At 38.6% G+C, this 72,089-nt stretch overlaps 2 protein-coding genes and 1 long non-coding RNA gene across 3 annotated transcripts; all 3 read right to left on the bottom strand.

The window, feature by feature from the left end:
* Positions 1 to 4,899: 4,899 nt before the first annotated feature.
* Positions 4,900 to 5,847, bottom strand: LOC128497975 (uncharacterized). The gene is made up of 4 exons (XR_008354371.1): positions 5,755 to 5,847; positions 5,562 to 5,651; positions 5,263 to 5,330; positions 4,900 to 5,025 (listed from the first exon to the last, which is right to left on the bottom strand). It is a non-coding gene; the product is annotated as an uncharacterized LOC128497975 (long non-coding RNA).
* A 31,096-nt stretch (positions 5,848 to 36,943) lies between these two features.
* Positions 36,944 to 39,035, bottom strand: LOC128496553 (protein kinase C theta type-like). The gene is made up of 5 exons (XM_053466234.1): positions 38,963 to 39,035; positions 38,203 to 38,341; positions 37,907 to 38,098; positions 37,589 to 37,717; positions 36,944 to 37,271 (listed from the first exon to the last, which is right to left on the bottom strand). Exons 2-5 carry the CDS (start codon positions 38,314 to 38,316, stop codon positions 37,137 to 37,139), a joined length of 570 nt encoding a protein of 189 aa, XP_053322209.1. The 5' UTR covers positions 38,317 to 38,341; positions 38,963 to 39,035; the 3' UTR covers positions 36,944 to 37,136.
* A 22,072-nt stretch (positions 39,036 to 61,107) lies between these two features.
* On the bottom strand, positions 61,108 to 62,368 carry LOC128496554 (protein kinase C delta type-like). Its single transcript, XM_053466235.1, has 4 exons — positions 62,308 to 62,368; positions 62,012 to 62,203; positions 61,694 to 61,822; positions 61,108 to 61,375 (listed from the first exon to the last, which is right to left on the bottom strand). The coding sequence occupies exons 1-4, from the start codon at positions 62,317 to 62,319 to the stop codon at positions 61,241 to 61,243; spliced, it is 468 nt and encodes a 155-aa protein (XP_053322210.1). The 5' UTR covers positions 62,320 to 62,368; the 3' UTR covers positions 61,108 to 61,240.
* Between the last annotated feature and the right edge of the window lie 9,721 nt (positions 62,369 to 72,089).

Raw genomic sequence — 72,089 nt, 5'->3', positions numbered from 1 at the left:
CAGCCTTCCATCTCATTCCTTTTGTTTTTTCTGTTTTTCCTTCTCTTCTGTCCTCCTCTTCTCTCTTTGTATTCACTAAACCCACTCCAGGCACAGGCCTACACACATTATCTTATTTATTAGTATAGAGCAAGAAAGCAAAATGCTGGGGTTGGTCAGCAATACAAAGTATCTTCCCTGTCCAGATCACCCTGAACTGTTTTGTAGAAATGCTAATATTGTAGGATTAATAGTACATAAAGCACTTTTCTAGAAAGCACAAGGAAGAGAATATACTGAAGAGCAGAAAATATTTACCTTTGTTAATAAATGTGCTGCATGTTAAGGTCTATGTAGAACATCTCCAGGATCAGATACACACCCGGTCCAAATACACTGAAGGCCTGTGCGCATAGAGGAGGTACCGTGCATGTGTATTCTTCATGTGTAGAATGCCAACTTTTTGTGGTTCATCTATATGTTTTAAAGGGCACAGTTCACTATTTTAATTGGGATGTCTTTTAGTACATTTTGTAGGCCTGTTCCATTTCATCATCTGTCATATCTGGACTTTTTTTTTAGATCCCTAGTTTGATGACGTCCAATATCCTTTTTAGTCCCCATCTAAATTGTCTTCAAACACATTTTCTATGTACTATAATGAGAGTGAAACACTAAATAATTGTAATATTTCAATCACTAGGGGAGGAATCATGGCCATGTACAGTGGACCTCACAATGCCATCTGCGAGGAGGTAGCAACAGTACAGTAAATCAGCAACACTGTTTAGATCACAGTGGGACAAACGTGTTACTCTCCCTTTACAATTCATTATGTATCAAACAGAATACAGCCCAAGAAAAACAGGAATTCACAAAAAATCTTTATTCAGCAAGTCATTTTCAATCCAGATTTAAAAAACATACATTCTGAAATATTGACTTGTGCGAATGTGCTACATTGCCATACTTTCAATAGCCAGATCATATGCCAGTCACTTAAATCTATTTTGTGCATGGTGGGCAAGGCAGTCTGTATGTTCCCTTTTGCCATCATGGTAAAGGCTCGACTGGTTACATGATTGATTCTGCCGAACCTAGAATTGAGTTAATTACATGCAAGTCCAAAGCATTGCAGTGCATAATAAACGCATAAACCAACATCAAGCCATTGCAAATATTGATGTACGTAATGTATTTATCGCCCCTGTCCATTTAAAAGGTAAATCCCCCAACTCTTTGATAGAATGTGAAAAATGAAGGCTGATGTCCTGACCATCCACAAATAGCATAGTGAACACCTATACAATTTACGTGTGCTTTCCATACATTTTACTTCACAGCACAGAAACTCATATTTTCCCCTCACAATTACATTTTGCCAACATAAAGAAACCCCACCTCAATTCACATGGACACTTATTTTAAGGTGATTACTGTTTGTATACAGTATTCCAGGTCCAGTTTGCCATATGATATATTGGCTTTGTTGTAAGATTAGACTACCCTTCCATTTCTGTTTCTTACATGGTCAATTCCTTTTGTAATCTGAAGATTCTACAATTGTAAATTGTAAAATTACTTAATTTGATTATGTCATAGAGTAAACTGGATTCATTCAGTATCACTTTCCTTCCACTACCAGAAAGATTTGGAATTTGCATACACATTTCAAGCAAATTTTGTGATGATTATACCTTCAAATGCCTTGAAACTGTATTAGATTGCATGCTTGTGAGAACATGTACGTTTCTTCTTCAGGTATTATGAAAAGCGCTAAGTAGTCTCACAAGATTACAATCTAATGTAATTAGTTAGCTAATAAAGGTATCATCTTCACCAGATTTTCTTATTTCCATTCTACAGCTACAATCGCACTTCGCACTTCGCACAATCGTATTGCTACTCTCTTTCTTCTTTTTGAGGACAGGGACTCTACTGGCCGAGTGCTCCTTGTTCTGATCCGTACTCCTTTTTGCGGTGTTAGTGCAAGCTGTTTTCAGTCTTTTGAAAAACTTGCGCAGTTTTCTGGGGCAGGATCTCTTTACAATCCACCTAAGTCCATGGAGGAAACAACACTCCTCCATAGCTCTCCTTTTAAAAGGTTCTCCTTTTAAATCTCAACAATCTCTGATGTTCTTGGTAACAACACTTCAAGCCTGCTATGAGTAGCTGCTTACAAGTGCCGAGCGCCCAAATACACTGAGGAAGCAGGTCAACGCGTTCCAGCTTTACAGTGATATTGATGTCACAATTCACTGCTCACATTGTGAGATCACAAGGATGACTCTTCTGCTTTATGGATTTAAATACTCTAGTGGATTCCGTTTAATTTATTGATGGGGCATCTTTGTATCTATCATATAAAATGACCAGGGTGTTACTGTTTGGTGAATTTAGATACTGCATACAAATGTCCCCATCCTGCATGAAAAAGCCATAAATTATTGTAATGAGTTGTCTCATTTCTTGCCCTCTCATTGGTTTGAGATGGAAAGGAAAAGGTTGCAGTTTTCTAGACTTCCCTAAAAAAAACCAAAAAAAAAAAATTCAATAAATGTTCAAACTGCTTACATTTAGCCGCTGGCCACTTGGACGTCCTCACCTCCTGTGTGTAAATGAAAATTGGGGTAAGAAGTATCTGTCTGAAACGATAATCTTTCCATTTGAAAGTACCGAGTACTGTTTGATGACATAACTACTTATGCAGGCCTACACCGTACACCCCAACCATCCTGGATTTTGCAGGGCAGTCCCAATTTTCAGACCTAAAATCTTCAATCTCCTGTTTGTTGTGGCATTAAAAATGTGTTACTAGTATTACAGTAAAAGTTTGTTTTTGTTTTTTTTGCCATGTCTGTGCAGCTGCATATTAGCCATTTGTATGAGTTCAGTCTCTGTTGTTTTAGCCAATGTACTTGAGAAGCACCCTGGCTCCTTTTCATACCGCCCGTGGGGAACCAATGTCTTAGAGGGACATTTAGGTAAATGAGGAATTGGATTTTTAGTTATTAAGACTTTAGTGCCACTGCCATAAATAACCCACTTTTCTTCAAGGCTAAACATCCTTATTGTATATACAGCCTGTGGCGTATTCTGGCCGAGGCTCACAGTCCAGAGACACGTTTTAATGTTTTAATGCACTCCTGACCAAAAACAAAACAAAGACTCGTCTCCCATTTGCCAAAAAAAATCTATACTATTGATGGAACCATGATGGAAAAAAACCGAAACAAATACCGTATTTGCTCGGTTATAAGACGACCCTGATTATAAAACGACCCCCCAAAATCTAAATATTAATTTAGGAAAAAAACAAAAAGCCTGAATATAAGACTACCCTATAGGAAAAAAAGTTTTACTAGTAAATATTAATTCATGTAAACAATTTTTTCATATTTAATAAAAGCTATGATTGAGGAAAATATATATTTTTTTATTTCCTTTTATTTGCCAACCTCCCCCCCCCCAGTTATGCACATCTGCCCCCAAGGTTGCCACTCTGCCCCCAGAAATGCCTTTATCCCCCTTTATTTGCCACTCTGCCCCATTATGTGCCTTTTAACCCTCTATATGCCACTCTGCCTCCAGAAATGTCTTATACCCTCCTATATGCCACTCTGCCCCATGATATGCCAGAGTGGCATATAGGGGGTTAAAAGGCATTTCTGGAGCTATATATATATAACTGCTAACAGCAATCAAACTCCTATCAAGCCAAGGCAGCCAGTACATGCTGGAACCTGGGGATGATAGGAGTTTGAGTACAGCCTCCCTATGCCATGCTACCCCCCCCTTTCACATCCATGCTATCACACACACACTAATTCACAAACATTTAAATACTCATTCATTCCATTAATCACACATACACACACACTCAAAGACTTCTGCAGGGGCCCGGCTGTGCAAGCAACTTCTCTGGCCCCGCCCCCAGAGGAAGGAGGGGGAGGCAGAATTATGTGACACTCTGCTAGCTTCCTGCTGCTAATAGAAGAGACGCTGCTCGGGACCAAAGCACCGGTAAGCAGCCTGGCCCCAGCAGACATTTTTTGAGGTCTAATTAGAAGACGACCTCGATTATAAGACGAGGGGTATTTTTCAGAGCATTTGCTCTGAAAAAAACCTCCTCTTATAATCGAGCAAATACGGTATATAGTGCAATAAGTTTTAATCAGATAAAGTGCTATATGTTGATAAGATTTAAACATATTGCACTATATATTATATGTTTTTTCCTATATGGATATAGATCCTACGTTATGAGAATGAAGGTGCCAAATTTTAATCTTTTATGCCCATCGGTGTAAATTTGATTTTGAATTTTTTTCTGGTTGAGACAGAGGGAAATGCAGCTAATCAGGTGCTGTGTACATTCACTTTTGTACTATTTATCGTTTATATAAGTCGTATTAAGTTGTGTTGTACATGGTTTGATTTCTTTGAGTAGAAACACATGCCCCACACTCAATATCTTATTATTGCAGGAAAACAAATAAGTCAAAGTTAAAAAATAACTAGTTTGAAAGCAGATGTTGTACAAGCAAATAACACACAATAGTAACGTTACATTGTGTGTGTTATTTTGGAACACTTTGTGAGTTGACGGAGAACATTGCTGTAACTGTTTACAGAGGCTTGAATGTATTGTGTACAGTATGTGGAGAAATAAAAGTCAATTAATGAAATGTTTAAATGAATCTATTAGTAATCACTGAAATATAAATAAACTTAAAGGATTTTATTAAACTGGGTGAAACCAAGATAATATATAAAGTATGCAAATGACACATTGGATGCTGTACAGGTAACTTAAGGGGTTTTAATTGAGTTGACTTATTTAGGGCTGTATAGTTTAAAGAACTGCAAGATGGTAACATTTGTGTCATGCTGTAGGTTTAATCGCCAATGACAAGAAGAAGAGGATCAGCGTCTGATGAGTGGAGATACATTTGCTTTGGCAGTGAAGTTGAAGTTCTAGAGATCTTCAGGAGAGGAAGCTTGAAGGATGAAAGATCTTCCAGACATCTCAAGCCATTCTGGTAGCTGGAGAAAACAAGAATAAGAAACCTGTGATTATGAAAGCCAGGAAAATCATGGTAAGAAAATGACACGTTCTTATGGGAAGAATGAATAGAGGAGACGTTTAAGGAACAATGCGAACAAACTGACATATACAAGATCAAACAATGTAGGGCAAGTGATGACAGAATGCATAAAGATGAAATGGGGAACAAGACACAATTTGTTACATGTAAAATGTTAGGGACAGGAGATACCGACCTGTTACAGATCTACTTGGAACAGGCTTTGAAGGATAGTTGACACAAATTCACATCTGAGCATCACACCTGGCATAGGTAACAAAAAAGATCATTAAAATGAAATCTCATCCTATGCACAAATCAAAATAAGTTGAATTTACAGCATATATACGGCCTGAAGATACAGTCATCGCTAGACAAGAACCAATGGGAGAATAGGAGGGAGGAATTAGTAAAGGAAAATTAGCTTGTTGGTTTTAAATAAAACTAGTTATTGGGTAATGTCGTGTTTATGACAAATAAAAAGAAGAGACTCACAGACAAAAGACTTCCAGTGTGAAGGGTTCATTCCTCAGGCACCAGGAGAATATGACACATACGCAAGATCTTCCAAGCAGGTTTGAAGATCTGTGTAAAAGGAAGAGGAATGGTTTCAGCAGCCAGACTGAGCAACCGCAGAATTTGTAATAACCTTCTTAAAGGTTTCATAACTTACAATGAAAGTGAAAACCTTCTGAAATGATTCAACTGGCTCGTTTTGTTCCATGGTACATCGGATCATCCTGCATGTAGCACTAAGTCCAGGGGTATATATGGTTAACTTGGTCAGTGCTTGATCTAAGAGAAAGAAGAAATAGATGCCAAGAACCAGATAGACAAGTAACCGTAGCCCAAACATTAATTAAAATAAGTTATACATTTAAATATTTCCTATCTCTAATCTCAATAGTAAGCATTTACAGCAAATACAGTCTGAGGATTTACTTACTTGTACCAACTGTACTAGTAGGTCCCAGAAGAAGTTTCTAGAGAACCAATAATGGGATAGGAGAATGATTAAATGAAAAATAGCTTGTAGGTTTTAGTTTGCTAAAATCTAAATCCATGCAGAATTCTAAATATGAAAAGAAGAGAAACAAGAAATGAGTAATAAGTTAGTACATGTAGACTATTTTAAACTACCCATAACCTTTAGTAAGGGACAAGAGACTTACAGATAAAAAGACAGAATTAATTCAAAATTTTTCCGGTTTGAAGGGTTCATTCCTCAAGCACCAGGCGACTGACAAAATCTCACATAGACCTACATAGAAGGAAGAGGGACAGTTTCAGCTGCCAGACAAAGCGAACCTCTTGAAGATTTAATAACTTACAGAGTAACTCAAAAGACCTTCTTAAATGAATCAGTGCCCTTGTTTAGTTCTGTCTGTGGTACATCTCATCATCATGTTCCACTCGTTTCAGTCCAATTGGTCCACGCTGGATCTAGAACAAAGAAGAAACACATTTTAAGAAGCGGCTAGACCTTTTCCCTCTACTTCATTGTGTAGGGTAGGAATACTATTTGTAATTTGGTAGAATGGGAGATCATCTGCTGTGTTGTAGGTGCTTTTGTGTGATGTTGAACAAAATGACTTTGATGTTACGTAGCATGGAAGGCTGTCTGTGACACAGTATGACAGGTGGCAGCAGACTGCATGGCTCCCAGCTGTCCTGCTTTGCGTGTGGCCACTCAATCTCGCTGCCCATCTCTAGCTCTCTCCCAAAAAAAGAAGACATAGGAAGATCTCTATGGGACAGCAGGATTCAGAACCACATTTCTTCAATTCTGATTATATTCTCTGGTGTTTGGAACACTGGAGAATGCATGTGCAGTAACATTCTATCCTCCGTGAATCGGGACCCCGGGGGACAGAGCTTAAAGGTAAGCTCTACTATGCATGCGCCCACCCACCACCCCCCCTGCATCCCGATTCACTGGGGGTAAAAGTTGGGAGGTATGTGTTAGAGGCCAGATGGAGTCTCACTGCTAAGTTGTTAGGCAGTGCGCATGTGCAGTAACATTGTATCCTCTGTGAATTGGAACACCGGGGGACAGAGCTTAAAGGTAAGCTCTACTATACATGTGCCCACCCACCACCCCCCCCTGCATCCCGATTCACTGGGGGTAAAAGTTGGGAGGTATGTGTTAGAGGCCAGATGGAGTCTCGCTGCTAAGTAGTTGAACAGCAGGACAAGGTGCAGCACAATGATGTTGGACAGCAATGAAGTTCGCTGTGGTGTTGTGTTGCATTAAATGCTTTTCTGTGATGTTGGACAGCGTGTGAAATGGCTGCGCTGTGGTGTTGGACAGCTGAAGTAGAGGCTTTGCAGTGATGTTGGACAGCAGGTGGAATTGCCGCGCAGTGATGTTGGACAGAGCAGGTGGAATTGCTGCGCTGTGATGTTGGACAGCAGGTGGAATTGCCGCGCAGTGATGTTGGACAGAGCAGGTGGAATTGCTGCGCTGTGATGTTGGACAGCTGTAGAAGGTGGTTTTCTGTGATGTGGACAGCAGGTGGAGTTGCTGTAATGTTGAGGTAGGCGCTCTGCTGTGGTGGTGGACAGCTCTGCTGCGGTGGTAGATGAAGCAGGGAGGTGACATCCTGGACTGCTGGTCGTCATCCAACAGGAGACTTTTCAGGCAAGATCTTCAAGCTGAATCCTGAATAAAAGAGAATTTATTCCCACCTCAGATGTTTATTCCCTCCATTTGGGGCTAACAAAAGACAGGTCAGGCAAATCCCAACTTTTTTTGTTTTCGTTACAATTAGCCCCCTCTACAAATGAAAAGGATATATCCTGGGAACTGAGGTGAAGATCTCCAGTTGGATTCTGCAAGAAAAAAGCGAAAAGTTCCTTGATTTCAAAAATACATTATAATGTATACTATGGCGGCAGGTACGTAATAACAAATCACTCGTCAGTTGTCATTAGATGGGCTCATTAGCAATGATTAATTGGTGAAAGGAAATGTATCAAAGGCTCGGAAGAAGAAATCATATACAATAACTTTACATGTGTGTGGGGGTTCTGTTTGTGGACGGGATGTGTTCTTACACCATTATTAAGTACTTTTTAATGTTGAAGAGCAATAAATTGTGATATTAGAACTTAGTGGATCTAAAGCATTTTGTAATGGCTACACGTACCACCAGAGGCAGGTATGGGGGCCAGATTTTGCGTTGTTCCAAATGGTCCCAGTTCAAGATGCCGAAGAAGGGATGCACTCTTATATCACCATTCGTCCCAAGCCGGCATTCTGGATCTTTAAGCAGAAGCTGAGCAAGCAAAATAAAAATAAAAAATGGTTTTTGTATTCCAATTTCCTTACGTATTTAGCCAAGTTTTTGTTGAGTTTAGTAACCATATTTTGCCCATTCCAGAATCTGCTGCACTACAGTCCCTTATTGTCTATAAAAGTTCCTGTATAGCCACACACCTTATCAGGACATTTGTGATCCACTCACCTTCATGAGGATGTCTTTCTGATCTGCTAGCAGCCAGCTTGGGTACGGGATGTCATTGTGAACGGTGCAGTCCCGGTACTCCCTCTTGGGCTGTGATGATGGAACTGGGACCCTTCCCACCAGCATCTGGTACAGAGTGACTCCAAACGACCACCAGTCTGCGGAGGCGCCATATTTCTTCGTCTGAAAAACCTACAAAACAAGTTCAATATGTGTAAAATGTAGATAGGTAATGCATTGTAAAATAATTAAGGTTTCGATTAAATATAGCATTAATCTAATTAATAAATTCTCACCTCGGGGGCCATATATTTTCTGGTCCCAACTACGCCTTTGGTTTTGGCTGCTCCGATGATCTTCTCCACAACGAGGCCAAAATCGCAGATCTTCAGGTGTCCCTCGCTGGTCATCAACACGTTCGCTGGCTTCAGGTCCCTAAATGATTCAGATAAAGAAGATGTTCATTTTCCTCTTAAGAATTCTGAAAGATTTTGAAATGGCATAAATGGTGAGATGAAGGGAACTTGGGGTGATGGAAGACATAAGACTCAACAAAAGAGCAAGAGAATGGAGCAGAAATATTTTTTTTAACCGATGAACTATTCCATGGCTGTGTAGAAACTGAAGACCGCAGGTGATCTCTGCAGCGTAGAACCTGCCAGAAGGACACAAACAGTTTAGTGAGTAGTTTCTAAATATTAGCAAAGGGTTATTTACAGTGATAGAGAGCCTCTGATTTCACTGCATTGGGATTAAAGCTAGAGGAGCCATTTAGACAGCATGGAAATGATCATTGGCTTTATGTCTACTCTGTTGCTCACACTGCAGCACTGGTTCCCATCCGGCCGTTCCTCCTCAGGTGGTTTGACAGGCTGCCTCCGCTCACGTTCTCCATGACGAGAAAGACGCGGTGCTTATTTTGAACATAGAGCAAAAACAGTTACAGTCATGCAGAGACTAATAGTACAGTGACACATGCAGATCTTCTGTAGAAATGGCGCATGTTAGAAGGTGAAAGGACGGGAATAGGCTGCAGAGCAACAGATAATTCCGTACCTGGGTGTGAAAAGCACCAAAGCCGTGGCAGAGGAATGGGCTTTCTGCTGCTAGCTCCAAGACTCGTCTTTCCCGCATGATGCCTTCTTTCCACGATGAGCTGCGTTTGATGATCTTAACAGCCACCAGATGTTTACTGCTCCTCCATGACGCGAGCATGACCTGAGATAACCAGGAAGGGGTGACACAGTTATAATTGATATTTGAAATGTGAAGCTCATTATCAACATAGAAAGGTGCAGTTTGATGGCAGATCAGATCCATTCAGCCCATCCAACGTCCTAATGTAAAGACTCAAACCGTAATCAGTCCTTGGTCTTACTTTATATTCAGGAGCCATATGCCTATTCCATGTATGTTTAAATTATGTCACTGTTTTGTCCTCTACCACTTGTTCTGGGAGGCTATTCCACCTATCTACCACTCACTCCGTCCACTATAATATAGATGCGTAAATCTAATTTTAAAAATAGTCGTAGAATACTTAACCCAGCCCTAAAGGTTCAATGTCTTAATCTGCAAAGACAACCTGAGACCAGCTTTTAATGAACAGAATAATATAGGCTCCAGATGCCTTTTTAACATCGACATCTCATTTTATCTCAGACGTAGTTTACCTAATTATTCCATTTGCAGTTTTGTGTAGAAAGCTGACCCCAGAGCATTGGAAGCCTATTGATTTTAGTCCTTTAAGCATTTTCATTTAAATCTGTTACTATGATAAAATTACCTGATTCATAGAAACATAGAATCTACCAGCAGACCCATCCGGCCCATCTAGTGTACGGACTCACAGCTTAATCAGTCCTTGGTCTTGCCTTCTTGATTCAGGAACCATCTGCCTATACCATGTATTACCACTTCTGCTGAGAGGCCATTTATCTACCACCCTCTTGGTAAAGTAAAATTTCCTGACTTTACATGGAATCCCCTCACCCTTCACATTATAACTTCAGGATAGCCCTTTAGCCTTTAAAAAAAACAACTAGAAATAATAATAGTGATCAGGCGCTTAAATATAGTTGAATAATTAAACAATTGTATATATATATATATATATATATATATATATATAAATCAATATAGGTGAAAATATACAAAAATGCAGCAAACACTATTAGGATAACCCCAAAAATACCTATCAAAATAAACAAAAAGAGAATAAAGTGTTGCGCCTAAAATTGTGAGAAATAGTGATTTGTTAATTATTCCAATACAAGTGCAATATAATAAAAAAAACCAAATACTTATATTGGTTTCAAGTTTTCGTTCGTTGTGTCAATATCGCGTGTCAACATATAGAAACATAAAAAAACAAAAAATCATAGTGCTTTCCGCAAATATGTGAAAATCAAATATATCTTTGTATAGTGTTCCACTCACATGAGAATGAGCAATGAGTTTGCTCTGACTTGTTGGGATGTATAACGAAAAAATGCCGGCTTCGTTCCCGCCGAACAAATTGCTTTGGAGATGCCCTCCTCGAAAGTTTGCGTCGTCCACACAGCAGCAACCCGGGTTTAGCCGATATAAGAACAGAAAGGCAGGGAGGTGAAGTATAAATATATATTTAATATTTAAAAAAATATAGCGTGCTCTTAAAAAAGCAATCTATAGCGCATCTAAGTCTCAGCGTTCCTTTTCAAGGTAAACGATTTACAGATTTAGCGCGATGACGATAATCCAACACGCAAACGCGTTTCACCCAATAGGGCTTCTTCAGTGACGTGTAGGTTGGTTCTCTCCTCCCTCCTTAAATACTTGATCTCATGTGTGGCATGTTAATTGTCTCCTGTTACTTTGTATTCAGTTTCAATTAGTTCTCTATGACGTGTTAATTGGCTCTTGTTACATTGTATCAGATGTCAATTAACTCTCTATAGTATATTTTTTAACCCTTGTTATATTAAAACAAATAGCAATGGTACATAATGAATTCATATGCCATAATATATATTTGAACAATCAATTAAGAATACATCCATACATTAGCACAAAAAATATATAATATACAAAATTAATTCTAATCTGTCAGTATAATAAATATTCGAATAATCATTAGAATGTATAAATATTTATCAATTATAAAAATTTTATCAATTATAAAATACATCTTCAATTAAGAATTCGAATATTTATTTTACTGACAGATTAGAATTAATTTTGTATATTATATACTTTTTGTGCTAATGTATGGATGTATTCTTAATTGATTGTTCAAATATATATTATGGCATATGAATTCATTATGTACCATTGCTATTTGTTTTAATATAACAAGGGTTAAAAAATATATTATAGAGAGTTAATTGACATCTGATACAATGTAACAAGAGCCAATTGACATGTCATAGAGAACTAATTGAAACTGGATACAAAGTAACAGGAGACAATTAATATGCCACACATGAGATCAAGTATTTAAGGAGGGAGGAGAGAACCAACAAACACGTCACTGAAGAAGCCCTATTGGGTGAAACGCGTTTGCGTGTTGGATTATCGTCATCGCGCTAAATCTGTAAATCGTTTACCTTGAAAAGGAACGCTGAGACTTAGATGCGCTATAGATTGCTTTTTTAAAAGCACGCTATATTTTTTTAAATATTAAATATATATTTATACTTCACCTCCCTGCCTTTCTGTTCTTATATCGGCTAAACCCGGGTTGCTGCTGTGTGGACGACGCAAACTTTCGAGGAGGGCATCTCCAAAGCAATTTGTTCGGCGGGAACAAAGCCGGCATTTTTTCGTTATACATCCCAACAAGTCAGAGCAAACTCATTGCTCATTCTCATGTGAGTGGAACACTATACAAAGATATATTTGATTTTCACATATTTGTGGAAAGCACTATTATTTTTTGTTTTTTTATGTTTCTATATATTGACACGCGATATTGACACAACGAACGAAAACTTGAAACCAATATAAGTATTTGTTTATTTTTTATTATATTGCACTTGTATTGGAATAATTAACAAATCACTATTTCTCACAATTTTAGGCACAACACTTTATTCTATTTTTGTTTATTTTGATAGGTATTTTTGGGGTTATCCTAATAGTGTTTGCTGCATTTTTTTATATATTCACCTATATTGATTATATATATATATATATACAATTGTTTAATTATTCAACTATATTTAAGCGCCTGATCACTATTATTATTTCTAGTATCATTTTATTTATTCCCTCATTAGTGAAGGCTGCTATATTAATTGAAGGCATTTGCAATTCTATTTTTGAATACCGCAATGGTTTGTGCTTTGATTGGGATTTTACTATCATGAATTCTCTATCAGGGGAGTATACACCTATTTCGGAAAGTCTAGAGGATGTCTTTAAAGCTCTAGATAAATTATTAACGAAAGAAATAAAATATAAATGGGAAATTGCTACCCTTGAAAGATATTTAAAAGAGAAGATTACCCCGAGAGGATTAAGAATTATGAAACTCCCTACTATGGAGTTAGATAATATGACTTTCCTAAATGAGTGGCACTCCATCTCAGAAAGATGTACGATAGAATGGATGACTTTAATCATCCGTCTACGTAGGGAAGCTCTAGCCAAATTGGATCAGGAGATAATTAATATTAGGGAGAAATTACAACCTTTTCTCAATACTAAAGATTGCAATGAATTGTCTGATAAATGTACCAGAGAACTAGAAAAAATTGAACAGGAGGTTAAAAATATGAAACATAGAAAATATGAGAGATAAAAATGATTATGCGAATGATAAAGTAAGAACATATATGAGGAGAGAGACCCCTAAATCACATTATGAAGATAAAAAAACAACTAGTAATAGATATGCAGGTAGGATAAATAGTCACGATAAGTTTATTCCAGTAACTAGGAATAAAAGAAATTATAACAATGAGACTAAAGACAATAATAGTAATAGATATAAAGGTACATATGAGAATCATAATTATGACAATAGAACGTCGAGTCATTATAGAAATCCACAGAGGAATGCTCCCTTCAAACAAAATACCCCCTATAAACAAAGTAACCCCAATATAATTCCCTTAAAAATTCGATATGAAAGGTTAACTAGTTATAGAGAAGAGAAAGATAATTTCTCTCAAGACCCTTCTTTTTTAGGGGATGGAATAGCAAAGACACAATGGAGAAATAAAACGCCAACACCCCTCTCAAAGAGAGGGAGATCATTAGAAAAAGAGGGTGCCGTGGGGGGGCGAAAATTATGGAGGAGAAAAGAGAGGACGCCTGTGGAACCAATAGGTATTTTTAATCTATCCTCACACATTCTATCACAGGATGAAATTAAACTTTTGAATAGGGGGCTGAAATTTGCACCAAATAGGAACTTTAATTCTTTTCATGCATTTATAGATGTACAAAAGTTTTCTAGACGTTTAACCGTAAAATTTTTTTTTTAAATAACCCCATAGAACATACTGACACATCTATTCGTACAGAATATAAACACACAATGTTGTCCAAGAAATCTCATTTTTATCCAGCATATTATAAGTCACCAGCTATAGATATTTTTGAAAAATCGATTATTGAGGAGATAGATAAATTATCAAAAAGGAAAATACATTATTCTTCCAACAATTTAACCCCTAATGAGACTCTTGCTTTGAAAAATCTTAGAACTAATGAAACTATAGTAATAAAACCAGCCGACAAGGGAGGAGGTCTGGTTTTGATGGATAGACATCAATACATTAACGAATGTCATAGACAACTGAATGACCCCCTTGTCTACAAAAAATTTAAAAGTAATCCTATCAATGAAATGAAAAAGAGCTATACTCATTTATTGGATCTAGGAAGGCAACAGGGCATTTTGAATAAAAAGGAATATCAATTTTTAAATACATTATATCCTCCCTGCCTTTCTGTTCTTATATCGGCTAAACCCGGGTTGCTGCTGTGTGGACGACGCAAACTTTCGAGGAGGGCATCTCCAAAGCAATTTGTTCGGCGGGAACGAAGCCGGCATTTTTTCGTTATACATCCCAACAAGTCAGAGCAAACTTATTGCTCATTTTCATGTGAGTGGAACACTATACAAAGATATATTTGATTTTCACATATTTGCGGAAAGCACTATGATTTTTTGTTTTTTTATGTTTCTATATATTGACACGCGATATTGACACAACGAACGAAAACTGGAAACCAATATAAGTATTTGTTTATTTTTTATTATATTGCACTTGTATTGGAATAATTAACTAATCACTATTCCTCAAAATTTTAGGCGCAAGACTTTATTCTATTTTTGTTTAAAAAAACACATGCACATTTTTCTGCATCTTTTATTATAGCGGAAATAAACATCATTTTATCTTTATACCGGGCACATCCTGATGTATGAATGACACCAATGCGCTTGCACATCCACTTTTCCTTAATCTGGCAATATGGACACTCAGTAGGCCTGGCAGTCTCTGGTATATACTGAACATTTCACTCATTACTGTTCCATTTAGTTACAAAGATAAAGTTAAGATCGTTTCATATTAATGAATGAATGATGTATGACGTGAGTGACAGCTGCATGAGCCAATCAGTATCTCCCACCTGCCTAACTGCCGCCGCCATGTGGAGTGTCCAGTAACTGCTCAGTGTGCTTCTCCTGTATGATAGACACCGGATACAATGTATCAAGCTCTACCTTTGCTGCTCTCACAGTCCAAACCCGAGGATATCGTCTCCCAGCCTTAAGTGTAAAGCTTAAAGTGTAAAGTGTGTGTTTGGAATGAGTGAAAATAAACAGCTTTTGGAGGCATATTGGAGGCCGTACCGTCTATAATATGGGCTGTGTTCAAACTGATTTATTGGATTAAAGTGTCACTGTTTTCCCTACCTATGATGATCCCAGAAGTAAGAAAAAGCCATGTTTTATGTGTTTTTTTGTTACATATTTCTGTACCCTAGATAAAATAAACACGTTACTCACTTTGCCAAATCCACCTCTTCCCAGCTCAGAATAGAAGGTGAACTCTGCGAGGCTGAGGGGCTTCCTGGGTCCATCTTCTGATCCGCTGGGCTCTCCTGCAGGGCTCTTCTTCCTCTTCTTTCTTCCGCCATCTGTCTCGCTTCCTTGGGAGCTGTGTTTCTTCCGTTTTTGCTGGTCGTCCCGGGGTAGATGTTCGGTCCTCTCTCCCTCCTCTTTTCCCGGTGGTTCAGGGTTCTTCGGGTCTTCATCCTGTCGTCTACGTTTCCAAGCCGCTAGGAATGGCATTTCTCAAAATAAAACGCTGTTCTCGCACCAATAGTATACACCACTGGGAATCAAGAACTGATAGCTTATAACTGCCATTTGCCCCATATATATAGGCTGTCACATATAGAATACGATGACCTCATGCCCACGGCCATGCGACTTGGCATGCGGGATTAGGGCGGCCATCTTTTTTTTTTTTTTTTTTTTTCAAATGTGTTTTTGAAATATCGAAGTCCCCTTACTGTTTTTGATAGTAAAATATAGTGTTTTCATGAGCAATATGCTGATAGAACAGGGCCCCGGATCTACCGGCACCAAAGATCCCAAACGGACCAGCATTTTTGGATCTCTGTTTTACAGTCATTTTAATCAAAATGATTGAAACTGACTAAATTACTGAAGTTTGAGCAAATAAATACCAGTCTTTTGTTTTGTGAAGTGTACTGAAAGCCATGCATATGGTACTTATATGTTAAAACTGATATAAATAAATTTGCTTCATGGGTAACGTATATAAAGATGTTTGATGAATGCTTTATCATTGACAAAGTTGTTGATATAGAATGCAAACATAGAATGCACATTAAGTTAATATCAATACAGAAGAGGTGGAATTAAAGCAATTTGTATACCAAGCGAACATGGGCTTATTGTAATAAATTATAACATTACAGAAAAGAAATATATTTTAACACCTAGATAATTTAAGGGGATAAATAAAAAAATTGTGAAAAACAGTTCTCACTATATAATAATTTTGCCGAAAACAAGAAACATAATGTTTATCCAAGGTGACTGTAAAAATGAAGTATATTGGTTCTTTGACACAACTCTTAATTTAGATAAATTGCAAAAATGTAAAGCCCCAACCTGTCTATTTTTTTTTAAAGAACGCCTTTTTTTCGTGAAGCTTGGTTGTATAGCCAGAGGTATCAGCAGTAGACAGAGAGAAGTGCTCATGCCGTTGTACAGAGCACTGTTGAGACCTCACTTGGGTTAATTTAAAGGCAGTTATGGTTAATGGGGTGTTTAGGGCAAATTTAGGGGCAGTTATGGTTGATAGGGTATTTAGGGTTAATTTATGGGCAGGATCAGCTGATGGGGTATAATGGGTTAATTTAGGGGCAGTTGTGGTTGATTGAGTCTTTAGTGTTAATTTAGGAACAGTTATGGTTAATGGGATGTTAAGGGTTAATCTGGAGGCAGTTGTGGTTGATGGGGTCTTTAGCACTAATTTAGGGGCAGTTATGGTTAGTAGGGTATTTAGGGTTAATTTAGGGGCAGTTGTGGTTGATGGGGTCTTTAGGGTTAATTTAGGGGCAGTTATGGTTAATGGGGTATTACGGGTTAATTTAGGGGCAGTTATGGTTTATGGGGTGTTTAGGGTTAATTTAGGGGCATTTATGGTTAATTATATCGTTAAGGTTAATTTAGGGGCAGTTATGGTTGATGGGGTATTTAGGGCTAATTTAGGGGCAGTTATGGCTGATGGGGTATTACGGGTTAATTTAGGGGCAGTTATGGTTAATGGGGCATTGGGGTTAATTTAGGGGCAGTTATGGTTTATGGGGTGTTTAGGGTTAATTTAGGGGCATTTATGGTTAATTATATCGTTAAGGTTAATTTAGGGGCAGTTATGGTTGATGGGGTCTTTAGGGCTAATTTAGGGGCAGTTATGTCCGATGGGGTATTACGGGTTAATTTAGGGGCAGTTATGGTTTATGGGGTATTTAGGGTTAATTTAGTGGCAGTTGTGGTTGATGGCGTCTTTAGGGTTAATTTAGGGGCAGTTATGGTTAATGGGGTTTTTCAGGTTAATTTAGGGGCAGGATTGGTTGATCGGGTCTTTTGGGTTAATTTAGTGGCAATTATGGTTAATGGGGTGTTTCGGGTTAATTTAGGGGCAGTAATATTTGATGGGGTGTTTAGGGTTAATTTAGGAGCATTTATGGTAAATTACATTGTTAGGGTTAATTTAAGGGCAGTTATGGTTGATGGGGTCTTTAGGGCTAATTTAGGGGCAGTTATGGATAGTAGGGTTAATTTAGGGGGCAGTTGTGGTTGATGGGGTCTTTAGGGTTAATTTAGGGGCAGTTATATTTGATGGGGTGTTTAGGGTTAATTTAGGTGCAGTTATGGTGGATGGGGTCTTTAGGGCTAATTTAGGGGCAGTTATGGCTGATGGGGTATTACGGGTTAATTTAGGGGCAGGATTGGTTGATCGGGTCTTTTGGGTTAATTCAGCGACAATTATAGTTAATGGGGTGTTTAGGGTTAATTTAGGGGCAGTTGTGGTTGATGGGGTCTTTAGGTCTAATTTAGGGGCAGTTATGGTTAGTAGGGTTAATTTAGGGGCAGTTGTGGTTGAAGGCGTCTTTAGGGTTAATTTAGGGGCAGTTATGGTTAATGGGGTCTTTCGGGTTAATTTAGGGGCAGTCATATTTGATGGGGTGTTTAGGGTTAATTTAGGGGCATTTATGGTTAATTACATCATTAGGGTTAATTTAGGGGCAGTTATGAGTGATTATGGCTGATGGGGTATTACAGGTTAATTTAGGGGCAGTTATGGTTAATGGGGCATTGCGGTTAATTTAAGGGCAGTTATGGTTTATGGGGTGTTTAGGGTTAATTTTGGGGCAGTTATGGTTAATGGGGTCTTTAGGGTTAATTTAATGCTGAGGACTGAGGGTTAAGTTTATTTAATAAGGTTAACTTAAGGTGCAGTTAGAGGTAAAGGGGATCAAACTAAGGGGAATCAAAATCCTGGGGACAGTGAAGTTTAACCCAGTACTTATTTATAAAAGTATTGTGTCAGTGTGCTGTGAACGAGTCTGAATCTATGAGGGCATATCTGGGGAGGACGGAATGGCATATCTGGGGGTATAAGGCATACTGGGGTATAAGGCATATCTGGGGAGGACGGAATGGCATATCAGGGTTCACAGTGGCATATCAAAGGGTATAAGGCATATAGGGTGGCATATCTGGGGGTATGTGGCATATCTGGCAGGCAGTGTGGCAAGCCTGGGCTCAAATGTGCATAACTGGGGGGGCAGGTTGGGAAATAAAACCTGCTTTTCCTGCTGTTTGTTTTTAACATTTTTTAACAAAAACGGCATTTAAAAGCCACTCACCGGCGCCCCCCGTGAGATGGCGCCCATGGCACGTGCCATGGCTGCCATGCCCTATATACGCCTCTGCACAAACTGCCTTTTTAAGGTCATGTCACAGCATCTCAATCGCACTCAAGTGAGGACTTTGACTAGGTCACTCCAAAACCTTCTTTGATTTATTTTGAGTCATTCAGAGGTGGACTTGTTTGTGTTCTTCGAATCATTGTCCTGTTGCATAACCCAACTGCACTTGAACTTTAGGTCACAAACTGACATTCTTCTTCAGGATTTTCTTGTAGAGAGCAGAATTCATGGTTCCATCATTCAGTAAGTCGGCCAGGTCCTGAAGAAGCACAGCAGCCCCAGATCATCACACTTCCACCACTCTGTTTGACTGTTCTTATTGTGGAATGCTGTGTTAGCTTTATAGCAGATGTAACGGGGCCCATGAATACTATCCCAAAATTCTTGGGGGTCATCAAGATGTTTTTCTGGAAATATGAGACTAGCTTTTGTTTTCTTTTTGGTCAGCAGTGGATTTTAGCCTTGTAACTCATCCATAGATGCAATTTTTGCGCATAATCTCTTATTATTCTGGAATTGTAAATTGTGATCTTAACCGAGACAAGTGAGGTCAGGAAGGGGACAAATACCTTTTCACAGGATTGTGTGATATATTGTTATTGCAACAGAAAACTGACATATTAAAAAAGGACCAAAATATATTTTATATATTCAAGTGCTTTCTTAAATATGATGACATTCTTTTTTTCCTTCAAAATAGCAATCTATATTTTTCAAATATTTTTTTCCATAATTTGAGGTCAAGAGAAAATGATCTGTTCTGACTGTTCGCCTAATATCTAGATAAAACATGTCCAACGCTTTCTGGTATATTTACAAATTTAAAAATATAGTGTACAAGTTTAAACACTTAAAACAATAAGTGTACATTTAACACATTTGCAGGTGTAAATAAAAACAAGTTAATTATCTAAGACAAGTGGTTTGCAAATAGGGTAACATATTGGACCTCCTATGTTAACGTTATTCCCCATATACAAGATAGTAAATGTGAAAGTGTACACCAGCGCTATCCCTAATTGACCTCCATCCTTATAAATTGTCATTAATGAAGAGGAGGAATTTAAGATCAAAGAAGAATTTAAATGATCAAAAAACATATGGTAACATTATTTTTTGGCCATTTCTGCTGTGTCCAAAATTACAATGTGAAGCCATCTTGTGGATGAATACTACAATAACAGTCACTTCATTTGGCCAACAACACCACAAAATGTTTTATTTATTTTGAGTATTTCAAATGAGATCGTTTTTAAAATCACCATAGGGTTCTATGTTAGCTAAGGGAATATTGGGTATATTTACACAGGACACCCAACTGTCCTTTTTTAAGCAGCACAGTCCCAATTTTTAGAAGCTGTCCGGCTTTTGCAGGATATCATGGGTCAGTAAGGGAGATGAGAAGGTCTCGCCTCTCTGTCCACGGAGCTGTGCAATCAATCGATGTTTGTGCTATGGCAGTACAGACCTCAATGTCAGCTCTGACAGGGTCACTTTGCGATGTATTGAAACACATCATCACTATTTGATGTCATAATCCCAAAGTTCTGCTTAGATGGTCTCCCCACCTCTAATGGCACGGCCCAACTTTGGACATCTGAAATGTCATCACCTTCTGTGATTTGCCTCAGCACCTCAGCAATTCACCTCAGCAATTTGGTTATTGGCAAACCTTGATTATTTAAAGAGAATAGATCCAAATTCTGTAAAATCACCAAAAACAAAAAGGGATACTATATATTTGTATCATTCACCTCTGACAGGCAAAACGCATTGAAGACATAGGGATAATAACAAACTTACGATTTTAATTGTGTTTTATATATACCTTATTTGTTGGAAATAACATTGCAATCTTACATTCTGAACTTATTTCTGGCACCTATTATATCTACTGCTGTACTGTTACTTTGGGTGCATCTGAGCCCTAATTAGGTTCTTTTCAGCAGCCTTCTATCTCATTCCTTTTGTTTTTTCTGTTTTTCCTTCTCTTCTGTCCTCCTCTTCTCTCTTTGTATTCACTAAACCCACTCCAGGCACAGGCCTACACACATTATCTTATTTATTAGTATAGAGCAAGAAAGCAAAATGCTGGGGTTGGTCAGCAATACAAAGTATCTTCCCTGTCCAGATCACCCTGAACTGTTTTGTAGAAATGCCAATATTGTAGGATTAATAGTACATAAAGCACTTTTCTAGAAAGCACATGGAAGAGAATATACATATTTAAGAGCAGAAAATATTTACCTTTGTTAATAAATGTGCTGCATGTTAAGGTCTATGTAGAACATCTCCAGGATCAGATACACACCCGGTCCAAATACACTGAAGGCCTGTGCGCATAGAGGAGGTACCGTGCATGTGTATTCTTCATGTGTAGAATGCCAACTTTTTGTGGTTCATCTATATGTTTTAAAGGGCACAGTTCACTATTTTAATTGGGATGTCTTTTAGTACATTTTGTAGGCCTGTTCCATTTCATCATCTGTCATATCTGGACTTTTTTTTTAGATCCCTAGTTTGATGACGTCCAATATCCTTTTTAGTCCCCATCTAAATTGTCTTCAAACACATTTTCTATGTACTATAATGAGAGTGATAGCTTGTTGCAAGCAAGGTATGCTGGATCTTCGAAACACTAAATAATTGTAATATTTCAATCACTAGTGGAGGAATCATGGCCATGTACAGTGGACCTCACAATGCCATCTGCGAGGAGGTAGCAACAGTACAGTAAATCAGCAACACTGTTTAGATCACAGTGGGACAAACGTGTTACTCTCCCTTTACAATTCATTATGTATCAAACAGAATACAGCCCAAGAAAAACAGGAATTCACAAAAAATCTTTATTCAGCAAGTCATTTTCAATCCAGATTTAAAAAACAAACATTCTGAAATATTGACTTGGTGCGAATGTGCTACATTGCCATACTTTCAATAGCCAGATCATATGCCAGTCACTTAAATCTATTTTGTGCATGGTGCCATCATCATGCCATCACCTTTTGCCATCATGGTACAGGCTCGACTGGTTACATGATTGATTCTGCCGAACCTAGAATTGAGTTAATTACATGCAAGTCCAAAGCATTGCAGTGCATAATAAACGCATAAACCAACATCAAGCCATTGCAAATATTGATGTACGTAATGTATTTATCGCCCCTGTCCATTTAAAAGGTAAATCCCCCAACTCTTTGATAGAATGTGAAAAATGAAGGCTGATGTCCTGACCATCCACAAATAGCATAGTGAACACCTATACAACTTACGTGTGCTTTCCATACATTTTCCTTCACAGCACAGAAACTCATATTTTCCCCTCACAATTACATTTTGCCAACATAAAGAAACCCCACCTCAATTCATATGGACACTTATTTTAAGGTGATTACTGTTTGTATACAGTATTCCAGGTCCAGTTTGCCATATAATATATTGGCTTTGTTGTAAGATTAGACTACCCTTCCATTTCTGTTTCTTACATGGTCAATTCCTTTTGTAATCTGAAGATTCTACAATTGTAAATTGTAAAATTACTTAATTTGATTATGTCATAGAGTAAACTGGATTCATTCAGTATCACTTTCCTTCCACTACCAGAAAGATTTGGAATTTGCATACACATTTCAAGCAAATTTTGTGATGATTATACCTTCAAATGCCTTTAAACTGTATTAGATTGCATGCTTGTGAGAACATGTACGTTTCTTCTTCAGGTATTATGAAAAGCGCTAAGTAGTCTCACAAGATTACAATCTAATGTAATTAGTTAGCTAATAAAGGTATCATCTTCACCAGATTTTCTTATTTCCATTCTACAGCTACAATCGCACTTCGCACTTCGCACAATCGTATTGCTACTCTCTTTCTTCTTTTTGAGGACAGGGACTCTACTGGCCGAGTGCTCCTTGTTCTGATCCGTACTCCTTTTTGCGGTGTTAGTGCAAGCTGTTTTCAGTCTTTTGAAAAACTTGCGCAGTTTTCTGGGGCAGGATCTCTTTACAATCCACCTAAGTCCATGGAGGAAACAACACTCCCCCATAGCTCTCCTTTTAAAAGGTTCTCCTTTTAAATCTCAACAATCTCTGATGTTCTTGGTAACAACACTTCAAGCCTGCTATGAGTAGCTGCTTACAAGTGCCGAGCGCCCAAATACACTGAGGAAGCAGGTCAACGCGTTCCAGCTTTACAGTGATATTGATGTCACAATTCACTGCTCACATTGTGAGATCACAAGGATGACTCTTCTGCTTTATGGATTTAAATACTCTAGTGGATTCCGTTTAATTTATTGATGGGACATCTTTGTATCTATCATATAAAATGACCAGGGTGTTACTGTTTGGTGAATTTAGATACTGCATACAAATGTCCCCATCCTGCATGAAAAAGCCATAAATTATTGTAATGAGTTGTCTCATTTCTTGCCCTCTCATTGGTTTGAGATGGAAAGGAAAAGGTTGCAGTTTTCTAGACTTCCCTAAAAAAAAACAAAAAAAAAACATTCAATAAATGTTCAAACTGCTTACATTTAGCCGCTGGCCACTTGGACGTCCTCACCTCCTGTGTGTAAATGAAAATTGGGGTAAGAAGTATCTGTCTGAAACGATAATCTTTCCATTTGAAAGTACCGAGTACTGTTTGATGACATAACTACTTATGCAGGCCTACACCGTACACCCCAACCATCCTGGATTTTGCAGGGCAGTCCCAATTTTCAGACCTAAAATCTTCAATCTCCTGTTTGTCGTGGCATTAAAAATGTGTTACTAGTATTACAGTAAAAGTTTGTTTTTTTTTGTTTTTTTGCCATGTCTGTGCAGCTGCATATTAGCCATTTGTATGAGTTCAGTCTCTGTTGTTTTAGCCAATGTACTTGAGAAGCACCCTGACTCCCTGACTCTTAGAGGGACATTTAGGTAAATGAGGAATTGGATCTTTAGTTATTAAGACTTTAGTGCCACTGCCATAAATAACCCACTTTTCTTCATGGCTAAACATCCTTATTGTATATACAGCCTGTGGCGTATTCTGGCCGAGGCTCACAGTCCAGAGACACGTTTTAATGTTTTAATGCACTCCTGACCAAAAACAAAACAAAGGCTCGTCTCCCATTTGCCAAAAAAAATCTATACTATTGATGGAACCATGATGGAAAAAAACCGAAACAAATACCGTATTTGCTCGATTATAAGACGACCCTGATTATAAAACGACCCCCCAAAATCTAAATATTAATTTAGGAAAAAAAAAAAAAGCCTGAATATAAGACTACCCTATAGGAAAAAAAGTTTTACTAGTAAATATTAATTCATGTAAACATTTTTTTCATATTTAATAAAAGCTATGATTGAGAAAAATATATATTTTTTTATTTCCTTTTATTTGCTAACCTGCCCCCCCCCAGTTATGCACATCTGCCCCCAAGGTTGCCACTCTGCCCCTAGAAATGCCTTAATCCCCCTTTATTTGCCACTCTGCCCCATTATGTGCCTTTTAACCCTCTATATGCCGCTCTGCCTCCAGAAATGTCTTATGCCCTCCTATATGCCACTCTGCCCCATGATATGCCAGAGTGGCATATAGGGGGTTAAAAGGCATTTCTGGAGCTATATATATATATAACTGCTAACAGAAATCAAACTCCTATCAAGCCAAGGCAGCCAGTACATGCTGGAACCTGGGGATGATAGGAGTTTGAGTACAGCCTCCCTATGCCATGCTACCCCCCCTTACACATCCATGCTATCACACACACACTCATTCACAAACATTTAAATACTCATTCATTCCATTAATCACACATACACACACACTCAAACCCGCCACCCCCTTACCTGAACTGCAGATCTCCCACTCGCAGACTTCTGCAGGGGCCCGGCTGTGCGAGCAACTTCTCTGGCCCCGCCCCCAGAGGAAGGAGGGGGAGGCAGAATTATGTGACACTCTGCTAGCTTCCTGCTGCTAATAGAAGAGACGCTGCTCGGGACCAAAGCACCGGTAAGCAGCCTGGCCCCAGCAGACATTTTTTGAGGTCTAATTACAAGACGACCTCGATTATAAGACGAGGGGTATTTTTCAGAGCATTTGCTCTGAAAAAAACCTCGTCTTATAATCGAGCAAATACGGTATATAGTGCAATAAGTTTTAATCAGATAAGGGACGGACGACGTGATGATGCACGTTTGCACGCTGCGTCGCCACGTCGCTAGATGAGCCGCAATGCCGGTTAACCCGACACCTCGCAGCTGATCGGTAACCGCCGACGCCGACGCCAATCGCGGGCGGCTTACCTTGATCGCCGGCCTCCTGAAGCCTTGGACCCTCCAGCTGCCAGCTTCCCCATGCTGCCTCCTGCTGCCCTGCTACCCCCAATCTGACTTTCACGCTGGGTCTGTTGCCGGCGTCTGTGTGATCACCGACCGCAGTGCGATTCTGGAAACACTGCCGAATGTTGCTGAGTGCCGCGGAATGCTGCTGGATGGTTTTTTTACTGAAGCTCTACAGGAATGGTGACGTACATAATAATCGGTTTTGAATGATTAAGAACGGGGATTATAACATCAAAGCAGGAGGATGTGCAGGGGAGAGGCGAAGAGGAAATAAATAAAAAATAAATAAATAAGGAAAGCAGACAAGCATCAAGTACAGAGTACTGAAGAGAGTATAAGAGCCGTTTTTTTTTTGTTTTTTTTTAAAGACATTTATTTATTTATTTTATTTTTTAAAGACACATGCAAATATAATACCTTAACATTTTTGGGCATATAAGACGTATGCAAATATAATACCTTATCACTATTGAGAATACAAGACCTATGCAAATATTATACCTTAACATCTTTGAACAGTTCCAAAAAAGTAATATATAAGAACGAGAGTTCTAAGAGATTATATATATAGATCAAATATCTCCATACTAAAGGAACAGGAGAAGTCTCCGGTATTTTGAGGATATCGAATTGGTACACTTGCTATATCTGAATGGTTATAAACTGTCTAAGGAACCTATCTTGCTATATCTGAATGGTTATAAACTGTCTAAGGAACTAATCTTGCATTACCTTAATATTTAAATGATAAACGTGTGGCTTAGTAGACTGGGAGCTGGATCCCATAAAATACAAAGTTTGGACACACTTGACTAATTGCTGGGTATTTTAAAATGTCTACTAGGAAAATGGCCGAACAGAAATCTCTCTCCAAACGAGAAAAGGAAAAGAAAGATAAACAGGATCGGCAGGATAAAAGACTCTCAAATTTTTTCTCGCCACAAACGGATAGGAGTAGGAGAGATTCGCGACAGATAAATACACTAGACAAAGAATCAGGAGATAAGGATGTACATGATATGGAGGATCTCCTGACAACTCAGAAAAGGCTGGAACAATAGCCTGTTACACCAGAATACCGTATTTGATCGATTATAAGACGACCCTGATTATAAGACGACCCCCCAAAATCTGAATATTAACTTAGGAAAAAAAGAAAAAGCCTGAATATAAGACGACCCTAAAGGAAAAAAGTTTTACCAGTAAATGTTAATTCATGTAAACTATTTTTTTTTAATAAAAGCTATGATTGAGAAAAATATTTTTTGTTGTTTTTATTTCTTGTATTTTCCAACCTGTCCCCCAGTTACGCACATCTGCCCCCAGGCTTGCCACACCAATATGGCACTGTGGCCCATGATATGCCTTTTAACCCTCTATATGCCACTGTGCCCCATGGTATGCCTTTTGACCCCCTATGTGCCACTCTGCCTCCAGAAATGCCTTATACCCCTATATCCCATTCTGGCATTTAGGGGGTTAAAATGCATATTATGGGGCAGAGTGGCATATAGGGAGGTATAAGGCATTCCAGGAGGCAGAGTGGCATTAAGGGAGTTAAAAGGCATTATATAGAGCACTCTGCCTCCAGAAATGCCTTATACCCCTATATGCCACTCTGGCATTTAGGGGGTTAAAAGGCATATTATGGGGCAGAGTGGCATATAGGGAGGTATAAGGCATTTCAGGAGGCAGAGTGCACTATTAAATGCCCCCTTAACGCCACTCTGCCTCCTGAAATGCCTTATACCTCCCTATATGCCACTCTGCCCCATAATATGCCTTTTAACCCCCTAAGTGCCAGAGTGGCATATAGGGGTGTAAGGCATTCCAGAAATGCCCTACACACACACACACACACACACACACACACACACACACACTTACTTACCGGTGCTTCCAATTTCCTGCTGTATTGCCGGGGCAGCGGGCTGACGTCTCATTCCGCGGCAGCCGGAAGGAGGTGGAGTTGGCAGCGGGGGTTTGTATGCGTCCGTCGCAAATACCTTCCCCGGCTGTCAGATATCAGGAACTCTTGAACTCTGATCTCTGACAGTCGGGGAAGGTATTTGCGACGGACGCATACAAACCCCCGCTGCCAACTTCACCTCCGGAAGCACCGGTAAGTGTGTGTGTGTGGTGGGGGGGGCGACGACAGGAGGATCCAGGTCCCCTGCAGCGGTGCGGGGGATCTGGATCTTAGTCTCCTAATCAGACCTCTATTTGAGGTCTGATTAGAAGACGACCCCGATTATAAGACGAGGGGTATTTTTCAGAGCATTTGCTCTGAAAAAAACCTCGTCTTATAATCGAGCAAATACGGTATATTAAAATGTGCTTCGACAATCAGTTAATTCTAATAAAACAGGAGATCCAAGATAATATAAAGGATTTGAAAAATGAACTGATTTCCATTGGGCAAAGACTTAAAACAACAGAGGAAAAGGTTGAGAACCTAGACCGCATTATACTTGCTCAGAAAGATATTATGTCTAAGCAACAGATTAATAAGACGTTTCGAGCTGAAGGTGGCAGAAATGGAAGACAGATCCAGAAGAAATAACCTAAGACTACGCAATATTCCAGATGAGATAACCCAGCATCTTATGGGAGACTATCTAACTGCCTTTTTTAAGGCCTTGGGTCTAAAGGATGGAGAATACATCTTAGACAAATGGTTTAGACTTCCTAAACCAAGATCATTTCCGCCAAATGTCACGGGAGATGTTATAATAACATGTCATTCCTATAATATTAGAGAAAATATAATAAGAGCAGTTAGGTTTAGTCAAATTGAGGAGGCCCCATACTCCGATATTAAAGTATTTCAAGATCTTTCGTTCCAAACAAGAAAAGATAGAAAAGCTTTCTCTGAGTCTATTTTGGTACTCAGGAAACACAATATAACATACAAATGTGGTTTTCCTGCAAGGGTTATTGTAACAATAGGAGGCAAGACAGAAGTCTTAGATTCCCCAGATACAGCTATGAAATGGATAGAACAACAGGCTTTTGTTTGAGTAAATATATAATTGTGTTTTTTTTTTTTGTTTTTTTTTTATACACGTTGGAGAATTATTTATATATAATAAAGAATAAGAGAAGGGCAGAGAGATAGAATATAAATATTATACATGTCTTTGCAATGGTGGTATAGTTATACACTGCTAGAAGAAGAATTAATCTGGGCTAAGGGTATACATATATAATATAACATACACTCACTTATGCATGTAATATGTTATATATAAATGAAAACTAAAAGTAAAATCGAGCACTAATTTTATATTAATAGATATATCATATCACAAAATATTCACAAAGCACTATCTATATATTTTTTTTTTTTCCTTTTATAAATATATATATAAAACATAATTTAAAGAAAATGAGTTATTGGAGAAATATCTCCATATTTTTATAAACATTGAGACAGGATATTTTACACTATATAACAAAGAGCAAGGAAACGAACACAGATAGGAATTTTTTTTTTTTTTTTCATACACGGAGAATTATTTATATATAATAAAGAACAAGATAAGGGGAGAGAGATAGAAAATAAATATTATATATGTTTTTGCAATGGTGGCATAGTTATACACTGTTAGAAGAAGAATTAATTTGGGCTAAGGGTATATTTATATAATATAACATATACTCACTTATGCATGTAATATGTTATATATAAATGAAAACTAAAAGTAAAATCGAGCACTAACTTTATATTAATAGATATAGCATATCACAAAATATTCACTAAGCACTATTTATATAAACTTTTTTCTTTTTTTTTTTCTTTTATAAATATATATATAAAACACAATTTGAAGAAAATGAGTTATTGGAGAAATATCTCCATATATTTATAAATATTGAGACAGGATATTTTACAGTATATAACAAAGAGTAAGGAAACGAGCACAGACAGAAATTTTTTTTTTTCTCTTTCTTCTTCGATATACAGTTTAAAGGGTCGATTAACATCGTGCTCTGTTTTATTGATTAATAACTATCTATATATAAGAGTACTTAAGGCTCTAGTTTTATTATTTATGTTTATCTGCTATTGGCTTTTTTTAGGAGGTACACTATTAGCTGCTATGTCTTCGGGTTTCCGGCCTGACGACTCAATTCTTCACCATTTACCTTCTTAGAGTGGAATTAGCCGTGGGTGGGGTTTAGTACCACGGTATGTTGAGATAGATAATCAGTGGACAAGGTTAATTAAGTTCGAGAGAACTGATAATGTTCTAGTCTTTTATTTAATGTTTGTTGAAAATGTATGTATGTTTTGTCAGCTATTCGGGATGCACAAAGAAGGGAATATAGAGCCTCGGAGATTCTGGGACTATGGTTAAAATACTTTCAATTAACACCCAGGGTCTGAATTCTCCCACTAATCGCTCAATAGTGTTTGATTTTCTTAGAAAAGAAAAAGCCCAGATCGTTTTTCTACAAGAGACCCACTGGAAAAAATCGGATAATATGAGATTCATTCCTGAAAGATATACCCATACGATTTGCTTGTCACTAGAAGGCTATAGAAAAAGAGGAGTGGCAATTCTTATTAGTAATGAAGTAGATGCTAAAATTATCTATCAAGAAATTGATCAAGAGGCAAGGGTCATAATAGTAATAATGGAAATGCAAGGTGAGATCTATACTTTGATTAATATCTATGCCCCTAATGGCTCTTCTAATAGTTTCTTTAGAAGTTTATTTGAAAAGATAATAAGAATCAAACAAGGAAAACTATTATTTGCGGGAGACATTAACCGAATTATAGAGCCAGCGCTGGATAAGAAAACAAATAAAGGTCAGATTATAGATAAAAACATAAAAACACAGGCACTCCAATTTAAAAAAAACCATAAGGAACTATGGTCTATTGGATCTATGGCGGATTTACCATCCAGAAGAAAGGGACTTTACGTGCTTTTCTAAAACATATCTTTCGTATTCAAGAATTGATTTATTCCTAGGCGATGATCAGATAGCAAGAAGGGTAAAAAAGATGTTAATACAGGATATCACCTGGTCTGATCATAACGCATTAATAATGGTCATCTTACCTGAAAATCCTAAAATAAGATCCAATTGGCGCTTAAATGAAAATATCTTATCTAAAAAGGAGAATAGAGATTATATAATAGACATTACAAAAAATATTTTTTGGAAAATGAGAATAAAGAAGTCCCCTTGCCAATAGTTTGGAGTGCCTATAAATGCGTAATCAGAGGCCACTTTATTAAATTGGGTACTATAATGAAAAAATCCAGGGGGGCCTCCTTGGCTGAGTTATATCTAAATTTTTATAGAATTTCACAGGAAAACAAATTCTCCCCTTCAGAATCCAAGACAAGAGTATTAAATGAAATACAAAATAAAATAAATGAAGCATTAATTGAGGAAAAGAATAAAAACTTGCATTACCTAAAAATTAATTGGTATTATAAGGGCAATCGAGCCGACTTATTGCTATCCAATAAACTCAAGGCTAAGAGACAATCAAGACAATCATTTGCTATCAAATGGAGAACTGTGCCTTACGCCAGAGAAAATCGGAGTAGCCTTTAATGACTACTATAAACTTCTATATAACTTAAAGATCAAAAAGCAAGAACATGCATATGAATATTTCTCAAAAAGAGCCACTCCGAAATTATCAGAAGATCAATTGATGTCTATAAATCAACCTATAGAAATAGAAGAAGTTAAAAAGGTTATCAATGAAATGCAAAATAATAAGGCGCCAGGGCCAGATGGTTATAGTAATAAATTCTATAAAATTTTTAAAGATCTATTAGCGGATAAACTCATCAAGACTTTCAATGAAGTAATTAAAACTCGTTCTTTCCCCCCTGAAATGCTAAGGGCTAATATAGTTCCGATATTAAAGCCTAATAATGACCCAGAGACCCTTTCCAATTATCGCCCGATCTCGCTTTTAAATGGGGATGTTAAAATCTGTGCGGCAATACTAGCGAAGAGGATAAAAGCTGTGATACATAATCTAATTCTTCAAGACCAGACTGGCTTTATTCCGGGTAGGACGTCGAAGAACAACATTAGGAAAGTTATCGATATACTGGATGTCTCCTCGCGTTCGAGGGTCCCAACTTTGACCCTGTCATTGGATGCTGAGAAGGCCTTTGACAGGGTCAGTTGGGACTTCCTGGAACATACTCTAGAAGCCTATGGCTTAAAAGGAAATATTTTTGAGGCTATTATGGCCCTTTATACGTGTCCGTCTGCAAGAACAGTTGGCCCGGGGATAGAATCTCAATGGTTCCCAATTACTAATGGCACGAGGCAGGGGTGCCCATTATCACCTCTCTTATATATATTAACAATTGAACCCCTTACCTCTGATATTCGAGGCAACCAGGACATATATGGTTTTAGTAGTAATACACTAGTAAGTAAGATTAGTCTATATGCAGACGATATCCTTCTTTTTCTAGAACAACCTAGAACATCCTTACCTGAATTAATGCGAGTAATTGAAATCTACTCTAAATATTCTAATTATAAAGCGAATATTAATAAAACTGTTCTTATGGCAAATAATTTAAGCCAGGAAGAATTAAGATTTATAAAATCCAATTTTGATTTCATCTGGGCCAAAGATTATATAGAATATCTAGGGATTAAGATTACTAAGGATCCTGTAAGGACAGTAGAGACTAACTTTCTACCATTATTAAGATCTACAAATAAAACTTTAAAAGGCTGGAAAAGGAAAGAAATTTCCTGGACCGGTAGAATAAATACTATCAAATCATACATCCTTCCCAAATGGACATATTTATTTCAGATGCTACCTCTACAAGTCCCCAAATCTTGGCTACGAATGATCCAGACAGCTTTAAATAAATTCATTTGGTTAAATAAAAAACCTAGAATAAGTCTAAAACTCCTCTCTAAGAAAACCAGAGAAGGAGGACTTGGAATACCAAATATTGTGGAATATCATGATGCATGTATGTTAGCCCATGTAATGGCCTCCCAAATAAAGGAAGCTAGAGACGAGATATGGTATCAACTTGAAGGAAAAATGATTGGCTGTAGAGATATTGCATCTTTACCATGGATCATAAGATCTGGAAGTAGGGAAAAAATATGGAGAGAAAGATCTCTAGTCCTAGAAAGCACACTAGAAGTATGGGATCGGACCAAAAAAAAACTAGGCCTACATAATACGTTAGGGAATTTTCTTCCCTTAGATGTAATCTCAGGCAATATAGATAATCTAAATCTAAACCCATGGAAACAAGCAGGTATTTATATTGTTCGAGATCTATACCGAGACAATGAATTTAAATCTTTTCCCCAGATTCAGGAGGAGTTTTCTATACCCTCCAAAGAGATATTTTCATATTTAAGAATTAAGGGCTTTATTTCAAAATGTAAACTACTGTATAATGGAGAAGATCTGAAACAACTTAAAAGAATGTATAGTATGAGGAACACTAAGGGTATGATTTCTAGATGTTTAACCCTCATTAGATCCCATCAAAACTATACGCAGATTCCGGCAATTAAATTATGGGAAAGGGATTTAAGGAGGACAATACCCTGGGAATCTTGGTTAGATTCGATACGGTGGGTTAATAAAGCTATACGTTGTCTGAATACTAGGGAAAATTTCTATAAGGTGGGTTACAGATGGTACTATGTTCCTTCTAAATTAGCAAAAATGTATGGAAAAACAGAAGCACTATGTTGGAGATGTGGATCTGAAAACGGGGACTATATACATACCTGGTGGTTATGCCCTCAAATAAAAGATCTTTGGAGAAAGGTCTTTGACCATATCGAGAGATTGATTGGAATTAAGTTGCCCTTTACCCCAGATTTCGCTCTTTTACATCTGGATTGTCCATCAGGCCCAAAGGTAGATAAATATTTAATAATTCATATACTTCTGTCTACTAAGATACTGATAGCCAAATACTGGAAAAGTAATAAGGTCCCTCAGTGGTCAGAGATAAGATTACGATCACTATACCATTGTAAAATGGAATTGGGCATAACAAAATTAGTTGGATATAGTATAAGTAAGATTAAACAATGGGAGAAACGCCTACAGCTCCTGGAAATTGTGTAGTAGGAGATATATTGCTTCCCTATAATATCGTTGCATTCCGAACCAGAGGTTTATTTGTCATTGTATGTCGATTGTATGTATTATTGTTTAGTGTAAAAATTGTCTTTTTTTTTTTTATGTATGGAAAATTAATAAAATTTTGATATGGAAAAAAAAAAAAAGTTTTAATCAGATAAAGTGCTATATGTTGATAAGATTTAAACATATTGCACTATATATTATATGTTTTTTCCTATATGGATATAGATCCTACGTTATGAGAATGAAGGTGCCAAATTTTAATCTTTTATGCCCATCGGTGTAAATTTGATTTTGATTTTTTTTCTGGTTGAGACAGAGGGAAATGCAGCTAATCAGGCGCTGTGTACATTCACTTTTGTACTATTTATCGTTTATATAAGTCGTATTAAGTTGTGTTGTACATGGTTTGATTTCTTTGAGTAGAAACACATGCCCCACACTCAATATCTTATTATTGCAGGAAAACAAATAAGTCAAAGTTAAAAAATAACTAGTTTGAAAGCAGATGTTGTACAAGCAAATAACACACAATAGTAACGTTACATTGTGTGTGTTATTTTGGAACACTTTGTGAGTTGACAGAGAACATTGCTGTAACTGTTTACAGAGGCTTGAATGTATTGTGTACAGTATGTGGAGAAATAAAAGTCAATTAATGAAATGTTTAAATGAATCCATTAGTAATCACTGAAATATAAATAAACTTAAAGGATTTTATTAAACTGGGTGAAACCAAGATAATATATAAAGTATGCAAATGACACATTGGATGCTGTACAGGTAACTTAAGGGGTTTTAATTGAGTTTACTTATTTAGGGCTGTATAGTTTAAAGAACTGCAACATGGTAACATTTGTGTCATGCTGTAGGTTTAATCGTCAATGACAAGAAGAAGAGGATCAGCGTCTGATGAGTGGAGATACATTTGCTTTGGCAGTGAAGTTGAAGTTCTAGAGATCTTCAGGAGAGGAAGCTTGAAGGATGAAAGATCTTCCAGACATCTCAAGCCATTCTGGTAGCTGGAGAAAACAAGAATAAGAAACCTGTGATTATGAAAGCCAGGAAAATCATGGTAAGAAAATGACACGTTCTTATGGGAAGAATGAATAGAGGAGATGTTTAAGGAACAATGTGGACAAACTGACAAATACAAGATCAAACAATGTAGGGCAAGTGATCACAGAATGCATAGAAGATGAAATGGGGAACAAGACACAATTGTTACATGTAAAATGTTAGGGACAGGAGATACCGACCTGTTACAGATCTACTTGGAACAGGCTTTGAAGGATAGTTGACACAAATTCACATCTCAGCATCACACCTGGCATAGGTAACAAAAAAGATCATTAAAATGAAATCTCATCCTATGCACAAATCAAAATAAGTTGAATTTACAGCATATATACGGCCTGAACATACAGTCATCGCTAGACAAGAACCAATGGGAGAATAGGAGGGAGGAATTAGTAAAGGAAAATTAGCTTGTTGGTTTTAAATAAAACTAGTTATTGGGTAATGTCGTGTTTATGACAAATAAAAAGAAGAGACTCACAGACAAAAGACTTCCAGTGTGAAGGGTTCATTCCTCAGGCACCAGGAGAATATGACACAGACGCAAGATCTTCCAAGCAGGTTTGAAGATCTGTGCAAAAGGAAGAGGAATGGTTTCAGCAGCCAGACTGAGCAACCGCAGAATTTGTAATAACCTTCTTAAAGGTTTCATAACTTACAATGAAAGTGAAAACCTTCTGAAATGATTCAACTGGCTCATTTTGTTCCATGGTACATCGGATCATCCTGCATGTAGCACTAAGTCCAGGGGTATATATGGTTAACTTGGTCAGTGCTTGATCTAAGAGAAAGAAGAAATAGATGCCAAGAACCAGATAGACAAGTAACCGTAGCCCAAACATTAATTAAAATAAGTTATACATTTAAATATTTCCTATCTCTAATCTCAATAGTAAGCATTTACAGCAAATACAGTCTGAGGATTTACTTACTTGTACCAACTGTACTAGTAGGTCCCAGAAGAAGTTTCTGGAGAACCAATAATGGGATAGGAGAATGATTAAATGAAAAATAGCTTGTAGGTTTTAGTTTGCTAAAATCTAAATCCATGCAGAATTCTAAATATGAAAAGAAGAGAAACAAGAAATGAGTAATAAGTTAGTACATGTAGACTATTTTAAACTACCCATAACCTTTAGTAAGGGACAAGAGACTTACAGATAAAAAGACAGAATTAATTCCTCAAGCACCAGGCGACTCTGACAAAATCTCACATAGACCTACATAGAAGGAAGAGGGACAGTTTCAGCTACCAGACTAAGCGAACCTCTTGAAGATTTAATAACTTACAGAGTAACTCAAAAGACCTTCTTAAATCAATCAGTGCCCTTGTTTAGTTCTGTCTGTGGTACATCTCATCATCATGTTCCACTCGTTTCAGTCCAATTGGTCCACGCTGGATCTAGAACAAAGAAGAAACACATTTTAAGAAGCGGCTAGACCTTTTCCCTCTACTTCATTGTGTAGGGTAGGAATACTATTTGTAATTTGGTAGAATGGGAGATCATCTGCTGTGTTGTAGGTGCTTTTGTGTGATGTTGAACAAAATGACTTTGATGTTACGTAGCATGGAAGGCTGTCTGTGACACAGTATGACAGGTGGCAGCAGACTGCATGGCTCCCAGCTGTCCTGCTTTGCGTGTGGCCACTCAATCTCGCTGCCCATCTCTAGCTCTCTCCCAAAAAAAGAAGAAAGAGGAAGATCTCTATGGGACAGCAGGATTCAGAACCACATTTCTTCAATTCTGATTATATTCTCTGGTGTTTGGAACACTGGAGAATGCATGTGCAGTAACATTCTATCCTCCGTGAATCGGGACCCCGGGGGACAGAGCTTAAAGGTAAGCTCTACTATGCATGCGCCCACCCACCACCCCCCCTGCATCCCGATTCACTGGGGGTAAAAGTTGGGAGGTATGTGTTAGAGGCCAGATGGAGTCTCGCTGCTAAGTTGTTAGGCAGTGCGCATGTGCAGTAACATTGTATCCTCTGTGAATTGGAACACCGGGGGACAGAGCTTAAAGGTAAGCTCTACTATACATGCGCCCACCCACCACCCCCCCTGCATCCCGATTCACTGGGGGTAAAAGTTGGGAGGTATGTGTTAGAGGCCAGATGGAGTCTCGCTGCTAAGTAGTTGAACAGCAGGACAAGGTGCAGCACAATGATGTTGGACAGCAATGAAGTTCGCTGTGGTGTTGTGTTGCATTAAATGCTTTTCTGTGATGTTGGACAGCGTGTGGAATGGCTGCGCTGTGGTGTTGGACAGCTGAAGTTGAGGCTTTGCAGTGATGTTGGACAGCAGGTGGAATTGCCGCGCAGTGATGTTGGACAGAGCAGGTGGAATTGCTGCGCTGTGATGTGGGACAGCTGTAGAAGGTGGTTTTCTGTGATGTGGACAGCAGGTGGAGTTGCTGTAATGTTGAGGTAGGCGCTCTGCTGTGGTGGTGGACAGCTCTGCTGCGGTGGTAGATGAAGCAGGGAGGTGACATCCTGGACTGCTGGTCGTCGTCCAACAGGAGACTTTTCAGGCAAGATCTTCAAGCTGAATCCTGAATAAAAGAGAATTTATTCCCACCTCAGATGTTTATTCCCTCCATTTGGGGCTAACAAAAGACAGGTCAGGCAAATCCCAACTTTTTTTGTTTTTGTTACAATTAGCCCCCTCTACAAATGAAAAGGATATATCCTGGGAACTGAGGTGAAGATCTCCAGTTGGGTTCTGCAAGAAAAAAGCGAAAAGTTCCTTGATTTCAAAAACACATTATAATGTATACTATGGCGGCAGGTACGTAATAACAAATCGCTCGTCAGTTGTCATTAGATGGGCTCGTTAGCAATGATTAATTGGTGAAAGGAAATGTATCAAAGGCTCGGAAGAAGAAATCATATACAATAACTTTACATGTGTGTGGGGGTTCTGTTTGTGGACGGGATGTGTTCTTACACCATTATTAAGTACTTTTTAATGTTGAAGAGCAATAAATTGTGATATTAGAACTTAGTGGATCTAAAGCATTTTGTAATGGCTACACGTACCACCAGAGGCAGGTATGGGGGCCAGATTTTGCGTTGTTCCAAATGGTCCCAGTTCAAGATGCCGAAGAAGGGATGCACTCTTATATCACCATTCGTCCCAAGCCGGCATTCTGGATCTTTAAGCAGAAGCTGAGCAAGCAAAATAAAAATAAAAAATGGTTTTTGTATTCCAATTTCCTGACGTATTTAGCCAAGTTTTTGTTGAGTTTAGTAACCATATTTTGCCCATTCCAGAATCTGCTGCACTACAGTCCCTTATTGTCTATAAAAGTTCCTGTATAGCCACACACCTTATCAGGACATTTGTGATCCACTCACCTTCATGAGGATGTCTTTCTGATCTGCTAGCAGCCAGCTTGGGTACGGGATGTCATTGTGAACGGTGCAGTCCCGGTACTCCCTCTTGGGCTGTGATGATGTAACTGGGACCCTTCCCACCAGCATCTGGTACAGAGTGACTCCAAACGACCACCAGTCTGCGGAGGCGCCATATTTCTTCGTCTGAAAAACCTGCAAAACAAGTTCAATATGTGTAAAATGTAGATAGGTAATGCATTGTAAAATAATTAAGGTTTCGATTAAATATAGCATTAATCTAATTAATAAATTCTCACCTCGGGGGCCATATATTTTCTGGTCCCAACTACGCCTTTGGTTTTGGCTGCTCCGATGATCTTCTCCACAACGAGGCCGAAATCGCAGATCTTCAGGTGTCCCTCGCTGGTCATCAACACGTTCGCTGGCTTCAGGTCCCTAAATGATTCAGATAAAGAAGATGTTCATTTTCCTCTTAAGAATTCTGAAAGATTTTGAAATGGAATAAATGGTGAGATGAAGGGAACTTGGGGTGATGGAAGACATAAGACTCAACAAAAGAGCAAGAGAATGGAGCAGAAATATTTTTTTTAACCGATGAACTATTCCATGGCTGTGTAGAAACTGAAGACCGCAGGTGATCTCTGCAGCGTAGAACCTGCCAGAAGGACACAAACAGTTTAGTGAGTAGTTTCTAAATATTAGCAAAGGGTTATTTACAGTGATAGAGAGCCTCTGATTTCACTGCATTGGGATTAAAGCTAGAGGAGCCATTTAGACAGCATGGAAACGATCATTGACTTTATGTCTACTCTGTTGCTCACACTGCAGCACTGGTTCCCATCCGGCCGTTCCTCCTCAGGTGGTTTGACAGGCTGCCTCCTCTCACGTTCTCCATGACGAGAAAGACACGGTGCTTATTTTGAACATAGAGCAAAAACAGTTACAGTCATGCAGAGACTAATAGTACAGTGACACATGCAGATCTTCTGTAGAAATGGCGCATGGTAGAAGGTGAAAGGACAGGAATAGGCTGCAGAGCAACAGACAATTCCGTACCTGGGTGTGAAAAGCACCAAAGCCGTGGCAGAGGAATGGGCTTTCTGCTGCTAGCTCCAAGACTCGTCTTTCCCGCATGATGCCTTCTTTCCACGATGAGCTGCGTTTGATGATCTTAACAGCCACCAGATGTTTACTGCTCCTCCATGACGCGAGCATGACCTGAGATAACCAGGAAGGGGTGACACAGTTATAATTGATATTTGAAATGTGAAGCTCATTATCAACATAGAAAGGTGCAGTTTGATGGCAGATCAGATCCATTCAGCCCATCCAACGTCCTAATGTAAAGACTCAAACCGTAATCAGTCCTTGGTCTTACTTTATATTCAGGAGCCATATGCCTATTCCATGTATGTTTAAATTATGTCACTGTTTTGTCCTCTACCACTTGTTCTGGGAGGCTATTCCACCTATCTACCACTCACTCCATCCACTACAATATAGATGCGTAAATCTAATTTTAAAACTAGTCGTAGAATACTTAACCCAGCCCTAAAGGTTCAATGTCTTAATCTGCAAAGACAACCTGAGACCAGCTTTTAATGAACAGAATAATATAGGCTCCAGATGCCTTTTTAACATCGACATCTCATTTTATCTCAGACGTAGTTTACCTAATTATTCCATTTGCAGTTTTGTGTAGAAAGCCGACCCCAGAGCATTTGAAGCCTATTGATTTTAGTCCTTTAAGCATTTTCATTTAAATCTGTTACTATGATAAAATTACCTGATTCATAGAAACATAGAATCTACCAGCAGACCCATCCGGCCCATCTAGTGTACAGACTCACAGCTTAATCAGTCCTTGGTCTTGCCTTCTTGATTCAGGAACCATCTGCCTATACCATGTATTACCACTTCTGCTGAGAGGCCATTTATCTACCACCCTCTTGGTAAAGTAAAATTTCCTGACTTTACATGGAATCCCCTCACCCTTCACATTATAACTTCAGGATACCCCATTAGCCTTTAAAAAAACAACTAGAAATAATAATAGTGATCAGGCGCTTAAATATAGTTGAATAATTAAACAATTGTATATATATATATATATATATATATATATATAAATCAATATAGGTGAATATATACAAAAATGCAGCAAACACTATTAGGATAACCCCAAAAATACCTATCAAAATAAACAAAAATAGAATAAAGTGTTGCGCCTAAAATTGTGAGAAATAGCGATTTGTTAATTATTCCAATACAAGTGCAATATAATAAAAAATAAACAAATACTTATATTTGTTTCCAGTTTTCGTTCGTTGTGTCAATATCGCGTGTCAGTATATAGAAACATAAAAAAACAAAAAATCATAGTGCTTTCCGCAAATATGTGAAAATCAAATATATCTTTGTATAGTGTTCCACTCACATGAAAATGAGCAATGAGTTTGCTCTGACTTGTTGGGATGTATAACGAAAAAATGCCGGCTTCGTTCCCGCCGAACAAATTGCTTTGGAGATGCCCTCCTCGAAAGTTTGCGTCGTCCACACAGCAGCAACCCGGGTTTAGCCGATATAAGAACAGAAAGGCAGGGAGGTGAAGTATAAATATATATTTAATATTTAAAAAAATATAGCGTGCTTTTAAAAAAGCAATCTATAGCGCATCTTAGTCTCAGCGTTCCTTTTCAAGGTAAACGATTTACAGATTTAGCGCGATGACGATAATCCAACACGCAAACGCGTTTCACCCAATAGGGCTTCTTCAGTGACGTGTTTGTTGGTTCTCTCCTCCCTCCTTAAATACTTGATCTCATGTGTGGCATGTTAATTGTCTCCTGTTACTTTGTATCCAGTTTCAATTAGTTCTCTATGACGTGTTAATTGGCTCTTGTTACATTATATCAGATGTCAATTAACTCTCTATAGTATATTTTTTAACCCTTGTTATATTAAAACAAATAGCAATGGTACATAATGAATTCATATGCCATAATATATATTTGAACAATCAATTAAGAATACATCCATACATTAGCACAAAAAGTATATAATATACAAAATTAATTCTAATCTGTCAGTATAATAAATATTTGAATAATCATTAGAATGTATAAATATTTATCAATTATAAAAATTTTTATCAATTATAAAATACATCTTCAATTAAGAATTCGAATATTTATTATACTGACAGATTAGAATTAATTTTGTATATTATATATTTTTTGTGCTAATGTATGGATGTATTCTTAATTGATTGTTCAAATATATATTATGGCATATGAATTCATTATGTACCATTGCTATTTGTTTTAATATAACAAGGGTTAAAAAATATATAATAGAGAGTTAATTGACATCTGATACAATGTAACATGAGCCAATTAACACATCATAGAGAACTAATTGAAACTGGATACAAAGTAACAGGAGACAATTAACATGCCACACATGAGATCAAGTATTTAAGGAGGGAGGAGAGAACCAACCAACACGTCACTGAAGAAGCCCTATTGGGTGAAACGCGTTTGCGTGTTGGATTATCGTCATCACGCTAAATCTGTAAATCGTTTACTTTGAAAAGGAACGCTGAGATTTAGATGCGCTATAGATTGCTTTTTTAAAAGCACGCTATATTTTTTTAAATATTAAATATATATTTATACTTCACCTCCCTGCCTTTCTGTTCTTATATCGGCTAAACCCGGGTTGCTGCTGTGTGGACGACGCAAACTTTCGAGGAGGGCATCTCCAAAGCAATTTGTTCGGCGGGAACGAAGCCGGCATTTTTTCGTTATACATCCCAACAAGTCAGAGCAAACTCATTGCTCATTCTCATGTGAGTGGAACACTATACAAAGATATATTTGATTTTCACATATTTGCGGAAAGCACTATGATTTTTTGTTTTTTTATGTTTCTATATATTGACACGCGATATTGACACAACGAACGAAAATTTGAAACCAATATAAGTATTTGTTTATTTTTTATTATATTGCACTTGTATTGGAATAATTAACAAATCACTATTTCTCACAATTTTAGGCGCAACACTTTATTCTACTTTTGTTTATTTTGATAGGTATTTTTGGGGTTATCCTAATAGTGTTTGCTGCATTTTTTTATATATTCACCTATATTGATTTATATATATATATATATATATATATACAATTGTTTAATTATTCAACTATATTTAAGCGCCTAATCACTATTATTATTTCTAGTATCATTTTATTTATTCCCTCATTAGTGAAGGCTGCTATATTAATTGAAGGCATTTGCAATTCTATTTTTGAATACCGCAATGGTTTGTGCTTTGATTGGGATTCTACTATCATGAATTCTCCATCAGGGGAGTATACACCTATTTCGGAAAGTCTAGAGGGTGTCTTTAAAGCTCTAGATAAATTATTAACGAAAGAAATGAAATATAAATGGGAAATTGCTACCCTTGAAAGATATTTAAAAGAGAAGATTACCCCGAGAGGATTAAGAATTATGAAACTCCCTACTATGGAGTTAGATAATATGACTTTCCTAAATGAGTGGCACTCCATCTCAGAAAGATGTACGATAGAATGGATGACTTTAATCATCCGTCTACGTAGGGAAGCTCTAGCCAAATTGGATCAAGAGATAATTAATATTAGGGAGAAATTACAACCTTTTCTCAATACTAAAGATTGCAATGAATTGTCTGATAAATGTACCAGAGAACTAGAAAAAATTGAACAAGAGGTTAAAAATATGAAACATAGAAAATATGAGAGATAAAAATGATTATGCGAATGATAAAGTAAGAACATATATGAGGAGAGAGACCCCTAAATCACATTATGAAGATAAAAAAACAACTAGTAATAGATATGTAGGTAGGATAAATAGTCACGATAAGTTTATTCCAGTAACTAGGAATAAAAGAAATTATAACAATGAGACTAAAGACAATAATAGTAATAGATGTAAAGGTACATATGAGAATCATAATTATGACAATAGAACGTCGAGTCATTATAGAAATCCACAGAGGAATGCTCCCTTCAAACAAAATACCCCCTATAAACAAAGTAACCCCAATATAATTCCCTTAAAAAATCGATATGAAAGGTTAACTAGTTATAGAGAAGAGAAAGATAATTTCTCTCAAGACCCTTCTTTTTTAGGGGATGGAATAGCAAAGACACAATGGAGAAATATAACGCCAACACCCCTCTCAAAGAGAGGGAGATCATTACAAAAAGTGGGTGCCGTGGGGGGCGAAAATTATGGAGGAGAAAAGAGAGGACGCCTGTGGAACCAATAGGTATTTTTTATCTATCCTCACACATTCTATCACAGGATGAAATTAAACTTTTGAATAGGGGGCTGAAATTTGCACCAAATAGGAACTTTAATTCTTTTCATGCATTTATAGATGTACAAAAGTTTTCTAGACGTTTAACCGTAAAAAAATTTTTTTAAATAACCCTATAGAACATACTGACACATCTATTCGTACAGAATATAAACACACAATGTTGTCCAAGAAATCTCATTTTTATCCAGCATATTATAAGTCACCAGCTATAGATATTTTTGAAAAATCGATTATTGAGGAGATAGATAAATTATCAAAAAGGAAAATACATTATTCTTCCAACAATTTAACCCCTAATGAGACTCTTGCTTTGAAAAATCTTAGAACTAATAAAACTATAGTAATAAAACCAGCCGACAAGGGAGGTGGTCTGGTTTTGATGGATAGACATCAATACATTAACGAAAGTCATAGACAACTGAATGATCCCCTTGTCTATAAAAAACTTAAAAGTAATCCTATCAATGAAATGAAAAAGAGCTATACTCATTTATTGGATCTAGGAAGGCAACAGTGCATTTTGAATAAAAAGGAATATCAATTTTTAAATGCATTATATCCTCCCTGCCTTTCTGTTCTTATATCGGCTAAACCCGGGTTGCTGCTGTGTGGACGACGCAAACTTTCGAGGAGGGCATCTCCAAAGCAATTTGTTCGGCGGGAACGAAGCCGGCATTTTTTCGTTATACATCCCAACAAGTCAGAGCAAACTCATTGCTCATTCTCATGTGAGTGGAACACTATACAAAGATATATTTGATTTTCACATATTTGCGGAAAGCACTATGATTTTTTGTTTTTTTATGCTTCTATATATTGACACGCGGTATTGACACAACGAACGAAAACTGGAAACCAATATAAGTATTTGTTTATTTTTTATTACATTGCACTTGTATTGGAATAATTAACTAATCACTATTTCTCACAATTTTAGGCGCAACACTTTATTCTATTTTTGTTTAAAAAAACAACACATGCACATTTTTCTGCATCTTTTATTATAGCGGAAATAAACATCATTTTATCTTTATACCCGGCACATCCTGATGTATGAATGACACCAATACGCTTGCACATCCACTTTTCCTTAATCTGGCAATATGGACACTCAGTAGGCCTGGCAGTCTCTGGTATATACTGAACATTTCACTCATTACTGTTCCATTTAGTTACAAAGATAAAGTTAAGATCGTTTCATATTAATGAATGAATGATGTATGACGTGAGTGACAGCTGCATGAGCCAATCAGTATCTCCCAACTGCCTAACTGCCGCCACCATGTGGAGTGTCCAGTAACTGCTCAGTGTGCTTCTCCTGTATGATAGACACCGGATACAATGTATCAAGCTCTACCTTTGCTGCTCTCACAGTCCAAACCCGAGGATATCGTCTCCCAGCCTTAAGTGTAAAGCTTAAAGTGTAAAGTGTGTGTTTGGAATGAGTGAAAATAAACAGCTTTTGGAGGCATATTGGAGGCCGTACCGTCTATAATATGGGCTGTGTCACTGTTTTCCCTACCTAGGATGATCCCAGAAGTAAGAAAAAGGCATGTTTAATGTGTTTTTTTGTTACATATTTCCCTTAAAACTCTTTCTGTACCCCTAGATAAAATAAACATGTTACTCACTTTGCCAAATCCACCTCTTCCCAGCTCAGAATAGAAGGTGAAGTCTGCGAGGCTGAGGGGCTTCCTGGGTCCATCTTCTGATCCGCTGGGCTCTCCTGCAGGGCTCTTCTTCCTCTTCTTTCTTCCGCCGTCTGTCTCGCTTCCTTGGGAGCTGTGTTTCTTCCGTTTTTGCTGGTCGTCCCGGGGTAGATGTTCGGTCCTCTCTCCCTCCTCTTTTCCCGGTGGTTCTGGGTTCTTCGGGTCTTCATCCTGTCGTCTACGTTTCCAAGCCGCTAGGAATGGCATTTCTCAAAATAAAACGCTGTTCTCGCACCAATAGTATACACCACTGGGAATCAAGAACTGATAGCTTATAACTGCCATTTGCCCCATATATATAGGCTGTCACATATAGAATACGATGACCTCATGCCCACGGCCGTGCGACTTGGCATGCGGGATTAGGGCGGCCATCTTTTTTTTTTTTTTTTACATTTCAAATGTGTTTTTGAAATATCGAAGTCCCCTTACTGTTTTTGATAGTAAAATATAGTGTTTTCATGAGCAATATGCTGATAGAACAGGGCCCCGGATCTACCGGCACCAAAGATCCCAAACGGACTAGCATTTTTGGATCTCTGTTTTACAGTCATATTAATCAAAATGATTGAAACTGACTAAATTACTGAAGTTTGAGCAAATAAATACCAGTCTTTTGTTTTGTGAAGTGTACTGAAAGCCATGCATATGGTACTTATATGTTAAAACTGATATAAATAAATTTGCTTCATGGGTAACGTATATAAAGATGTTTGATGAACGCTTCATCATTGACAAAGTTTTTGATATAGAATGCAAACATAGAATGCACATTAAGTTAATATCAATACAGAAGAGGTGGAATTAAAGCAATTTGTATACCAAGCGAACATGGGCTTATTGTAATAAAATATAACATTACAGAAAAGAAATATATTTTAATACCTAGATAATTTAAGGGGATAAATAAAAAAATTGTGAAAAACAGTTCTCAATATATAATAATTTTGCCGAAAACAAGAAACATAATGTTTTTCCAAGGTGACTGTAAAAATGAAGTATATTGGTTCTTTGACACAACTCTTAATTTAGATAAATTGCAAAAATGTAAAGCCCCAACCTGTCTATTTTTTTTTTTAAAGAACACCTTTTTTCGTGAAGCTTGGTTGTATAGCCAGAGGTATCAGCAGTAGACAGAGAGAAGTGCTCATGCCGTTGTACAGAGCACTGTTGAGACCTCACTTGGGTTAATTTAAAGGCAGTTATGGTTAATGGGGTGTTTATGGCAAATTTAGGGGCAGTTATGGTTGATGGGATCTTTAGGGTTAATTTAGGGGCAGTTGTGGTTGATTGAGTCTTTAGTGTTAATTTAGGAACAGTTATGGTTAATGGGATGTTAAGGGTTAATCTGGAGGCAGTTGTGGTTGATGGGGTCTTTAGCACTAATTTAGGGGCAGTTATGGTTAGTAGGGTATTTAGGGTTAATTTAGGGGCAGTTGTGGTTGATGGGGTCTTTAGGGTTAATTTAGGGGCAGTTGTGGTAGATGGGGTCTTTAGGGTTAATTTAGGGGCAGTTATGGTTTATGGGGTATTACGGGTTAATTTAGGGGCAGTTATGGTTAATGGGGCATTGGGGATAATTTAGGGGCAGTTATGGTTTATGAGGTGTTTAAGGTTAATTTAGGGGCATTTATAGTTAATTACATCGTTAGGGTTAATTTAGGGGCAGTTATGGTTGATGGGGTTTTTAGGGCTAATTTAGGGGCAGTTATGGCTGATGGGGTATTACGGGTTAATTTAGGGGCAGTTATGGTTAATGGGGCATTGGGGTTAATTTAGGGGAAGTTATGGTTTATGGGGTATTTAGGGTTAATTTAGGGGCAATTGTGGTTGATTGAGTCTTTAGGGTTAATTTAGGAACAGTTATGGTTAATGGGGTGCTTATGGTTAATCTGGAGGCAGTTGTGGTTGATGGGGTGTTTACGATTAATTTAGGGGCATTTATGGTTAATTACATCGTTAGGGTTAATTTAGGGGCAGTTATGCTTGATGGGGTTTTTAGAGCTAATTTAGGGGCAGTTATGGCTGATGGGGTATTACGGGTTAATTTAGGGGCAGTTATGGTTGATGGGGCCTTTAGGGCTAATTTAGGGGCAGTTATGGCTGATGGGGTATTACGGGTTAATTTAGGGGCAGGATTGGTTGATCGGGTCTTTTGGGTTAATTTAGCGGCAGTTATGGTTAATGGGGTGTTTAGGGTTAATTTAGGGGTAGTTATGGTTGATGGGATCTTTAGGGTTAATTTAGGGGTAGTTATGGTTGATGGGATCTTTAGGGCAAATTTAGGGACAGTTATGGCTGATGGGGTATTACTGGTTAATTAGGGGCAGGATTGGTTGATCGGGTCTTTTGGGTTAATTTAGAGGCAGTTATGGTTAATGGGATGTTTAGGGTTAATTTAGGGGCAGTTATGGTTGATGGGATCTTTAGGGCAAATTTAGGGGCAGTTATGGCTGATAGGGTATTTAGGGTTAATTTGGGGGCAGTTTTGGTTGATGGGGTCTTTCGGGCTAATTTAGGGGCTGTTATGGTTAGTAGGGTATTTAGGGTTAATTTAGTGGCAGTTGTGGTTGATGGCGTCTTTAGGGTTAATTTAGGGGCAGTTATGGTTAATGGGGTCTTTTGGGTTAATTTAGGGGCAGGATTGGTTGATCGGGTCTTTTGGGTTAATTTAGTGGCAATTATGGTTAATGGGGTGTTTCGGGTTAATTTAGGGGCAGTTATATTTGATGGGGTGTTTAGGGTTAATTTAGGAGCATTTATGGTAAATTACATTGTTAGGGTTAATTAAGGGGCAGTTATGGTTGATGGGGTCTTTAGGGCTAATTTAGGGGCAGTTATGGATAGTAGGGTTAATTTAGGGGGCAGTTGTGGTTGATGGGGTCTTTAGGGTTAATTTAGGGGCAGTTATATTTGATGGGGTGTTTAGGGTTAATTTAGGGGCAGTTATGGCTGATGGGGTATTACGGGTTAATTTAGGGGCAGGATTGGTTGATCGGGTCTTTTGGGTTAATTCAGCGACAATTATAGTTAATGGGGTGTTTAGGGTTAATTTAGGGGCAGTTGTGGTTGATGGGGTCTTTAGGTCTAATTTAGGGGCAGTTATGGTTAGTAGGGTTAATTTAGGGGCAGTTGTGGTTGAAGGCGTCTTTAGGGTTAATTTAGGGGCAGTTATGGTTAATGTGGTCTTTCGGGTTAATTTAGGGGCAGTCATATTTGATGGGGTGTTTAGGGTTTATTTAGGGGCATTTATGGTTAATTACATCGTTAGGGTTAATTTAGGGGCAGTTATGAGTGATTATGGCTGATGGGGTATTACAGGTTAATTTAGGGGCAGTTATGGTTAATGGGGCATTGCGGTTAATTTAGGGGCAGTTATGGTTTATGGGGTGTTTAGGGTTAATTTTGGGGCAGTTATGGTTAATGGGGTCTTTAGGGTTAATTTAATGCTGAGGACTGAGGGTTAAGTTTATTTAATAAGGTTAACTTAAGGTGCAGTTAGAGGTAAAGGGGTCAAACTAAGGGGCATCAAAATCCTGGGGACAGTGAAGTTTAACCCAGTACTTATTTATAAAAGTATTGTGTCAGTGTGCTGTGAACGAGTCTGAATCTATGAGGGCATATCTGGGGAGGACTGAATGGCATATCTGGGGTGTAAGGCATACTGGGGTATAAGGCATATCTGGGGAGGACGGAATGGCATATCAGGGTTCACAGTGGCATATCAAAGGGTATAAGGCATATAGGGTGGCATATCTGGGGGTATGTGGCATATCTGGCAGGCAGTGTGGCAAGCCTGGGCTCAAATGTGCATTACTGGGGGGGCAGGTTGGGAAATAAAAAAGTTTTTTTTTCCTGCTGTTTGTTTTTAACATTTTTTAACAAAAACGGCATTTAAAAGCCACTCACCGGCACCCCCCGTGAGATGGCGCCCATGGCACGTGCCATGGCTGCCATACCCTATATACGCCTCTGCACAAACTGCCTTTTTAAGGTCATGTCACAGCATCTCAATCGCACTCAAGTGAGGACTTTGACTAGGTCACTCCAAAACCTTCTTTGATTTATTTTGAGTCATTCAGAGGTGGACTTGTTTGTGTTCTTCGAATCATTGTCCTGTTGCATAACCCAACTGCACTTGAGCTTTAGGTCACATACTGACATTCTTCTTCAGGATTTTCTTGTAGAGAGCAGAATTCATGGTTCCATCATTCAGTAAGTCGGCCAGGTCCTGAAGAAGCACAGCAGCCCCAGATCATCACACTTCCACCACTCTGTTTGACTGTTCTTATTGTGGAATGCTGTGTTAGCTTTATAGCAGATGTAACGGGGCCCATGAATACTATCCCAAAATTCTTGGAGGTCATCAAGATGTTTTTCTGGAAATATGAGACTAGCTTTTGTTTTCTTTTTGGTCAGCAGTGGATTTTAGCCTTGTAACTCATCCATAGATGCAATTTTTGCGCATAATCTCTTATTATTCTGGAATTGTAAATTCTGATCTTAACCGAGACAAGTGAGGTCAGGAAGGGGACAAATACCTTTTCACAGGATTGTGTGATATATTGTTAGTGCAACAGAAAACTGACATATTAAAAAAGGACCAAAATATATTTTATATATTCAAGTACTTTCTTAAATATGATAACATTGTTTTTTTCCTTCAAAATTGCAATCTATATTTTTTTCATAATTTGAGGTCAAGAGAAAATGATCTGTTCTGACTGTTCGCCTAATATCTAGATAAAACATGTCCAACACTTTCTGGTATATTTACAAATTTAAAAATATAGTGTAAAAGTTTAAACACTTAAAACAATAAGTGTACATTTAACACATTTGCAGGTGTAAATAAAAACAAGTTAATTATCTAAGACAAGTGGTTTGCAAATAGGGTAACATATTGGACCTCCTATGTTAACGTTATTCCCCATATACAAGATAGTAAATGTGAAAGTGTACATGTCAAGACTCGGGTGATCAGGTCGGGTAGGAGCCCATGCGCAGGGGATACTTGTGGTTCAGTATGTAACCCACGGTGCATGATTATGCAAACAAAGATACCACAAACCGAAATCCAGGTAAAGCAGTGTATATTATGTATATAACAGGACCAGCAAACAAGGGTAATATAGTCTAAGCAAGTAACCGGACATATGGCAAAATAAAATACAGGTAATAAGTCTTTTGACAGAGAGCCCGCTTGGAAGGGCACAAAAGGCACACAGCCCGCTTGGAAGGGTACAAAAGGCACACAGCCCGCTTGGAAGGGTACAATAGCAGGGAGTCCACTTGGAAGGACACACTAGCAGGGAGTCCACTTGGAAGGACACAATAGCAGGGAGTCCACTTGGAAGGACACAAAAGCAGGGAGTCCACTTGGAAGGACACAAAAGCAGGGAACCAGGAACAGTACAGGTGCAGAGCCACAGCAGAAAGGTCCACAGACTTCAATACAAAGGCCCTAACTGAAGGGCAGGGCAGGTTCATAAAGGCAGGGCAATCCAGGTAACAAGGCCCAGCTGGATGTATTCACTAGGGCTCAACCCAGGTAACAGGGCACACCTGAGTTCTGAGTGCTCCAGAGGGCAGAGGGTGGCCACTAGTGGTAGCAGATGTAAATGGCACAGGTATGAAAAAGCCATGGTTCAGGCAGCGAAAAAGTGGTTCCTGACAGTACCCCCTCCCCAAGGAGCGGCCTCCGGGTGCTCCTGGGACTGTAGAGAGGCAGTATCAAAACCTGTGGTAAGAACATTTAGTCCTAGCACGTAGAGCTTTTTCAAATACGTGCAGGTCCTCCTTTCTTACTACAGTTCCGTTAGAGGCAATGACACAGTCTGAGGAAAGGTCATCTGCAGTGCAGTTGTAAGACATAGTGGTATTGGATGCTGGATACATAGACATGATGGCACTGTTCCGTACTCCCTCTTTCTTGGCTGTCCATGCACCAGGGGTCACGAAGCTGCCCTGTACCCAAGGCACCTCTGGGGGCCGGGGGGTTGTAACCGAACTGCACTGGTTCAAGGCTGGAGTTGCAGGCTTAACAGACTTCTGTTCACGCAGCGGTTGCTCGTAACTGTTAAGTTCTTTACGATGCACAATTGTCCCGTCAGATGCTAGGATGTAACCAGGAGCCCCTAAGGAGTGTTTTGCTGTTTGGGGTCTACGATTCTTATTCCTGGGGGTGATGGTCCCAACTGCACAAACAGCCGTGGGGTTATCAATTGCGGGTGTATCCGTTCTATCAGCAACAGAAGCATCTGAAGACACACTGTCCAAATCAGACCAGTCGGTTTCATCAGAGATGGTCTGGAGGTCATCAGACATGGCTACAGATGGTGCAGAAGTGCCAGGCACTGTGGATTGGGTAACCCCAGGATCACCAGGTTGGGGAAGAGATAGGGTGTGCTCCAGCTTTGATGCATTGCTGTTGTCACATGCAGGTTCCTGGGCCTGGGGTTTGTTGGTGTGGGTTGCAGAGGGTTTAGCTGGTTTCAGAGGACATTGGGTGATCCAGTGTCCCTTTTTGCCACAGTAAAAGCAAGATTCCTCATCACGCCTTTGTTGCAATTCGGTTGCAGTAAGGGGTTCACGTTTCCTAGGAGATTCCTTTTTGATACTTGGAACAGGCTTGTTGGGTTTCTCAGGTGATGTAGCAGGTGTAGGTGAATGGTCTTCATGAGAGTGATTGGAGTTGGAGTCCCAGATTTGCATTAATGATTTGCACAGTTCAAGCAAGCATTCTCCTATCACTTTGATTACTGAAAGTAACCCCGCTGACTCCTTGTAATGGCCTTTGTATTCTGTCAGGACTCGGGTGATCAGGTCGGGTAGGAGCCCATGCGCAGGGGATACTTGGGGTTCAGTATGTAACCCACGGTGCATGATTATGCAAACAAAGATACCACAAACAGAAATCCAGGTAAAGCAGTGTATTTTATGTATATAACAGGACCAGCAAACAAGGGTAATATAGTCTAAGCAAGTAACTGGACGTATGGCAAAATAGAATACAGGTAATAAGTCTTTTGGCAGGGAGCCCGCTTGGAAGGGCACAAAAGGCACACAGCCCACTTGGAAGGGTACAAAAGGCACACAGCCCACTTGGAAGGGTACAAAAGGCACACAGCCCACTTGGAAGGGTACAAAAGGCACACAGCCCGCTTGGAAGGGTACAATAGCAGGGAGTCCACTTGGAAGGACACAATAGCAGGGAGTCCACTTGGAAGGACACAATAGCAGGGAGTCCACTTGGAAGGACACAATAGCAGGGAGTCCACTTGGAAGGACACAATAGCAGGGAGTCCACTTGGAAGGACACAAAAGCAGGGAACCAGAAACAGTACAGGTGCAGAGCCACAGCAGGAAGGTCCATAGACTTCAATACAAAGGCCCTGACTGAAGGGCAGGGCAGGTTCATAAAGGCAGGGCAATCCAGGTAACAAGGCCCAGCTGGATGTATTCACTAGGGCTCAACCCAGGTAACAGGGCACACCTGAGTTCTGAGTGCTCCAGAGGGCAGAGGGTGGCCACTAGTGGTAGCAGATGTAAATGGCACAGGTATGAAAAAGCCATGGTTCAGGCAGCGAAAAAGTAGTTCCTGACAGTACACCAGCGCTATCCCTAATTGACCTCCATCCTTATAAATTGTCATTAATGAAGAGGAGGAATTTAAGATCAAAGAAGAATTTAAATGATCAAAAAACATATGGTAACATTATTTCTTGGCCATTTCTGCTGTGTCCAAAATTACAATGTGAAGCCATCTTGTGGATGAATACTACAATAACAGTCACTTCATTTGGCCAACAACACCACAAAATGTTTTATTTATTTTGAGTATTTCAAATGAGATCGTTTTTAAAATCACCATAGAGTTCTATGTTAGCTAAGGGAATATTGGGTATATTTACACAGGACACCCAACTGTCCTTTTTTAAGCAGCACAGTCCCAATTTTTAGAAGCTGTCCGGCTTTTGCAGGATATCATGGGTCAGTAAGGGAGATGAGAAGGTCTGTCCACGGAGCTGTGCAATCACTCGATGTTTGTGCTATGGCAGTACAGACCTCAATGTCAGCTCTGACAGGGTCACTTTGCGATGTATTGAAACACATCATCACTATTTGATGTCATAATCCCAAAGTTCTGCTTAGATGGTCTCCCCACCTCTAATGGCACGGCCCAACTTTGGACATCTGAAATGTCATCACCTTCTGTGATTTGCCTCAGCACCTCAGCAATTCACCTCAGCAATTTGGTTATTGGCAAACCTTGATTATTTAAAGAGAATAGATCCAAATTCTGTAAAATCACCAAAAACAAAAAGGGATACTATATATTTGTATCATTCACCTCTGACAGGCAAAACGCATTGAAGACATAGGGATAATAACAAACTTACGATTTTAATTGTGTTTTATATATACCTTATTTATTGGAAATAACATTGCAATCTTACATTCTGAACTTATTTCTGGCACCTATTATATCTACTGCTGTACTGTTACTTTGGGTGCATCTGAGCCCTAATTAGGTTCTTTTCAGCAGCCTTCTATCTCATTCCTTTTGTTTTTTCTGTTTTTCCTTCTCTTCTGTCCTCCTCTTCTCTCTTTGTATTCACTAAACCCACTCCAGGCACAGGCCTACACACATTATCTTATTTATTAGTATAGAGCAAGAAAGCAAAATGCTGGGGTTGGTCAGCAATACAAAGTATCTTCCCTGTCCAGAACACCCTGAACTGTTTTGTAGAAATGCCAATATTGTAGGATTAATAGTACATAAAGCACTTTTCTAGAAAGCACATGGAAGAGAATATACATATTTAAGAGCAGAAAATATTTACCTTTGTTAATAAATGTGCTGCATGTTAAGGTCTATGTAGAACATCTCCAGGATCAGATACACACCCGGTCCAAATACACTGAAGGCCTGTGCGCATAGAGGAGGTACCGTGCATGTGTATTCTTCATGTGTAGAATGCCAACTTTTTGTGGTTCATCTATATGTTTTAAAGGGCACAGTTCACTATTTTAATTGGGATGTCTTCTAGTACATTTTGTAGGCCTGTTCCATTTCATCATCTGTCATATCTGGACTTTTTTTTTTAGATCCCTAGTTTGATGACGTCCAATATCCTTTTTAGTCCCCATCTAAATTGTCTTCAAACACATTTTCTATGTACTATAATGAGAGTGAAACACTAAATAATTGTAATATTTCAATCACTAGGGGAGGAATCATGGCCATGTACAGTGGACCTCACAATGCCATCTGCGAGGAGGTAGCAACAGTACAGTAAATCAGCAACACTGTTTAGATCACAGTGGGACAAACGTGTTACTCTCCCTTTACTCTCCCTTTACAACAAAAAGGAATACAGAATACAGCCCAAGAAAAACAGGAATTCACAAAAAATCTTTATTCAGCAAGTCATTTTCAATCCAGATTTAAAAAACATACATTCTGAAATATTGACTTGGTGCGAATGTGCTACATTGCCATTCTTTCAATAGCCAGATAATATGCCAGTCACTTAAATCTATTTTTTGCATGGTGGGCAAGGCAGTCTGTATGTTCCCTTTTGCCATCATGGTAAAGGCTCGACTGGTTACATGATTGATTCTGCCGAACCTAGAATTGAGTTAATTACATGCAAGTCCAAAGCATTGCAGTGCATAATAAACGCATAAACCAACATCAAGCCATTGCAAATATTGATGTACGTAATGTATTTATCGCCCCTGTCCATTTAAAAGGTAAATCCCCCAACTCTTTGATATAATGTGAAAAATGAAGGCTGATGTCCTGACCATCCACAAATAGCATAGTGAACACCTATACAATTTACATGAGCTTTCCATACATTTTCCTTCACAGCACAGAAACTCATATTTTCCCCTCACAATTACATTTTGCCAACATAAAGAAACCCCACCTCAATTCACATGGACACTTATTTTAAGGTGATTACTGTTTGTATACAGTATTCCAGGTCCAGTTTGCCATATAATATATTGGCTTTGTTGTAAGATTAGACTACCCTTCCATTTCTGTTTCTTACATGGTCAATTCCTTTTGTAATCTGAAGATTCTACAATTGTAAATTGTAAAATTACTTAATTTGATTATGTCATAGAGTAAACTGGATTCATTCAGTATCAGTTTCCTTCCACTACCAGAAAGATTTGGAATTTGCATACACATTTCAAGCAAATTTTGTGATGATTATACCTTCAAATGCCTTTAAACTGTATTAGATTGCATGCTTGTGAGAACATGTACGTTTCTTCTTCAGGTATTATGAAAAGCGCTAAGTAGTCTCACAAGATTACAATCTAATGTAATTAGTTAGCTAATAAAGGTATCATCTTCACCAGATTTTCTTATTTCCATTCTACAGCTACAATCGCACTTCGCACAATCGTATTGCTACTCTCTTTCTTCTTTTTGAGGACAGGGACTCTACTGGCCGAGTGCTCCTTGTTCTGATCTGTACTCCTTTTTGCGGTGTTAGTGCAAGCTGTTTTCAGTCTTTTGAAAAACTTGCGCAGTTTTCTGGGGCAGGATCTCTTTACAATCCACCTAAGTCCATGGAGGAAACAACACTCCTCCATAGCTCTCCTTTTAAAAGGTTCTCCTTTTAAATCTCAACAATCTCTGATGTTCTTGGTAACAACACTTCAAGCCTGCTATGAGTAGCTGCTTACAAGTGCCGAGCGCCCAAATACACTGAGGAAGCAGGTCAACGCGTTCCAGCTTTACAGTGATATTGATGTCACAATTCACTGCTCACATTGTGAGATCACAAGGATGACTCTTCTGCTTTATGGATTTAAATACTCTAGTGGATTCCGTTTAATTTATTGATGGGGCATCTTTGTATCTATCATATAAAATGACCAGGGTGTTACTGTTTGGTGAATTTAGATACTGCATACAAATGTCCCCATCCTGCATGAAAAAGCCATAAATTATTGTAATGAGTTGTCTCATTTCTTGCCCTCTCATTGGTTTGAGATGGAAAGGAAAAGGTTGCAGTTTTCTAGACTTCCCTAAAAAAAAAACAAAAAAAAAACCATTCAATAAATGTTCAAACTGCTTACATTTAGCCGCTGGCCACTTGGACGTCCTCACCTCCTGTGTGTAAATGAAAATTGGGGTAAGAAGTATCTGTCTGAAACGATAATCTTTCCATTTGAAAGTACCGAGTACTGTTTGATGACATAACTACTTATGCAGGCCTACACCGTACACCCCAACCATCCTGGATTTTGCAGGGCAGTCCCAATTTTCAGACCTAAAATCTTCAATCTCCTGTTTGTTGTGGCATTAAAAATGTGTTACTAGTATTACAGTAAAAGTTTGTTTTTGGTTTTTTTTGCCATGTCTGTGCAGCTGCATATTAGCCATTTGTATGAGTTCAGTCTCTGTTGTTTTAGCCCGTGGGGAACCAATGTCTTAGAGGGACATTTAGGTAAATGAGGAATTGGATTTTTAGTTGTTAAGACTTTAGTGCCACTGCCATAAATAACCCACTTTTCTTCAAGGCTAAACATCCTTATTGTATATACAGCCTGTGGCGTATTCTGGCCGAGGCTCACAGTCCAGAGACACGTTTTAATGTTTTAATGCACTCCTGACCAAAAACAAAACAAAGGCTCGTCTCCCATTTGGCAAAAAAAAATCTATACTATTGATGGAACCATGATGGAAAAAACCGAAACAAATACCGTATTTGCTCGATTATAAGACGACCCTGATTATAAAACGACCCCCCAAAATCTAAATATTAATTTAGGAAAAAAACAAAAAGCCTGAATATAAGACTACCCTATAGGAAAAAAAGTTTTACTAGTAAATATTAATTCATGTTAACAATTTTTTCATATTTAATAAAAGCTATGATTGAGAAAAATATATATTTTTTATTTCCTTTTATTTGCCAACCTGCCCCCCCCAGTTATGCACATCTGCCCCCAAGGTTGCCACTCTGCCCCCAGAAATGCCTTTATCCCCCTTTATTTGCCACTCTGCCCCATTATGTGCCTTTTAACCCTCTATATGCCACTCTGCCTCCAGAAATGTCTTATACCCTCCTATATGCCACTCTGCCACATGATATGCCAGAGTGGCATATAGGGGGTTAAAATGCATTTCTGGAGGTATATATATAACTGCTAACAGCAATCAAACTCCTATCAAGCCAAGGCAGCCAGTACATGCTGGAACCTGGGGATGATAGGAGTTTGAGTACAGCCTCCCTATGCCATGCTACCCCCCCTTACACATCCATGCTATCACACACACACTCATTCACAAACATTTAAATACTCATTCATTCCATTAATCACACATACACACACACTCAAACCCGCCACCCCCTTACCTGAACTGCAGATCTCCCACTCGCAGACTTCTGCAGGGGCCCGGCTGTGCAAGCAACTTCTCTGGCCCTGCCCCCAGAGGAAGGAGGGGGAGGCAGAATTATGTGACACTCTGCTAGCTTCCTGCTGCTAATAGAAGAGACGCTGCTCGGGACCAAAGCACCGGTAAGCAGCCTGGCCCCAGCAGACATTTTTTGAGGTCTAATTAGAAGACGACCTCGATTATAAGACGAGGGGTATTTTTCAGAGCATTTGCTCTGAAAAAAACCTTGTCTTATAATCGAGCAAATACGGTATATAGTGCAATAAGTTTTAATCAGATAAAGTGCTATATGTTGATAAGATTTAAACATATTGCACTATATATTATATGTTTTTTCCTATATGGATATAGATCCTACGTTATGAGAATGAAGGTGCCAAATTTTAATCTTTTATGCCCATCGGTGTAAATTTGATTTTGAATTTTTTTCTGGTTGAGACAGAGGGAAATGCAGCTAATCAGGTGCTGTGTACATTCACTTTTGTACTATTTATCGTTTATATAAGTCGTATTAAGTTGTGTTGTACATGGTTTGATTTCTTTGAGTAGAAACACATGCCCCACACTCAATATCTTATTATTGCAGGAAAACAAATAAGTCAAAGTTAAAAAATAACTAGTTTGAAAGCAGATGTTGTACAAGCAAATAACACACAATAGTAACGTTACATTGTGTGTGTTATTTTGGGACACTTTGTGAGTTGACGGAGAACATTGCTGTAACTGTTTACAGAGGCTTGAATGTATTGTGTACAGTATGTGGAGAAATAAAAGTCAATTAATGAAATGTTTAAATGAATCCATTAGTAATCACCGAAATATAAATAAACTTAAAGGATTTTATTAAACTGGGTGAAACCAAGATAATATATAAAGTATGCAAATGACACATTGGATGCTGTACAGGTAACTTAAGGGGTTTTAATTGAGGTTACTTATTTAGGGCTGTATAGTTTAAAGAACTGCAACATGGTAACATTTGTGTCATGCTGTAGGTTTAATCGCCAATGACAAGAAGAAGAGGATCTGTGTCTGATGAGTGGAGATACATTTGCTTTGGCAGTGAAGTTGAAGTTCTAGAGATCTTCAGGAGAGGAAGCTTGAAGGATGAAAGATCTTCCAGACATCTCAAGCCATTCTGGTAGCTGGAGAAAACAAGAATAAGAAAACTGTGATTATGAAAGCCAGGAAAATCATGGTAAGAAAATGACACGTTCTTATGGGAAGAATGAATAGAGGAGATGTTTAAGGAACAATGTGGACAAACTGACAAATACAAGATCAAACAATGTAGGGCAAGTGATGACAGAATGCATAGAAGATGAAATGGGGAACAAGACACAATTGTTACATGTAAGAAATGTTAGGGACAGGAGATACCGACCTGTTACAGATCTACTTGGAACAGGCTTTGAAGGATAGTTGACACAAATTCACATCTGAGCATCACACCTGGCATAGGTAACAAAAAAGATCATTAAAATGAAATCTCATCCTATGCACAAATCAAAATAAGTTGAATTTACAGCATATATACGGCCTGAAGATACAGTCATCGCTAGACAAGAACCAATGGGAGAATAGGAGGGAGGAATTAGTAAAGGAAAATTAGCTTGTTGGTTTTAAATAAAACTAGTTATTGGGTAATGTCGTGTTTATGACAAATAATCAGAAGATACTCACAGACAAAAGACTTCCAGTGTGAAGGGTTCATTCCTCAGGCACCAGGAGAATATGACACAGACGCAAGATCTTCCAAGCAGGTTTGAAGATCTGTGCAAAAGGAAGAGGAATGGTTTCAGCAGCCAGACTGAGAAACCACGGGATTTGTAATAACCTTCTTAAAGGTTTCATAACTTACAATGAAAGTGAAAACCTTCTGAAATGATTCAACTGGCTCGTTTTGTTCCATGGTACATCGGATCATCCTGCATGTAGCACTAAGTCCAGGGGTATATATGGTTAACTTGATCAGTGCTTGATCTAAGAGAAAGAAGAAATAGATGCCAAGAACCAGATAGACAAGTAACCGTAGCCCAAACATTAATTAAAATAAGTTATACATTTAAATATTTCCTATCTCTAATCTCAATAGTAAGCATTTACAGCAAATACAGTCTGAGGATTTACTTACTTGTACCAACTGTACTAGTAGGTCCCAGAAGAAGTTTCTGGAGAACCAATAATGGGATAGGAGAATGATTAAATGAAAAATAGCTTGTAGGTTTTAGTTTGCTAAAATCTAAATCCATGCAGAATTCTAAATATGAAAAGAAGAGAAACAAGAAATGAGTAATAAGTTAGTACATGTAGACTATTTTAAACTACCCATAACCTTTAGTAAGGGACAAGAGACTTACAGATAAAAAGACAGAATTAATTCAAAATTTTTCCGGTTTGAAGGGTTCATTCCTCAAGCACCAGGCGACTCTGACAAAATCTCACATAGACCTACATAGAAGGAAGAGGGACAGTTTCAGCTGCCAGAGAAAGCGAACCTCTTGAAGATTTAATAACTTACAGAGTAACTCAAAAGACCTTCTTAAATGAATCAGTGCCCTTGTTTAGTTCTGTCTGTGGTACATCTCATCATCATGTTCCACTCGTTTCAGTCCAATTGGTCCACGCTGGATCTAGAACAAAGAAGAAACACATTTTAAGAAGCGGCTAGACCTTTTCCCTCTACTTCATTGTGTAGGGTAGGAATACTATTTGTAATTTGGTAGAATGGGAGATCATCTGCTGTGTTGTAGGTGCTTTTGTGTGATGTTGAACAAAATGACTTTGATGTTACGTAGCATGGAAGGCTGTCTGTGACACAGTATGACAGGTGGCAGCAGACTGCATGGCTCCCAGCTATCCTGCTTTGCGTGTGGCCACTCAATCTCGCTGCCCATCTCTAGCTCTCTCCCAAAAAAAGAAGACAGAGGAAGATCTCTATGGGACAGCAGGATTCAGAACCACATTTCTTCAATTCTGATTATATTCTCTGGTGTTTGGAACACTGGAGAATGCATGTGCAGTAACATTCTATCCTCCGTGAATCGGGACCCCGGGGGACAGAGCTTAAAGGTAAGCTCTACTATGCATGCGCCCACCCACCACCCCCCCTGCATCCCGATTCACTGGGGGTAAAAGTTGGGAGGTATGTGTTAGAGGCCAGATGGAGTCTCGCTGCTAAGTTGTTAGGCAGTGCGCATGTGCAGTAACATTGTATCCTCTGTGAATTGGAACACCGGGGGACAGAGCTTAAAGGTAAGCTCTACTATACATGCGCCCACCCACCACCCCCCCTGCATCCCGATTCACTGGGGGTAAAAGTTGGGAGGTATGTGTTAGAGGCCAGATGGAGTCTCGCTGCTAAGTAGTTGAACAGCAGGACAAGGTGCAGCACAATGATGTTGGACAGCAATGAAGTTCGCTGTGGTGTTGTGTTGCATTAAATGCTTTTCTGTGATGTTGGACAGCGTGTGGAATGGCTGCGCTGTGGTGTTGGACAGCTGAAGTAGAGGCTTTGCAGTGATGTTGGACAGCAGGTGGAATTGCCGCGCAGTGATGTTGGACAGAGCAGGTGGAATTGCTGCGCTGTGATGTTGGACAGCTGTAGAAGGTGGTTTTCTGTGATGTTGGACAGAGCAGGTGGAATTGCTGTAATGTTGAGGTAGGCGCTCTGCTGTGGTGGTGGACAGCTCTGCTGCGGTGGTAGATGAAGCAGGGAGGTGACATCCTGGGCTGCTGGTCGTCGTCCAACAGGAGACTTTTCAGGCAAGATCTTCAAGCTGAATCCTGAATAAAAGAGAATTTATTCCCACCTCAGATGTTTATTCCCTCCATTTGGGGCTAACAAAAGACAGGTCAGGCAAATCCCAACTTTTTTTGTTTTTGTTACAATTAGCCCCCTCTACAAATGAAAAGGATATATCCTGGGAACTGAGGTGAAGATCTCCAGTTGGGTTCTGCAAGAAAAAAGCGAAAAGTTCCTTGATTTCAAAAACACATTATAATGTATACTATGGCGGCAGGTACGTAATAACAAAGCGCTCGTCAGTTGTCATTAGATGGGCTCGTTAGCAATGATTAATTGGTGAAAGGAAATGTATCAAAGGCTCGGAAGAAGAAATCATATACAATAACTTTACATGTGTGTGGGGGTTCTGTTTGTGGACGGGATGTGTTCTTTACACCATTATTAAGTACTTTTTAATGTTGAAGAGTAATAAATTGTGATATTAGAACTTAGTGGATCTAAAGCATTTTGTAATGGCTACACGTACCACCAGAGGCAGGTATGGGGGCCAGATTTTGCGTTGTTCCAAATGGTCCCAGTTCAAGATGCCGAAGAAGGGATGCACTCTTATATCACCATTCGTCCCAAGCCGGCATTCTGGATCTTTAAGCAGAAGCTGAGCAAGCAAAATAAAAATAAAAAATGGTTTTTGTATTCCAATTTCCTGACGTATTTAGCCAAGTTTTTGTTGAGTTTAGTAACCATATTTTGCCCATTCCAGAATCTGCTGCACTACAGTCCCTTATTGTCTATAAAAGTTCCTGTATAGCCACACACCTTATCAGGACATTTGTGATCCACTCACCTTCATGAGGATGTCTTTCTGATCTGCTAGCAGCCAGCTTGGGTACGGGATGTCATTGTGAACGGTGCAGTCCCGGTACTCCCTCTTGGGCTGTGATGATGTAACTGGGACCCTTCCCACCAGCATCTGGTACAGAGTGACTCCAAACGACCACCAGTCTGCGGAGGCGCCATATTTCTTCGTCTGAAAAACCTGCAAAACAAGTTCAATATGTGTAAAATGTAGATAGGTAATGCATTGTAAAATAATTAAGGTTTCGATTAAATATAGCATTAATCTAATTAATAAATTCTCACCTCGGGGGCCATATATTTTCTGGTCCCAACTACGCCTTTGGTTTTGGCTGCTCCGATGATCTTCTCCACAACGAGGCCAAAATCGCAGATCTTCAGGTGTCCCTCGCTGGTCATCAACACGTTCGCTGGCTTCAGGTCCCTAAATGATTCAGATAAAGAAGATGTTCATTTTCCTCTTAAGAATTCTGAAAGATTTTGAAATGGAATAAATGGTGAGATGAAGGGAACTTGGGGTAATGGAAGACATAAGACTCAACAAAAGAGCAAGAGAATGGAGCAGAAATATTTTTTTAACCGATGAACTATTCCATGGCTGTGTAGAAACTGAAGACCGCAGGTGATCTCTGCAGCGTAGAACCTGCCAGAAGGACACAAACAGTTTAGTGAGTAGTTTCTAAATATCAGCAAAGGGTTATTTACAGCGATAGAGAGCCTCTGATTTCACTGCATTGGGATTAAAGCTAGAGGAGCCATTTAGACAGCATGGAAACGATCATTGACTTTATGTCTACTCTGTTGCTCACACTGCAGCACTGGATCCCATCCGGCCGTTCCTCCTCAGGTGGGTTGACAGGCTGCCTCCGCTCACGTTCTCCATGACGAGAAAGACGCGGTGCTTATTTTGAACATAGAGCAAAAACAGTTACAGTCATGCAGAGACTAATAGTACAGTGACACATGCAGATCTTCTGTAGAAATGGCGCATGGTAGAAGGTGAAAGGACGGGAATAGGCTGCAGAGCAACAGACAATTCCGTACCTGGGTGTGAAAAGCACCAAAGCCATGGCAGAGGAATGGGCTTTCTGCTGCCAGCTCCAAGACTCGTCTTTCCCGCATGATGCCTTCTTTCCACGATGAGCTGCGTTTGATGATCTTAACAGCCACCAGATGTTTACTGCTCCTCCATGACGCGAGCATGACCTGAGATAACCAGGAAGGGGTGACACAGTTATAATTGATATTTGAAATGTGAAGCTCATTATCAACATAGAAAGGTGCAGTTTGATGGCAGATCAGATCCATTCAGCCCATCCAACGTCCTAATGTAAAGACTCAAACCGTAATCAGTCCTTGGTCTTACTTTATATTCAGGAGCCATATGCCTATTCCATGTATGTTTAAATTATGTCACTGTTTTGTCCTCTACCACTTGTTCTGGGAGGCTATTCCACCTATCTACCACTCACTCCATCCACTACAATATAGATGCGTAAATCTAATTTTAAAACTAGTCGTAGAATACTTAACCCAGCCCAAAAGGTTCAATGTCTTAATCTGCAAAGACAACCTGAGACCATCTTTTAATGAACAGAATAATATAGGCTCCAGATGCCTTTTTAACATCGACATCTCATTTTATCTCAGACGTAGTTTACCTAATTATTCCATTTGCAGTTTTGTGTAGAAAGCTGACCCCAGAGCATTTGAAGCCTATTGATTTTAGTCCTTTAAGCATTTTCATTTAAATCTGTTACTATGATAAAATTACCTGATTCATAGAAACATAGAATCTACCAGCAGACCCATCCGACCCATCCGGCCCATCTAGTGTACAGACTCACAGCTTAATCAGTCGTTGGTCTTGCCTTCTTGATTCAGGAACCATCTGCCTATACCATGTATTACCACTTCTGCTGAGAGGCCATTTATCTACCACCCTCTTGGTAAAGTAAAATTTTCTGACTTTACATGGAATCCCCTCACCCTTCACATTATAACTTCAGGATACCCCATTAGCCTTTAAAAAAACAACTAGAAATAATAATAGTGATCAGGCACTTAAATATAGTTGAATAATTAAACAATTGTATATATATATATATACATGTCCTGATGAAAGTCTGTAATAAACAAGACTGAAACGTTGACTTAAAAACCGAAGTTGTTTGTGTGGTCATTTGCAAAGTCCCTGGAGTGCCGGTAATTATTTTTGGACTTTATATATATATATATATATATAAATCAATATAGGTGAATATATACAAAAATGCAGCAAACACTATTAGGATAACCCCAAAAATACCTATCAAAATAAACAAAAATAGAATAAAGTGTTGCGCCTAAAATTGTGAGAAATAGCGATTTGTTAATTATTCCAATACAAGTGCAATATAATAAAAAATAAACAAATACTTATATTGGTTTCCAGTTTTCGTTCGTTGTGTCAATATCGCGTGTCAACATATAGAAACATAAAAAAACAAAAAATCATAGTGCTTTCCGCAAATATGTGAAAATCAAATATATCTTTGTATAGTGTTCCACTCACATGAGAATGAGCAATGAGTTTGCTCTGACTTGTTGGGATGTATAACGAAAAAATGCCGGCTTCGTTCCCACCGAACAAATTGCTTTGGAGATGCCCTCCTCGAAAGTTTGCGTCGTCCACACAGCAGCAACCCGGGTTTAGCCGATATAAGAACAGAAAGGCAGGGAGGTGAAGTATAAATATATATTTAATATTTAAAAAAATATAGCGTGCTTTTAAAAAAGCAATCTATAGCGCATCTAAATCTCAGCGTTCCTTTTCAAGGTAAACGATTTACAGATTTAGCGCGATGACGATAATCCAACACGCAAACGCGTTTCACCCAATAGGGCTTCTTCAGTGACGTGTTGGTTGGTTCTCTCCTCCCTCCTTAAATACTTGATCTCATGTGTGGCATGTTAATTGTCTCCTGTTACTTTGTATCCAGTTTCAATTAGTTCTCTATGACGTGTTAATTGGCTCTTGTTACATTATATCAGATGTCAATTAACTCTCTATAGTATATTTTTTAACGCTTGTTATATTAAAACAAATAGCAATGGTACATAATGAATTCATATGCCATAATATATATTTGAACAATCAATTAAGAATACATCCATACATTAGCACAAAAAGTATATACTATACAAAATTAATTCTAATCTGTCAGTATAATAAATATTCGAATAATCATTAGAATGTATAAATATTTATCAATTATAAAATTTTTTATCAATTATAAAATACATCTTCAATTAAGAATTCGAATATTTATTATACTGACAGATTAGAATTAATTTTGTATATTATATATTTTTTGTGCTAATGTATGGATGTATTCTTAATTGATTGTTTAAATATATGTTATGGCATATGAATTCATTATGTACCATTGATATTTGTTTTAATATAACAAGGGTTAAAAAATATACTATAGAGAGTTAATTGACATCTGATACAATGTAACAAGAGCGAATTAACACGTCATAGAGAACTAATTGAAACTGGATACAAAGTAACAGGAGACAATTAACATGCCACACATGAGATCAAGTATTTAAGGAGGGAGGAGAGAACCAACCAACACGTCACTGAAGAAGCCCTATTGGGTGAAACGCGTTTGCGTGTTGGATTATCGTCATCGCGCTAAATCTGTAAATCGTTTACCTTGAAAAGGAACGCTGAGACTTAGATGCGCTATAGATTGCTTTTTTAAAAGCACGCTATATTTTTTTAAATATTAAATATATATTTATACTTCACCTCCCTGCCTTTCTGTTCTTATATCGGCTAAACCCGGGTTGCTGCTGTGTGGACGACGCAAACTTTCGAGGAGGGCATCTCCAAAGCAATTTGTTCGGCGGGAACGAAGCCGGCATTTTTTCGTTATTCATCCCAACAAGTCAGAACAAACTCATTGCTCATTCTCATGTGAGTGGAACACTATACAAAGATATATTTGATTTTCACATATTTGCGGAAAGCACTATGATTTTTTGTTTTTTTATGTTTCTATATATTGACACGCGATATTGACACAACGAACGAAAACTTGAAACCAATATAAGTATTTGTTTATTTTTTATTATATTGCACTTGTTTTGGAATACCGTATTGGCTCGGATATAGGCCGCCCCCGTATATAGGCCGCACCCTAAAAGTTTGGTGCTTTTTTAAAGAAAAAGTTTTTTTTCTTTAAAAAAGCACCAAAAAAAACATGCTGCCACTGTCCTCCCCCCCCGAGATATGCTACCACTGTCCTCCCCCCCGAGATATGCTGCCACTGTCCTCCCTCCCCGAGATATGCTGCCACTGTCCTCCCTCCCCGAGATACGCTGCCACTGTCCTCCCTCCCCGCGATACGCTGCCACTGTCCTCCCTCCCCGCGATACGCTGCCGCTGTCCTCCCTCCCCGCGATCCGCTGCGCTCCCTCCCCGAGATCCGCTGCCCTCCCTCCCCGAGATCCGCTGCCCTCCCTCCCCGAGATCCGCTGCCCTCCCTCCCCGAGATCCGCTGCCCTCCCTCCCCGAGATCCGCTGCCCTCCCTCCCCGAGATCCGCTGCCGCTGTCCTCCCTCCCCGCGATCCGCTGCCGCTGTCCTCCTCTGCCCCCCCTCCTCGACTTACCGGAGCAGACTCCCGGGTGTCTTCAGGGCCGGCGAGGGACATCTACGCAATACGCGTATGCAACTTCCGGTACCGTTACCGGAAGTTGCATTTGCGTATTGCGTAAATGTCTCCCGCCGGCCCCGCAAGACACCCGGGAGTCTGCTCCGGTAAGTCGGGGGTGGGCAGAGGTAAAACGCTTAGATAACCTCCCGTGCCGGCACCCCCCCCCGTGGGAAGTGCTGGCAGGGGAGGCTGTCTGAGCGTATCGGGGAGTAGGATACAGGTCCCCTGCACCGCTGCGGGGGATCTGTATCTTAACCCCGCTGCCTGCCCGGCGCCCGGGACTGCATGTCCCGGGCGTCGGGCGCTAGACCCCGAATATAGGCCGCACCCCCACTTTAAAAACTTAAAGTGGGGGAAAAAAGTGCGGCCTATATTCGAGCCAATACGGTAATTAAGAAATCACTATTTCTCACAATTTTAGGCACAACACTTTATTCTACTTTTGTTTATTTTGATAGGTATTTTTGGGGTTATCCTAATAGTGTTTGCTGCATTTTTTTATATATTCACCTATATTGATTTATATATATATATATATATATATATATATATACAATTGTTTAATTATTCAACTATATTTAAGCGCCTAATCACTATTATTATTTCTAGTATCATTTTATTTATTCCCTCATTAGTGAAGGCTGCTATATTAATTGAAGGCATTTGCAATTCTATTTTTGAATACCGCAATGGTTTGTGCTTTTATTGGGATTCTACTATCATGAATTCTCCATCAGGGGAGTATACACCTATGTCGGAAAGTCTGGAGGGTGTCTTTAAAGCTCTAGATAAATTATTAACGAAAGAAATAAAATATAAATGGGAAATTGCTACCCTTGAAAGATATTTAAAAGAGAAGATTACCCCGAGAGGATTAAGAATTATGAAACTCCCTACTATGGAGTTAGATAATATGACTTTCCTAAATGAGTGGCACTCCATCTCAGAAAGATGTACGATAGAATGGATGACTTTAATCATCCGTCTACGTAGGGAAGCTCTAGCCAAATTGGATCAGGAGATAATTAATATTAGGGAGAAATTACAACCTTTTCTCAATACTAAAGATTACAATGAATTGTCTGATAAATGTACCAGAGAACTAGAAAAAATTGAACAAGAGGTTAAAAATATGAAACATAGAAAATATGAGAGATAAAAATGATTATGCGAATGATAAAGTAAGAACATATATGAGGAGAGAGACCCCTAAATCACATTATGAAGATAAAAAAACAACTAGTAATAGATATGTAGGTAGGATAAATAGTCACGATAAGTTTATTCCAGTAACTAGGAATAAAAGAAATTATAACAATGAGACTAAAGACAATAATAGTAATAGATATAAAGGTACATATGAGAATCATAATTATGACAATAGAACGTCGAGTCATTATAGAAATCCACAGAGGAATGCTCCCTTCAAACAAAATACCCCCTATAAACAAAGTAACCCCAATATAATTCCCTTAAAAAATCGATATGAAAGGTTAACTAGTTATAGAGAAGAGAAAGATAATTTCTCTCAAGACCCTTTTTTTTAGGGGATGGAATAGCAAAGACACAATGGAGAAATATAACGCCAACACCCCTCTCAAAGAGAGGGAGATCATTAGAAAAAGAGGGGGCCTTGGGGGGCGAAAATTATGGAGGAGAAAAGAGAGGACGCCTGTGGAACCAATAGGTATTTTTAATCTATCCTCACACATTCTATCACAGGATGAAATTAAACTTTTGAATAGGGGGCTGAAATTTGCACCAAATAGGAACTTTAATTCTTTTCATGCATTTATAGATGTACAAAAGTTTTCTAGACGTTTAACCGTAAAAAAATTTTTTTAAATAACCCTATAGAACATACTGACACATCTATTCGTACAGAATATAAACACACAATGTTGTCCAAGAAATCTCATTTTTATCCAGCATATTATAAGTCACCAGCTATAGATATTTTTGAAAAATCGATTATTGAGGAGATAGATAAATTATCAAAAAGGAAAATACATTATTCTTCCAACAATTTAACCCCTAATGAGACTTGCTTTGAAAAATCTTAGAACTAATAAAACTATAGTAATAAAACCAGCCGACAAGGGAGGAGGTCTGGTTTTGATGGATAGACATCAATACATTAACGAATGTCATAGACAACTGAATGATCCCCTTGTCTATAAAAAACTTAAAAGTAATCCTATCAATGAAATGAAAAAGAGCTATACTCATTTATTGGATCTAGGAAGGCAAAAGGGCATTTTGAATAAAAAGGAATATCAATTTTTAAATGCATTATATCCTCCCTGCCTTTCTGTTCTTATATCGGCTAAACCCGAGTTGCTGCTGTGTGGACGACGCAAACTTTCGAGGAGGGCATCTCCAAAGCAATTTGTTCGGCGGGAATGAAGCCGGCATTTTTTCGTTATACATCCCAACAAGTCAGAGCAAACTCATTGCTCATTCTCATGTGAGTGGAACACTATACAAAGATATATTTGATTTTCACATATTTGCGGAAAGCACTATGATTTTTTGTTTTTTTATGCTTCTATATATTGACACGCGATATTGACACAACAAACGAAAACTGGAAACCAATATAAGTATTTGTTTATTTTTTATTATATTGCACTTGTTTTGGAATAATTAACTAATCACTATTTCTCACAATTTTAGGCGCAACACTTTATTCTATTTTTGTTTAAAAAAACAACACATGCACATTTTTCTGCATCTTTTATTATAGCGGAAATAAACATCATTTTATCTTTATACCCGGCACATCCTGATGTATGAATGACACCAATGCGCTTGCACATCCACTTTTCCTTAATCTGGCAATATGGACACTCAGTAGGCCTGGCAGTCTCTGGTATATACTGAACATTTCACTCATTACTGTTCCATTTAGTTACAAAGATAAAGTTAAGATCGTTTCATATTAATGAATGAATGATGTATGACGTGAGTGACAGCTGCATGAGCCAATCAGTATCTCCCACCTGCCTAACTGCCGCCGCCATGTGGAGTGTCCAGTAACTGCTCAGTGTGCTTCTCCTGTATGATAGACACCGGATACAATGTATCAAGCTCTACCTTTGCTGCTCTCACAGTCCAAACCCGAGGATATCGTCTCCCAGCCTTAAGTGTAAAGCTTAAAGTGTAAAGTGTGTGGAATGAGTGAAAATAAACAGCTTTTGGAGGCATATTGGAGGCCGTACCGTCTATAATATGGGCTGTGTTCAAACTGATTTATTGGATTAAAGTGTCACTGTCTTCCCTACCTAGGATGATCCCAGAAGTAAGAAAAAGCCATGTTTTATGTGTTTTTTTGTTACATATTTCTGTACCCCTAGATAAAATAAACACGTTACTCACTTTGCCAAATCCACCTCTTCCCAGCTCAGAATAGAAGGTGAAGTCTGCGAGGCTGAGGGGCTTCCTGGGTCCATCTTCTGATCCGCTGGGCTCTCCTGCAGGGCTCTTCTTCCTCTTCTTTCTTCCGCCGTCTGTCTCGCTTCCTTGGGAGCTGTGTTTCTTCCGTTTTTGCTGGTCGTCCCGGGGTAGATCTTCGGTCCTCTCTCCCTCCTCTTTTCCCGGTGGTTCAGGGTTCTTCGGGTCTTCATCCTGTCGTCTACGTTTCCAAGCCGCTAGGAATGGCATTTCTCAAAATAAAACGCTGTTCTCGCACCAATAGTATACACCACTGGGAATCAAGAACTGATAGCTTATAACTGCCATTTGCCCCATATATATAGGCTGTCACATATAGAATACGATGACCTCATGCCCACGGCCGTGCGACTTGGCATGCGGGATTAGGGCGGCCATCTTTTTTTTTTTTTTTTTACATTTCAAATGTGTTTTTGAAATATCGAAGTCCCCTTACTGTTTTTGATAGTAAAATATAGTGTTTTCATGAGCAATATGCTGATAGAACAGGGCCCCGGATCTACCGGCACCAAAGATCCCAAACGGACCAGCATTTTTGGATCTCTGTTTTACAGTCATATTAATCAAAATGATTGAAACTGACTAAATTACTGAAGTTTGAGCAAATAAATACCAGTCTTTTGTTTTGTGAACTGTACTGAAAGCCATGCATATGGTACTTATATGTTAAAACTGATATAAATAAATTTGCTTCATGGGTAACGTATATAAAGATGTTTGATGAACGCTTCATCATTGACAAAGTTTTTGATATAGAATGCAAACATAGAATGCACATTAAGTTAATATCAATACAGAAGAGGTGGAATTAAAGCAATTTGAATACCAAGCGAACATGGGCTTATTGTAATAAATTATAACATTACAGAAAAGAAATATATTTTAACACCTAGATAATTTAAGGGGATAAATAAAAAAATTGTGAAAAACAGTTCTCACTATATAATACTTTTGCCGAAAACAAGAAACATAATGTTTATCCAAGGTGACTGTAAAAATGAAGTATATTGGTTCTTTGACACAACTCTTAATTTAGATAAATTGCAAAAATGTAAAGCCCCAACCTATTTTTTTTTTTTAAAGAACGCCTTTTTTCGTGAAGCTTGGTTGTATAGCCAGAGGTATCAGCAGTAGACAGAGAGAAGTGCTCATGCCGTTGTACAGAGCACTGTTGAGACCTCACTTGGGTTAATTTAAAGGCAGTTATGGTTAATGGGGTGTTTAGGGCAAATTTAGGGGCAGTTATGGTTGATGGGATCTTTAGGGTTAATTTAGGGGCAGTTGTGGTTGATTGAGTCTTTAGTGTTAATTTAGGAACAGTTATGGTTAATGGGATGTTAAGGGTTAATCTGGAGGCAGTTGTGGTTGATGGGATCTTTAGCACTAATTTAGGGGCAGTTATGGTTAGTAGGGTATTTAGGGTTAATTTAGGGGTAGTTGTGGTTGATGGGGTCCTTAGGGTTAATTTAGGGGCAGTTATGGTTAATGGGGTATTACGGGTTAATTTAGGGGCAGTTATGGTTAATGGGGCATTGGGGTTAATTTAGGGGCAGTTATGGTTTATGGGGTGTTTAGGGTTAATTTAGGGGCATTTATCGTTAATTATATCGATAAGGTTAAGTTAGGGGCAGTTATGGTTGATGGGGTATTTAGGGCTAATTTAGGGGCAGTTATGGCTGATGGGGTATTATGGGTTAATTTAGGGGCAGCTATGGTTAATGGGGCATTGGGGTTAATTTAGGGGCAGTTATGGTTTATGGGGTGTTTAGGGTTAATTTAGGGGCATTTATGGTTAATTATATCGTTAAGGTTAATTTAGGGGCAGTTATGGTTGATGGGGTCTTTAGGGCTAATTTAGGGGCAGTTATGGCTGATGGGGTATTACGGGTTAATTTAGGGGCAGTTA

Source organism: Spea bombifrons, chromosome 5, assembly GCF_027358695.1.
Source record: "Spea bombifrons isolate aSpeBom1 chromosome 5, aSpeBom1.2.pri, whole genome shotgun sequence".
Lineage (NCBI taxonomy): Eukaryota > Metazoa > Chordata > Amphibia > Anura > Pelobatidae > Spea > Spea bombifrons.
This window is presented reverse-complemented; position numbering and strand designations above follow the sequence as displayed.

Excerpts from the sequence above, each read along its gene's own strand:
- LOC128496553 (XM_053466234.1), bottom strand. The coding sequence starts at position 38,316 with ATGACCAGCGAGGGACACCTGAAGATCTGCGATTTCGGCCTCGTTGTG. Across the intron at positions 37,718-37,906 it reads AGAAAGACATCCTCATGAAG|CTTCTGCTTAAAGATCCAGA; the intron begins GTGAGTGGATCA and ends TTGCTTGCTCAG. Across the intron at positions 37,272-37,588 it reads CCCCATACCTGCCTCTGGTG|AACCCAACTGGAGATCTTCA; the intron begins GTACGTGTAGCC and ends TTTTTCTTGCAG.
- LOC128496554 (XM_053466235.1), bottom strand. Across the intron at positions 61,823-62,011 it reads AGAAAGACATCCTCATGAAG|CTTCTGCTTAAAGATCCAGA; the intron begins GTGAGTGGATCA and ends TTGCTTGCTCAG. Across the intron at positions 61,376-61,693 it reads CCCCATACCTGCCTCTGGTG|AACCCAACTGGAGATCTTCA; the intron begins GTACGTGTAGCC and ends TTTTTCTTGCAG.